Source organism: Neomonachus schauinslandi, chromosome 14, assembly GCF_002201575.2.
Source record: "Neomonachus schauinslandi chromosome 14, ASM220157v2, whole genome shotgun sequence".
NCBI lineage: Eukaryota > Metazoa > Chordata > Mammalia > Carnivora > Phocidae > Neomonachus > Neomonachus schauinslandi.
Window position 1 is genome coordinate 62,317,220 of NC_058416.1, and position 70,922 is coordinate 62,388,141.

Here is a 70,922-nt window from a genome sequence, read left to right on the forward strand (position 1 = left end):
TTACTAGTAAATTATGTCCCTAGGTATTTATAACTTTCATTGCTATTGTGAATAGGATATTTTCCCATTATATTTTATAATTGATTATTACCTTTAAGGAGATCAATTTGTCCCAGTTTGCCTGGGACTTTACCAGTTTCAGGACTGAGCGGGTAGTGTCCTGAGAAACTCCCCAGTCCCAGGCAAATCAGGACAGTTGGTCACCCCATAGCAATAACGTCTGAGTCTTTATCTTGTGTGTGACTGCCTTATTGAGGTCTTGTAAGTGCCAATCACTGGTCATTGGACAGGCTATCTGGAAAATCCAAGAGAATCATTCCACCTTCAAATAACAATTTTGTCTTTTCCTTTAAATGATCTGTATCTTTTTTCTTTCTCTGGTCTTCATGCACTGGCTAGAACCTTCAAAACATGGAATAGTAGAGACAATGGACATCTCTTTCTCATAAGTGACTTTGCTTGGAATACTTCTAATGTTTCACCAGTGAGTGTGACATTGCTATGGATTTGGTAGGTAATTCTTAAACAGAGGAAGTATGTTTTCTACTCCCAGCTTGCACGTAAGGGTTTTTGTCCTCTACAAGTCAGGAACACATACTGAATTTTATCAAATATTTTGGGGCACCTATTAAGATGTTGTCTTTCTTAATCTATTTGCTGACTTCTCTCTCTCTTTTTTTTTGAGATTTTATTTATTTGTCAGAAAGATAGAGTACAAGCAGGGGGAGCGGCAGGCAGAGGGAGAAGCAGGTTCCCTGCTGAGCAAAGAGCCCAACATGGGACTCGATCCCAGGACCCCGGGATCATGACCTGAGCCGAAGGCAGTCGCTTAACCAACTGAGCCACCCAGGAGCCCCTATTAGCTGACTTCTCAAAGTTGAACCATCCTTGCATTCCTAGGATGTTGCTAATATTTATCAAGCACTTACTATGTAGGAGATATTCTAGATACATAGGGTTTAAATAGCAGAGGATTATCTGTTACTCTCAATGAAATCATCTCCACATGGTGCCTTTTGAGGAAGGGGTTGGAAAGTAGATCTTTGATAGATTTAATTTCTATACCACAGTAACTTTAAGCCATGAATCAGCCTTAAGAGTCTCTCATTTCCTTGTAAGACACTTTACCTTTTACGGGCATGGAAATTGTGCTTATTGTTGATTGAGGTACTTTGTTGATAAGTAATATTTTTCTCTTTAGGCATATTTCTTACTCAATTACATCAGTAATTTTTGAGAAAGAACATAAGTGAATGTGTGGTATCTAACATTAAAATACGATCGTCGAATGGAACACCTTCAAATCTGCCACACATCCTGTAGGCTCTACCTTGGCTCCTAAGGTAGAAGTGGTTATGAATGGCCATATGTTTGTGTAGTGCCTTTCTCTTTTCATTTTTTTCTTTTTTTTCTCTTTTCATTCCCCTTATTTAGTGGAGTGTCTCTATTAAGGCTTTGAGCACTACTATCCAATAGAATTTGCTGTGATGAAGGAATTGTTCCGTATGTCCAATATGGTGCCACTCGCCACATTTAATTATTGAGCCCCTGAAATGTAGCTAGTACAACTGAGGAAGTGAATTGATTTTATGTAATTTCTATGAACTTTAAATAGCCACATGTGGCTAGTGGCTACCACATCGGGCAGCAGAGTCCAGAAGAGGCTTCGCTTGGGGCCAATTATGGTCCAACCCTTGAACAAGTTATTATCAGAAACTTTGCCTGTCCCGTTGGTTGTGTAAGTTGTCAGGGTGATGGGGAAGGGGACGATACTCAAAGGATTCATAAACTTTGTGAACGTTCATCTTGCTGAGTTCCCCTTATAACAGGTCACTACCTGACTCTACTAGAGAGTCATCAGGTCATGTACCAATAAAATCTTTCAGGATTCTGTCTCTTCTTGCATATTTTGAATATTCCTCCTCTGAGTATTTTGTCAAGTAACCTTGATTCTAAAAACCACGGCTACAGGGTGATGGAGGCTGGTAGTACTAATGGTGCCGCTTCACTTAACGATACACAATTTTCTTTGGGAGTGTGTGGATGGACAGGTGCTTTATCATGTCTTAGGTGGAAGAAGGGAGGGAAGGATTTGCCCAGTTCTAAAAAAACAAAATTCACACAGTGCCAGCCTTTGGGAAAAAAGCAAAATAACTGTCTATAGGTAATGAAAGAGAAATATAGGTATAAACACACTGCAATTAGAAGATGAGCAACAGGGGTGCCTGGGTGGCTCAGTCCTTGGGCGTCTGCCTTCGGCTCAAGTCATGATCCCAGGGTCCTGGGATCGAGCCCCATATCGGGCTCCCCGCTCAGCGGGAAGCCTGCTCCTCCCTCTCCCACTCCCCCTGCTTGTGTTCCCTCTCTGGCTGTGTCTCTCTCTGTCAAATAAATAAAATCTTTAAAAAAAAAAAAAAAAAAGATGAGCAACATAGGAACCGAAACAAATGATTATCATCATATTAATGATAATTTATAAGGGCAAGAAAGAAGTTAATGTCTAAAAAATTTGTTAAACCAAGAACTATCAATACAAGCATTTCATTTAGAGAGACAGAGATTACTTTCCTAAAGAAAAGTCAAGAACTAAAAGGGGCAGCACCCTGTCACGACACTGGAGACTGCTAATTTCCATCCTAAGCTTTTATCTTTTAATCTTGCACATGAAGTAGTTTGATGTGTGAAAAAAAACAGAAAGAGGCAGAAGGAAGCAGGAGATGGAACCCACCGAAGATGAAGTTGTCCGGCCGGAAGAGATGCCCGAAAGGCCCGGACCGTACACTGTCCATGGTGCCTGGCTCCAAGTCCACCAGGGCAGCCCTGGGCACGTATTTCTGAGCTGGAAGAGAACAAAGCCCACCCCCAAGGGTCACTTTCTGGTCTCCAGAGTCATGGACTGTCCCCTAGCGAGCCCCCCCAGCACAGCTGCCTGGACAGGTAGGAAGCAGGGCTTCTTCAGAGACAGGCCCGGCTTTCTTAGGACCCCAGAACCTCAGCACTGGGAGGGGCCTGGGGGAACACAGTTCCAGCTGAAGTTGTTCCAATGAGGAAACCAGCCCAAGCATGAATGGGCAGAGGAAGTGCCAGGAATAAGCAGGATGAGAAATCAGGTCTCCTGACTTCCTGCCTTCTGTATTTTCCACTTCACCCTGATACCTCTTTCCTGTTGGGAAGTTTTACTTTTTTAGCTCCATGGAAATAAACTGTATCTGTTGCAGCTAATTGCTGTGTTGCTCTACATTCTTTCCACTTTTTGGCACCTCCCTCATGCACACACATACATGAATCCAAGCTTTAGCCTGAGCACCTCGTTATAGGTACGATCCCATGGGCTGTTTCCGGGCTCCAGGCTGTTTCCTAGGGCCCCAGAGGGGGGTGGCCAGGATCCACTCTCATGTATGAACCAGTGTTGCTGTGTAGCTTTTTTGTTAGCAAGCACATTTTCATGCCTAGTGGGCAGGAACTTGTTCCCCAGTGAGGATGGGGTTAACAGGATTGCACCCTACAACTCCTGTCCAGCTACACACACATAGCCAGACTGAAGAAAGGAAGTTAACAAGCTGGACCTGAAGGTTAACAGCAGATGCAATGTATAACTGGAATTTTCTTTAGTGCTATCTAGAAATTTCATATTCTATGCCCTGCTTGTCCAGACCTTTTCTTCTAGCTGCTGAATGAATAAAACCCAGTGATTTATGTATCCTGCTCTTCACAACTCTTGTGTGGACAAACAGCAAGTGACTCCAAAAACCAGATTATTTCTTTCTGGGGACATATGTCATGCATGTGGAAGGGTAGCATCTGTCATTTTCTGGGTGTTCTTTCAAAGTCTTAGTTTTTTGTTGTTTTGTGAAGGGCACCTATCACTTTTATAATAAAAACTGTAACAAATAATGTATACATATAGCCACTATATATATGTAGGTATCCAGGGCAGAGGTGATGTTATTCCCAATCTTGGATAAACCACAGCTTGGAATTTGTACTGAACTCCACCAATTATCCAGAATTGTCTGTAGTTTCAGCTTCCAGGGAGCATAGAGAGTTTTTGGAGGTCGGTAAAAGGTCAGAAAAGTCATTTAACTGGGTGCTTTTCAAATTTTTAGCCAAGAATCTCCATTAAGAGATCCATTTTAAACTGAAAAACAAAACAAAACAAAAAGTCGGACATGACCCAGTAAGGGATTTCACAACACTAACTAACGGGTTGTCTAGTTCAAGAGTTCAGACCCCGTGATGGGCCAAATTCGGCTGTTTGAAATAAACTGACGGCGGATTTCCCGCCCCAGGGGAAGCGAGGGAGTCGGGCATCCTGCTATATCCCTGGAAAATTTCCGAGGGCAAACTACCCTAGCGCAAGGGCGGCATCCTGAGCGCCAACCTTGGATCGGTCGGGGAAGGCCGGGGTCCCGGAGGGGTAAGGCCGGGTCCGGGAGAGGGATGGCCGGGGTCCAGGCGGGGGTGGCCGAGGGTCCGGGACGGGATGGCTAGGGCCCCAGAGGGGGGTGGCCAGGATCTGAGGAGGAGATGGCCAGGGTCCGGGCGGGGATGGCCGAGGGTTTGGGAGGGGGACGGCGGGGTCCGACGGGGAAGGGCGGAGTCCCGGCGGCGCCGCGCTACTCACAGGATGACTCATTGTAGTAGACGTTGATTCTCTCCAGTTGCAGCGCCGAGTCACCCACGTAGCCTCCGGCTGGGTCGATACCGTGTTCATCGCTGATCACTTCCCAAAACTTGGGCAGGGCGAGGCGGGGGAACAGACGGTCAGAACCCGAAGCCTAGGGCGCCCTCCCCCGCGGCTCACGCCAGGGCTGGCCCGGCGGGGCGGGGTGCGCGGGGCCCGGCTGCCGAATTCCAGGCGCGCCTGAGCCGCCGGCGGCCGCTCCCAGCTGGGGTGGGGATAGGGGTGAGGGGCAGGGGGTCCCTGGCTGTGACGCCCCCTCCTCGGCCGCGCCACTCCTCGAAGCACTTCCCGAGTGCCGCGCAGGGCAGGGCTGGGCTCCGAGGACCGAGGCGCACAGAGGGTGCGCACCGGGGCGCCCGCACTGAGGGGTCGAGCCCCGACACCCTAGGCCTGCCAGCTGCCCACCCGCAGGGAGCCCAGTGCCCGGCCCACCTTGGTGCCGATCTGGTTCCCGCACTGGCCCGCCTGGATGTGCACGATCTCCCTCATGGCGGGCGCCGGCTCTGCGCTCGGGGCACTGGCTGTTCGGACCGCCGCTGCGACTGCGGGCCCCCGGCGCGCTCCCCGGGACTCGACCCTCCGCCTGCTCTCCACCCCCCATCCGGGCTGCCCCGACCAATGGCCGCGGGCCTCGCCCTCCCGGGCCGCGCCCCCTCCGCCCCCGCGGACCGCGCGCCGCCCCCGCTCCCCCCAGCGCCCGTAGAGCCCCCACCCCCGGGCCTCGCCCTCCCGGGCCGCGCCTCCTCGCGTCCCGGCGGGCCTTGGGCCTCCCTCCTCGCACCCCAGGACTCCCTCCCCGGGCACCCCGCTGCCGGCGCCCCACCTCGGCTCGCCTCCCCCTGGGCCATCTTCCCCGGGCCGCTTCCACGCGGTGCTGTCCCAGGAGCGAGAACAGAAAGGGGAACTGAGGACGCACTGCTGGGGAAGTCAGGCCGGGAAATGCGCCTACTGAAGCGGATTTGGGGGCGGAGATAGGGGGAGATGTTGGAGACTTTAAAAGTGGGGAGGCGGGCGGGAAGGACGCGGCTTCGGCCCCTCCCCGCCCTCATTTTGCTGCCCTCCCTACTCCCCCACCCCCCCGTCGCTGACCCTCCCCGGAGGGAGACCGTTCCCGCTGAGCCGTCCTGGGCAGGCGGGGTCCCACCTGGAGCCGCCCGGGGTGGGTTCTGGGGCCGCGCGGGCCTGGCTGGGCCAGGCCGGGGTGCTCTGCAGCTGTGGGTGCGCACTGTCCACCACCCCGCCCCCCGGCACCCCGCCCGCGCCGCGGGGTCAAACGCAGCGAGGAGACAGGCTTTGGGACGCGAAAGTGGAGTGTTCCAGCGTGACTCTGACTCTCGTCCTCCCCACTGAACTTAGGGTATTGGTTCTTATGTCCTTGCTTTCCTGCCTATCCGTCTCGAAATACAGGTACCTTTCCATTCCCGCGACTCCGAAACGTTTGTAGTGGGGTTTAGTTAGAGTGAATACCTGGCGGCATCGGACAGTGAACACGCGCACACACACACACACACACACACCTGTACACACGCACGCACGCACACCCCCTGCACAGTTGTCTACGCAGCCTCTCCACTGGGAGTCAGCGATGAAAAAGCTCTTCGGCCCCAGGAGGGCGCAGAGGGCTGGCTTCTACCTCTGCCGGCTCCCTCACCTTCCCTACTCCTGGGTGCCGGGGACTCCCTTTTGCTGTTCGGCGGGAGGTGTGCCTGTGTGCCTGTTCTTTCCGTAAGTGCAGTGCTGGAGGAGTGAGGACGCCAGAGGGAAAGTTTCATCGGACACGTCTCCATGCTCAAGGGGCCGCGGAAAGGCAGGCCGATGCCGCAGAAAGAACGCAGCCCTCTCTGGGGACGTGAAGACAACTGTGCCGATGCAAAGCATGGCTCCATATTTCTTTTATAACATGGTGCAGCCCGGACCTCTCTCTCCAAACGTCCCGTTTCCCAGTGTTAGCTGGGCGGCCCCTCCTGGGCACCTGTTCCCTTCACACCCTCCAGCAGGTAACACAGTCCTCACTTTAGGGGCTGGCATCCGGGCCCTCTGGGCTCGAACCCTTACCCCTCCCTGCTCAGTTGCCCTCATTTGGCCGCCACCCGCTCTGTTTGCCCCAGCCAGCCTGGGCGCCTCTGCGGCCAGCCCTCTCCATAGGCATGCTCACCACGGACACCCACACACCTAGAACTCTTTCCAGTTCACTCCTACGGAAGCTTCTAGCTGGCAGGGCTCACTCACTCATGTACTCCTGCGGCAGATACTTAATGTATGCCAGGGGTAATCAGGGTTACTTCTGGGCATGAATTAGGCCCTCAGGGAGCAATAGTCCCTCTTCCCGGTGGTCTTGTGTGGTAGAAAGGAATGACCACTGGGTGGTGAGTCAGGGTGACTTGGATTTCAATTCTGGTTCTGTTTCCAGTTAGCTTTGTGTTCACTCCAATTCTCTGGGCTTCAGTTTATTCATGTGTAAAATGAAAGGATTATCCTAGGGGCTCTGATTCTGTGGCACCTTCGGTTGGAATGTACATCCACCAGAGACTTTTGCATGAGTTTCCCTGTGTGAGCACTTTAGGTGGGGAGACTCTGGAAAGCCCGGACTGCACCCCTCCCAGGCCAAATGGAAATGCCACACAAAGAGGAAGGGACAATGCTCTGTAATCTGCACCAGTAGTTTCTCTTTAGGTATATGAAAACTTTGGGAAAGTCCTCACGACTGTGTGGTTGGAAAGTGGTAGAGAACTTGAAATATTTTTTCTTTTGGAGTTTTCCAAATGTTTCCAATTTTAAGGATTAATTTCTTTAACCTTTGGGTCCCTGGCCCTGGTCCCCCCCCCGCACCTTCTGTGATGCCAGGAAGCAGGTGAGGGGCCACAGCCCTGCCCACGCTCTGTCATCAGACTTTCAACCTGAGGTGACCCAGCTGTCCTCTTCTGAGTAGCCAGCACCCTTATTTAGGCTGTTTGTGGCCATTGCTCAATTTAATTACTGACTCCAAGTAAACGCTCCCTTTTTCCGTCTCCTGGTACTGAGTCTAGTGTGAGGAGCTGGGGGAGTGGAGGGCCTCGGGTTCCTGGGAGAGACTTTGCTCAGCTCTGGTCACACAACCCCTGCGGAATCAAGCCACTAAGTAGCTTGAAGAAAGGCGTCTACTTCAGAAGCTTTGGTGGTTTGTGGAAATAACCACGTTTTTGATGCTACTCCTTGGGTGGGAATTTGAGTCCGAGATATTTGATGGACTAATAAGAAGGCAGGTGTCAGTGGCTTCAGGAACACCCATCCCCGGGATTCGACGGCGGAAAGTTGATTTATTAGAGTTTCTAATGGACACTCTCTGCTGACCGGCACCCCAGCCTACCATCCACATCACGAGGGCGCGTAACTAAGGTGACTTGGGCTCGTTGCCGCACGCTTTTCCACACAACTTATGGAATCATCACAACAACTTATGGACTCATCACAACATCACAACAGTTACAGATGCTACTGCAGATGAGAAAACGGACGCTCAGAGCGGGCATCACCTTGCTGGCAAGTGGGCGACAGGATTCCAGCCCACGGCTAAGGTCCTCACAACGATGGGGCTGGAGCAAAAGGACACCTGGGTCTAAGGATGTGCAAGTTACAAATCAAGCCTACAAAAGTTTTAAAGGGTGCATTCTGTCCTCCTGCCTTTTCCTGTCTGGAAAGCCAGGTTCCAGTGTAGGATTCTCAGATGCCTTGGGGATTTGCATCAGGAGTGGGGGAGGGGGCTGCTGGCCTGCAGCCTCCAGCCCCAACTCTCAGCTTGCCCCCGTCTCTCCCTCTCCAACTCCATCCCACACTGGGAAGGGCCTCCTGGGCTCCTGGGAACACCCCAGACCCCCCAGCCCCCACACAGCCATCCCTGGGACACCACTTTTTGCACATCAGTGTCACTGTCCACCATGAGGGGGGCCTGGAAGCAGGTTGGGACGTTCGTGGGGGGCATTGAGTGTATCAAATCAACTTCACAACAAACACGACCTGACGTCTACCTGCTGGTGATGGAATTGTTGCCATGTTGTGTGGCAATTTGGCAAAAATGGCAGCATGTCTTGCTGTAGTCAGATGGCTTTACCCAGCCCAACCTAAGTGTGTTTGTATTTTCCCAGTCATGGAATCAGTTCCAACACTGACCATTTTCTCTGATACTGTGCATAATATAACAGTCTTCAGTCTGTTCTAGAAGGAAGAGCTCTGTGTGAGGTGACAGAATCCTGGGATCTGATCCCCGATGTGACCTCCAAGCCTCAGCTTCTTCCCCAGCAACATGAGGGGGTTGAGTGACTAGATACAAAGACCTTGAGCCCAAACATCCAGGGCTCCCCCAGCACCCCTAGGCCATACTCAGGGGATCTTCCCCCCTCATTCTCCCTCACCCTGGCCCCTTATCTTGAGCACACACACTGCAGGGTGTGCAGGGTAAGGGGCTGAGGCCCCAGCACACCCAGGTGTTATGGAGGAGGGGAGAGAAGTGCTGGGAGGGGCAGAGGTCCTGATGGGGAGCTGCCCGGGGAGAAGGGGCTCTGGAATGTCCCTGCCAGGTGACTTAGGCTGGAGGCCAGGGGAAGGAAGGAAAGGTGCCTTCATCCTGGGATTTTTAAAACCAGCTGGGGCACCTGGGTGGCTCAGTTGGTTAAGCGACTGCCTTTGGCTCAGGTCATGATCCTGGAGTCCCAGGATCGAGTCCCGCATCGGGCTCCCTGCTCAGCAGGGAGTCTGCTTTTCGGAGCTCTGACCCTCTCCCCTCTCATGCTCTCTATTGCATTCTCTCTCTCAAATAAATAAATAAAATCTTTAAAATAAATGAATAAATAAAACCAGCTGAAGCAGGACACTGTTCAGGGCTAGCCTTGGGCAGCTTATATTTTTAAAAATAATCTTTGTATTATTTTCCCATTAAAAACTAGTAGATGAGTTTTGCCAGATGAAAATTCTGGAGATCTGTTGCACAACACTGCGAATATACTGAATGCTACTGAATTGTATGCTTAAAAATAGTTAAGATGGGGCGCCTGGGTGGCTCAGATGGTTAAGCGTCTGCCTTCGGCTCAGGTCATGATCTCAGGGTCCTGGGATCGAGTCCCGCATCGGGCTCCCTGCTCTTTGGGAGCCTGCTTCTCCCTCTGCCTCTCTCTCTCTCTCTGTCTCTCATGAATAAATAAATAAATAAAATCTTAAAAAAAAAAAAAAAATAGTTAAGATGGCACATTTTATGGTGTGCACTTTTTTAAAACCATAATTTTAAAAAGGGGTGGGGTAGTAATAGACAAGCTTCACAAAAGTTGGAAAAGACTGAAAAGTAAACAAAAAACAAAAATCCAACCCCCAAAACACCATTAATTAATTAGTTAATTAATTAATTAACGTTTGGACACATTTCCTGGCAGTCTTTTTTTTTTTTTTTTTTTAGTAACATATAGTGTAATATCAGTTTCAGCGGTAGAATTTAGTGATTCATCACCTCCATACAACAGCCGGTGCTCATCACAGCAAGTGCCCTCCTTAATTCCCATCACCCACCTAGCCCATGCCCCGCCCTCTTCCCTTCCAGCAACCCTTCCTGATAGTCTTACTCTACAGCCAGTTTTCTTTCTTTCTTTCTTTTTTTTTTTTTAAAGATTTCATTTATTTGACAGAGAGAGACACAGTGAGAGAGGGAACACAAGCAGGGGGAGGGGGAGAGGGAGAAGCAGGCCTCCCACGGAGCAGGGAGCCCAATGTGGGGCTCGATCCCAGGACCCTGGGACCATGACCTGAGCCAAAGGCAGACACTTAACGACAGAGCCACCAGGCGCCCCCTACAACTAGTTTTCTTAAACTTAATTAGGTTCATGTTGCCTGTGGGCTTTGAAACACTGAACTTTTGTAAGCGTAGCTTCTTCGCGTTTGCATGGTGCTTCATAAAAACCATCCTTAATGACCGCACAACATTTTATAGAGTATTCTAATTATTCCCTTCTGTTGGGCTATCTGGCTTAATTTCCAATTTTCCACTACTATTTCCACTATTCCACTACTGTCAATAATGCTTCAACAAACATCTTTGTGCATGAAATATTTTTGAATTTAGAATTGAAGATTGGTTCCTAAACGTGGAATTACTGGATCAAACGCTATGATTAAAAGGATTCCAATCCCTGTTGTCAGTCCTCTTTCCAGAAGAGAGGCAGAGAGGAGCAGTGCAGGGAAGAGCTCATTGCAACCTGAGGATGAGAACCTCTTTGTGAAGAGGGAGATTCTCACCAACCCCCAAGCCTCCTCTCCTGGTCTCTGGATGCCTGGAATTCTTTGAGAGAGGGAGAGAGGGAGAAAAAGGCTGTGCTTTTCCTTTAAAGAGGAAATACCTTAGAGGCTCAGCTGGCAGGGGCTTTGAGGTCCAGTGTGTGTGAATGAAGGAATGGGGCCCTGCCCTGATTAGAGGTGGAGGTGGCCCCTGGGAGACCCAGCCTGTCACTGAGAAAGGGAAGGACATTGTCACTGAGAAAGGGAAGGACATTCCCACCGGCTCTACCCTAATGTGGAGTCTGCCCTAATGTGGAGTCTGCCCTAATGTGTTGGGAGCAACACCAATACAACTCTATATAGCCCACAGGGCCACTTTACTCGAACCTGTCCTACTCGATCCCTGATTGTTTCATGTGCAAAGTGTTCTCTGTCCCTTTCTATGTGACTTCTGCAGTGTCCTTTCCTTGGGAATGTTAGAGCACAAAACTCTTTTGCTAATAAAATGAGGTGGCTGGGATTAGTGCCTCGTGGAGCTTTGAGACTGGACAGAGTAGGTTGAGTTTCAGCTCTGCCACATGGGAAAATGGGGGTTATACTCCAGCCTTACCGGACTGTTGGGCAGATTGTGTATTGGGTATGTAAAAGGGTCTTTTCGTTTGATGATGAGATTGCCTGAAAGCAGGCACTCAGCACATTTGTCTTCAAGTATGTACCATATAAACGCATAAATCTCTCATTTCTAGAACTGCAGAAGATAACTTCATTTTGTTGCAGTCATAGGGCTATAAAAAATTAAGTTTATGTTAAATGAAATAGAAATCGATTTAAGTGATTGTGTGATTTGGAAGGTTGTGTGTGTGTGTGAGAGAGAGAGAAATAGAGAAATAGATACTTAATTACCTCTTCTTTATTTTTAAAATTTAAATCCAATTAATTAACATATAGTGTATGTTTCAGAGGTAAAGGTCAGTGATTCATCAGTTGCATATAACACCCAGTGCTGGGGCACCTGGGTGGTTCAGTCGGTTAAGTGTCTGCCTTTGGCTCAGGTCATGGTCCCAGGGTCCTGGGATCGAGCCCCGCATCGGGCTCCCTGCTCAGCGGGAAGCCTGCTTCTCCCTCTCCCACTCCCCCTGCTTATGTTCCCTCTCTTGCTGTGTCTCTCTGTCAAATAAATAAATAAAATCTTAAAAAAAAAAAACCAAAAAACCAAACACCCAGTGCTGATTACATCACCTGCCATCCTTAATGCCCATCACCCAGTTACCCCATCCCCCCACCTCCCCTCCAGCAACCCTCAATTTGTTTGCTGTGATTAAGAGTCTCTTATGATTTGTCTCCTTCAGTGATTTCATCTTGTTTTATTTTTCCCTCCCTTCCCCTATGATCTTCTGTTTTGTTTCCTAAATTCCACATATGAGTGAGATCATATGATAATTGTCTTTCTCTGACTGGCTTACTTTGCTTAGCATAATACCCTCTAGTTTCATCCAGGTGGTTGCAAATGGCAAGATTTCATTTTTTTTGATCACTGAGTAATATTCCATTGTATATATATACCACATCTTCTTTATCCATTCATCTGTCGATGGACATATGGGCTCTTTCCACAGTTTGGCTATTGTGGACATTGCTGCTATAAACATCGGGGTGCACGTACCCTTTCAGATCCCTACTTTTGTATCTTTGGGGTAAATACCCAGTAGTGCAATTGCTGGGTCGTAGGGTAGCTCTATTTTCAACTTTTTGAGGAACCTCCATACTGTTTTCCAGAGTGGCTGCACCAGCTTGCATTCCCTCCAACAGTGTAGGAGGGTTCCCCTTTCTCCACATCCTTGCCAACATCTGTCATTTCCTGACTTGTTAATTTTAGCCCTTCTGACTGGTGTGAGGTGGTATCTCATTGTGGTTTTGATTTGGATTTCCCTGATGCCAAGTGATATGGAGCACTTTTTCATGTGTCTGTTGGCCATTTGTATGTCTTCTTTGGAGAAATGTCTGTTTATGTCTTCTGCCCATTTCTTGACTGGATTATTTGTTGTTTAGGTGTTGAGTTTGTAAGTTCTTTACAGATTTTGGATACTAGCCCTTTATCTGATATGTCATTTGCAAATACCTTCTCCCATTCTGTCGGTTGTCTTTTGGTTTTGTTGACTGTTTCTTTTGCTCTGCAAAAGCTTTTTATCTTGATGAGGTCCCAATAGTTCATTTTTGCCCTTGCTTCCCTTGCCTTTGGCGATGTGTCTAGGAAGAAGTTGCTGTGGCTGAGGTCACAGAGGTTGCTGCCTGTGTTCTCCTCTAGGATTTTTTTAAAAAAGATTTTATGTATTTATTAGAGAGAGAGAGAGAGGAAGCATAGGCAGAGGGAACAGCAGGCAGAGGGAGAAGCAGGCTCCCCACTGAGCAAGGAGCCTGATGCAGGACTCAGTCCCATGACACTGAGCCAAAGGCAGAGGCTCAACCGACTGAGCCACCCAGGCATCCCTCTCCTCTAGGATTTTGATAGATTCCTATCATCAAATACTTACCTAGTTGATATAACAGTAAGTGTTCAATTCTATCTGTTAGTCAGGGAAGAGAAAGCAGAGGGCTGGAAGAGGACAAAAAAGAAGAGACAGACCTCCATGCTTAAAAGGAAAAGGAGAAATATAGAGAAAATGGGCGATGTATTCCCACCGATGGATCTGCCCCTGGGGGTACCACCCAGGCCTGTCTGTCCCAGGACTCTCCCTCTGCCTTGCTGGACCAGCTCCCTGTCAGAGCCTGGGGGATCAAAGCTCCAAGGTCAGAGGCCCATCAGTCTGTTCTGTCTGGTTCTGTCATAGGATACTATTTTGAGTGTTGAGGATTCATTGATTTATTCACTCTTTTCTTCACCAAATATTGAGTGTTTATTGCATCCCAGACACTGGGCTACGACTAATTATAATTGTCATCAAGTTTTAGTAACCTCTGCAGCAGATAAAAAAAAATAACAATTATAATGATGTGATATGCTGGGAATAAATAGCGATTGCCACCATTCTTACTATTAAATGACTTGGAAACATTTTTTTCATATTAATATTAAGAAAGAAAGTGATGGAAGTGAATGAATGATTCTGCCCATAAGTGTGTGAGAGAGGGCAGTTATATGGGAAACATCATGGAAGGAGAATTTCAATGGGACTTTTTTGCACAAGCACAGCAGACCCCCCCTCCCCAGGAAAGCATGAGAATAATCGACTAGACGCCCAGGACCCAAAGGGCCCGTTTTAATAAGATTCGGGGTCTCCCAACAAGGCTGGGAGGCCCCCAACAGTGAGGGTGACCTCATGATGCTTCTGACCTTCCGGGCAAGGAGTGGACCTGTGCACCAAATCCCAGGAAACAGAGTTTCCTGGGGACATCCTGCGACCTCCGCCTTCTCTTCCTGAGGTTGACCAAAGTTGCTAGCATCTCATTCGTGATGAATCCCATGAGCATTTGTATGCGTGCCAAGATACATTTTTTGTGTGATAAAAATCTTATAGGCCTGAACTTGTGTCCATTGATTCCTAGAAAAAAGATTTAATTTAATTTATCGCTGCCCTGAACCTTGACCCTTGGTTCCTGCCGTGGAACTTTACCTCCCTGTGACGTGGACACTGCTCTGGGTCCCCCAGCCCGAGCTTCCTGAGGAGCTGGAGCCTCTCCCCGTGCAGCCCCTCCTTCTTCTTTCTTGCCCCCCTCAGCGTCACCTCTACCTGTATCTTTGCTTGGAGCTCTGGCAATGTGCTCCAGCCACCCTTGGGACTTCTGCCTGTGCCTCTGTCAGAGCCCCTCAGGCCATGTCCCTCACCTCCTGCTGACATGTGTCAGCTGGCCCCTCCCTGCCCCGGGACGCGACCAGGATGTTTGGACCTGTTCATCTTTCCTCCAGCCCTTCCTACCACTCACTGAGCTGTTCTGTAATGAAATGGTGCCGGGAAAGATAGTTTAAAGTTCTGCTACACTTTCACAACTAGAAGCACAAATGGGACGGTTTGGGTTTTTGCTATTTACCCCTGGGGCTTGGATTAAATTAAGTAAATGTGCATCATCCCCACCCCAGGCTTGGAATAATCTGATGCGCTCTTTTTCTGGTCCCAGGTTCCAGCTGGACATGACATCACCACACAGGTAAGTCAGCATTGAACTTCCAGTCTGCCCTGTGTGTCTGCCCCAACCCCAGTATCATGTGCTCACTGTCTCCATGATCACGTTGTCCATTGTCCCACATTTAGAAGTCTTACCTCCTGGACTAGACTGTAAGCTCCGAAGGTTAGAGACTAGACGTCCTGTATGTTGTCCGCAGCACCCAGCGCACTGCTTACTATGCACAAGCATCCAGTGGAGGCTTGTAAATGACGAAAGTAGAGTGGAAGAAAATTTGCGATGCAGAGGACTTCGAAGGGACGACCCAGAATATTATGATGGGAGATGAGGAAAAATTTAGTAATGCCTCCCTGAACAAAGAGGTGTCCACCAGGGTTTTCTCAGAATTAAATATAAATTCAGATGGCATTTTTAAAGCAGAATCAGATGGTTTACAACTGATTATGATCAACCAGTTACTTGCCCGAATTCTGTGCCTAGTTCTCCCCCAACAGGCTAGTTAGGGACTGAGTTTTCATCTAGCCATGGCCGTGGCCCTGGGTGCTCCCGCAGGTGGTGGGGCATCTGGGAAGGCGGGGGACAAGCCTTGCGGCCACTGTTCCACGGCTCTGGAGTGGGGTGGGTATTTCCACCTGACAGGTTTGCTGGGAGCACCTGATGTAACGTGCGTGAAGGTGCCTACGGACCCGAAAGTGCCAGACCAAAACAATGTGACGTTTTGATCGTTCGTTCTCTGTAGTAAGAGACAGCTATTTGGAGAGTTCAGCTCAGTTCAAACTGGAGCCCACCGCGCCCAGCTGTCTCAGCTGTCCTCAGGAATTTCGTGGCAGCCCCTCCCTCGCTTCTCAGCTGGCCCGGTGATTCAGAAAGCACCCCTCTCCACCCACCCTGATGGCTCATCTCCCAGTTCTTTAGCTTATTCCTCCTAAAGTGTATCTGTGACTCACTGCCCAATATATGCTATACGGCTCACTCACTTGATCAGGAGAGATAAAGCCATCTGGTGCTGTGTCCACAGTGCTCCAAAACAGGGAGCACTGCACTTTATGCGACACATCTCATTTAAGGCCGTCCTTTCCAAGGCAGGTCTTATTCCCTCTTTTACAGATGAGGAAACCAAGTCTGAGAGAGACCAAGGAACTTGTCCCGGCCTCTGGCTCCTTCTTAGACTCTAGCTGCTGCTTTTTCTTTTCTCCTTTTACATTTTATTGTATTACCGTAAGAGCACTTGAGGTGAGATCGACCCTCTTAGCAAGGCATACACTGTATCATTATTGGCTATAGATACAAGGCTGGATAGCAGATGTCTAGAACTTACTCATCTTGCTCAACTGAAACTTTATACCGCTGATGAGTAACTCCCCATTGTCTAGATCCTAGCTGCTTCTTTTTTTTTTAAATATTTATTTTATTTTATTTATTTGACAGAGAGACACAGCGAGAGAGGGAACACAAGCAGGGGGAGGGGGAGAGGGAGAAGCAGGCTTCCTGCAGAGCAAGGAGCCCAATGCGGGGCTCGATTCCAGGACCCTGGGACCATGACCTGAGCCGAAGGCAGCCGCTTAACGACTGAGCCACCCAGGCGCCCCAGATCCTAGCTTCTTAAACAAGAAACCGGGGCCGGGAGCTCGGGGGCTGTATTCACACTGACATAATGCAACAGAACTGTTTCAGCCGCAATAGAATTGATTGGAAACTGATGAATCAGGAAGACCTATTTTGTCTGGTGTTTATTCCAGGGAGAGCTGGGGGTCACAAGGCTGAGATTTTCTCCCTGGCCCTGCCTTTCCCGTTCATCCTTGCTAGACGAGAGCGCGCACTCACCCACCGGACGGACACACTGAGCAACCAGCCTCTACTCCAAACAGACGCCATGCCTCGTCCCCTCTCTCATCTGGCTTCCACTCAACACAGGAGTTGTAGAAGTGGCACCTCAAGGGCTCCCCGACTATTTTTATGTGGCCATCTGCCTTCTGGACCGGGCCTGGCAGGCAGCAACAGGCCCGAGGAACGCTACAGCAAGTGGGTGACGCCCAGACAGCTGAGGACGCCCAGCCCTGCCCCTGACTCTTGTTCTAGGGATGCTGGAAATGTGGTGCAAGGGTACCAAGAGGAAAAAGAAAGGCTTTTTCATGCCGTAGCTGGGGGTGCTGTGGGGGTCCTTGGTTCCTTTTCCATTTCTAGAACAAGCTAAGGCCGGTTCAGTCCTGCCATTGCCAGGGCCCAGGTGGCAGGGCCGGGCGGGGAGTACAGTGTGTGGGGCAGCAGTTTGGGCCACCTGCTGACCTCAGGGCCATCAGAGGAGAGAGCGTAGCAAAGACGCTCTGCGGAGGGGGTGCGCTCCATGAAAGCCTCGGGCTTCAGTTGTAATAAGACCCTGGGGTGTCCCTGCAGCCCACCCTGACTGAAAGCTAAGCCTGGGGCAACATGGAGGCAGGCGGGGCTTTTCCGTGGTCAGATCTGTGGTTAGAGGAAGGGTTTGCCTCACTCATAGCTCCCTGGGACAGAGGAAGCATTACAAATCAATCAATAAAAGCCCCCTTTGCGGGGCGCCGGGGTGGCTCAGTCATTAAGTGTCTGCTTCACTAGGGGTTCATGATCCCAGGGTCCTGGGATCGAGCCCCACCTCCGGCTCCCTCGGGCTCTCTCCGGCTCTCTCCGGCTCCCTCCGGCCCCTCGGGTTCCCTCCAGCTCCCTCGGTCCCTCCCTCCGGCCCCTCCAGCCCCTCCGGCCCCCTGCTCTGCGGGAGGTCTGCTTCTCCCTCTCCCATTCCCCCTGCTTGTGTTCCCTCTCTCGCTGTGTCTCTCTCTGTCAAATAAATAAATAAAATCTTTAAAATAAAAGGCCTCTTTGCAATACAGAAAATTTTAAACAGATGCATATCAGACATAAGATATTGAACCCAGCTTCATGTGGAAGCATTTCTTTTTTTTTTTTTTTTTTAAGATTTTACCTATTTATCCGACAGAGAGAGACACATTGAGAGAGGGAACACAAGCATGGGGAGTGGGAGAGGGAGGAGCAGGCCTCCCGCTGAGCAGGGAGCCCGATGCGGGGCTCGATCCCAGGACCCTGGGACCATGACCTGAGCCAAAGGCAGATGCCCAACAACTGAGCCACCCAGGTGCCCCTTTTTCAAAAAATATTTTTAATTAACATATAACGTATTATTTGTTTCAGGGGTACAGGTCTGTGATTCATCAGCCTTACACAATTCACAGCACTCACCATAGCACATTCCCTCCCCAATGTCCATCACCCAGCCACCCTACCCCTTCCACCCTCTCCCCTCCAGCAACCCTCAGTTTGTTTCCTGGGATTAAAAGTCTCTTATGGTTTGTCTCCCTCTCTGGTTTTCTCTTGTTTCATTTTTCCCTCCCTTCCCCTATGATCCTCTGTCTTATTTCTCAAATTCATGTGGAAGCATTTCTTCAACAAACCTTGACAATACACCTGTCTCCTGATAAAAGAAAGAAAATGGTGTATTCACGTCAGATTTATAGTAAAGGCTTCATTTGCCTTTTTCGGGAAGAAATGGGAAAATAAATGGGTCACTATATTGAATTTCTGTTACGTCTTTCTTTCTCCTCAATGTAAAGGATGTTTCCTTCCCAAGCATTTATGATGTCTGCTACCTGCCAAACCCCATTCCAGGTCCGCGTGCTCCATCAGGCTCCTGGGGTCAGGAAGAGGTGGATCAGGGCATCTGGAGCCCTGGGCTGGCACTGGTGGGACTTTGAGAAAGGCACCTAGATTCTAGGCTTCCTCATCTGCAGGGTAACCATGATAATGAGGATCTTAACTGCATTGTTATGAAAATCAAATACAATTATCTTCAAACTATGGAACTATCTCGTAATCATAAAAACATTAAAAAATTTAAAGAAGTTATTTGGAACATGACTGACCCAACAGGGGTCAGAATTTTTCTGTGGGCCCCTAAAACTGCCCTCCTTCTAGAAGGAGAGGTTGGACAATTGAACTGAATTTTTGCCCTCCCTGCGGCAAGGACTCTGGTTGCAAATGGCCGATGGCCAGTGAGGGGCTGGGGCAAGGGCACGAAGCAGAACTCTCCCTCTTGCTCTTCCTGCCTCCTCGCAGGACCCCAGCACACCCACTCGGGCCCCGGGGGCATGCCAAGGAGCAACAACACCAGAGCTCAGGCAGCCCTGACTCCAGCCTCCCAAGGACGTGAACACCTAATTCCCTGTGCCGGACCCTTCCCTGCTGGAGCTGTCCACAGCGGCTGTTCCTCCTGCTTTGAACCCTGCCTGCAATGGCAACTCAGAGAATGAACTGGGGGACATAGTCATGGGCGGCCATGGGAGCAGAGACGGCCCCGATCCCACTGCCCCTGTGCTCTCCCTCTCGTTTCTATGAGGTTTGGTCTCTGTGTTGGTCTCTTGGGCTTTTTAGGTGGCAGGGACCACGGATGCCGCTTGGACCACATGCGTGGCTTTGTGTTTGGCAGCTCCATTCAGACATTGGAGAGTCGAATACCAGCTGTTCCTCAAAGAAGGGTCTGTTTGTCTCACCTGAAGAGAAGGAAGGGATGCAGTGCCGAGAGAAGGGACCCCCGCCACAGAAACGCATAGTCAAGACAACCGAGCCGAGCACCGGACTCTGGCATCTGGGGGTTGCCTTTGCTGTTGCTGAAAGATCCTGCGCAACCAACCACCCCAAAATACAGCGGCTTGAACAATGGGCATTTCTTTTCTTTTCTTGCCCCCCCACCCCCTGCCACTTGGCTGGCAGCTCTGCTTGGGGCTGCAGGTCATCCGCGTGTAGCTGCAGGCTGTGGGGCAGGGTCAGTACCTGGGGCCCTGCCGAAGGGGCAGGGGCTACCCGGCCATGTTCTCATCTTGACCACCCTGCGAGTGCCCAGGGCAGGCCAGGCGTACACACTGCAGGCTTGGTGTGAATATACCAAACCCACCATCATGGGGCTCCAGCACCCAGCAACACTCTATGTACCAGCAGGGAGGAAAATAACTCGTCTCCCCAGGAGCTTAAGAGACAAGTCTGCTTTGAGAGGATCAGTGAGGAAATTGTTGCTCATGTCTGATAAATTGAGTTCATCTGAGTGTCTGTTTTTATAAACTATTTTTCTCATTTGTGACCTGCCTTAGAAATTTTTGTTATAATTTTTGTTATTTTTTTCCAGCTCTCAGGAACTATGTGTATTCCTGCCATTATTTAATAGAACCTTACTGTTTGTGTTTATATTAATATTTTCGGCCTGTTTCAGCAGCGATTATCTTATTCAACTCTTATAACATTGCTCTTGGGAAGGAAAAATAACATTATACCCATTTTACAGATGAAGAAATTAAATCTTAGCAATATCAGTTAACTCCCCCAAGGCCACCACAGCTTGCAAAATAGCAGAACTTGGAACTAGCACCTAAATATTGTAGGAGTCTTCAAGAAAACATCTGTGTCTGGCAAACATAGGGTGATATTAAAAAATGGCAAGAACTAGTACCATAAAACTTGAATCAATCAATCAAAATACAAAATGAGGGGCACCTCGGGGGCTCAATAGGTTAAGCATCCGACTCTTGATTTCGGCTCAGGTCATGATCTCAGGGTCATGAGATTGAGCCCCAAATCTGGCTCCAAGCTTAGCACAGAGTCTGCTTGAAATCTTCTCCCTCTGCCCCTCCCTCCCTCATGAGCATGCACACACTCTCTCTCAAAAATAAAATAAAATAAAATAAAAAATACAAAATGCTTTCTTTTTATTCTTAGTTAAACAAAACTATATATTATAGGGGCGCCTGGGTGGCTCAGTAGTTAGGCGTCTGCTTTCGGCTCAGGTCATGATCCCAGGGTCCTGGGATCGAGCCCCACATCGGTCTCCCTGCTTGGTGGGAAGCCTGCTTCTCCCTCTCCCTCTCCCCCTACTTGTGTTCCCTCTCTCGCTGTCTCTCTCTCTGTCAAATAAATAAATAAAATCTTAAAAAAAAAACAACCCTATATATTATAAAACTCCCAATCATGTGATATAATTTGTAGCATAATTTGTTAAGTCATTTTAGCAATTTTCAATCACTTTTTGATTTTTAGGAAATGTTCATGTGATCTCCCTGTATAACTTGGTGGCTGCTAGCTAAAAGATACCATTGTCTGAGCCATGGTCTGACACAGGGAGTGACATCGATAGACATTGGGTGACTTGTATGGAGACTCCTCTTCACGTCAATGGTATTGCTCTTGGTATTCACGAGTTCTACAAAACCAACAGTAAATCCATTCAAAGGACTTCTAGACTTCTCTAACACTGCCTAAGATTTTATACAATATCTCTGTCGTTAACCAAGCCGTGAAAACACATTATTAGAATGCCATTATTTATTAAATGGCTTCATCTTGTTGATTTTTATTCATTTTCAAGCCATGGAACATAATTCAATAACCTGAAATAGTGTAAAACATTGTTCTGGGGCACCTGGGTGGCTCAGTTGTTGGGCGTCTGCCTTCGGCTCAGGTCATGATCCCAGGGTCCTGGGATCTAGCCCCACATCGGGCTCCCTGCTCTGCGGGGAGCCTGCTTCTCCCTCTCCCCCGCCCCCCCACTTGTGTTCCCTCTCTCGCTGGTCTCTCTCTGTCAAATAAATAAATAAAATCTTAAAAAAAAAAAACATTGTTCTGTTTTTTCACTTTTGTCATCAAACCACAAGTGCATTATAATGTAATTGATCAGACATAATCAATGGGAAAAAATAGTTTTCTCCTGGAGTTGATGTTCATTGTGTATATTGACAAATGGTGTTTCCTGTGCCTCCATTTCAAGTGTGCCTTCTCCTTCAAGCTCAGTTTATTTTAAATATTTGGTCACTTTTACAATTTATGGAATTAATCTGTCATTTTTAATAACTGAAAATGTTCTTTCTGATGCAATCAAAAGAAGTATTGGCACTTCTCCTAGACTATAATTTATAATTTCCAAATCTCTCTTTTAGATGTTTTTTAATAGTTTTCGTTTCCAAAATTTTAAAGGCTTCCAGTCCAGTTGTGCATTACAGTGAATATACAAAGTGTGATGCAGTTTTCACACTGCTTTTCTAGCTCAAGCCCTAGAGACTGCCCATTAAGGCTTGACCAGTCTTCTTATTTCAGTTCCCAGCTTGTCAGGTGCATTAGACATTTTATTTTATTTTATTTTTAAAAGATTTTATTTATTATGAGAGAAAGAGAGGCAGAGGGAGAGGGAGAAGCAGGCTCCCTGCCTGATGTGGGACTCAATCCATGGACCCTGGGATCATGACCTGAGCCTAAGACAGATGTTTAACCTTAACCGACTGAGCCACTCAGGTGCCCCTGTCTTTCTTTCTTCTTAAATTCACTCTCCAGCAAGATGGGGAATTTACAAACCTGAGTCATTTGTGACTGAATAGCTCCCATTACTTTAAAAAAACATTCTCACATTCTTCCTGAAGTTTCACCCTTGCAATCAGCCTGAGATCTGATTCAGAGTCAGTGGATATTTTATTCTAATAATACAGATTCAAAATGATGCTCAGGGAGGCTGTGCCCTGAGTCAGGCAGAATGGGAGGTGGGCAGCCAGGTGGAGGGGAGAAGGATGGTCTTCCGGTGTAGGACCACACACTGTAGTTTCCACTAAAGCTGAGCTTCTGAGTGGGCATTGAATTCTCACTCTGAGAAGTTTTATATTGTATTTTATTTAGATGATCATGTTATGCATCATATGTGTATTTCAGTCTTCTGTGTATTTTTTGTGCTTATTATTGGGGTGTGGCAAATAATTCTCCCAAGAAAAGAGTAGAGGGGGACTTCCTTCCTTGATTTATTTATCCTATTAACTAACAAATACTTACTGAGCACTTTCTATGTGAAGATGCTGTGGTAGGTGCTGGCAGATGGGGGGACGGCGTCCTGTGAGGGGAAGCTTGGCAGTGATCTGAGCAAACCCAGAGTTCTCAAAGGGCAAGTCAGAGTCTGGCTGCCACAGTTTAACTTCAGCAAGCGTCATCTACATGAAATTGATGCTGTTAACTCGAATTTAGTGGCTGTTTCCAGTTTTGTTTATATGTTGTGTAAATTTGAAAAAATAGTTGTATAGAAGCGATCAGAATAAAGGGTTCATATCTGATTTTATGTTTGTACATATTCAAATAATGTTGTCATGAAAATAACAGACCTTCTTAGGGCTCTCCCTGCCCCCCCACCTCTCACATGAACTCTTGAGCAGTTTCAGGTCGCTCCCTTAACAACGCAGGTGCACGCAGGCACACAGCAGGGGCACACATCCGTGCAGACAGCATGCGCACGCACACACCATGCACACGTGTACATGTGCACACCGCACGTACACACACACACACAGCATGCACTCACACGCCTACATTAGCACACACTGGGTTCCCAGCACAGCCAGAGGCACTCCGGGCCTCAGGACCTAGGAGCCTGCCCGGGGATCTTCTCGCCCTCCCAAAGGTTTAGAAGTCGCCCTGGGAGGGATCCTAGAGATATCCTTCCTGCACTGGCAGCTCAGACCCCCCAAGAGGCCCCGCCGCCTGCCCCAGGCCGCCCTTCCCCGCCCCCCCCGACGCCCCCCCCCACGACGCCCCCTCTTCGCTCGCGCCGCGCCGGCCCTGGCCCCAGACCCCTCCCGGGTCTCGCACTCTGAGCCGGACCCCCAAATCAGCAACACCGTCTGCTTCCGGTCTGACCCTTCCGAAAGCTTGTACTGTCAATTAGCTTGTACCAGCCACCTGGCAGAGACTGCAGGGCAAGTCCCGGTTGAAGAAAGGACCCTGCGCTCCCCGGAGCGCTCCCTTCCGGCTGGGGGGCGGGGCCGGGCCGTGGGAGACCCCGAGCCGCCTGGGTGAAGGCTGGGAGGGACTGCACCGCATCCCGGGGAGATTAAAGGCACTGCCTGGGGAAGTAGGTAGGATGGATTTTCTATAACTCAAGAGGACAGAAGTAGAACCTGTGAGTGGAAGTTTTAGGGACACAGATATTTGACTTAAAAAAAAAAAAGAAAGAAAAAAAACTGACAAAACTGTCCACAAATAGAATGAGCTGCCTTTGTGAGGGATGTAACCCCTAAAAGTGTTCATACCAAGGATGAGGACGGAGCACCAACGTCCTGGGTACGGTGGGAGACACCGGGACATCTGTGACTCAGGTTGAGACAACAGCTTGGCCTCAGGGGGCCATCCTCCTGAGCCAAGTGCCCTCATCTGGGCGCGATTCAGCCCTTGAGGAGAGAGGCGATCATTTCTAAAGCAAAATGCCATTTGGAGTGGTAATTCACCCTGGTGCATTGGGTACAGGAACGAGTGGAAGTCACATCCTTTTAGATTTTGTTGTTTGTATGTTTGAGGTCTGACTATACACCAGTGAGACAGGTGTTGGCAGGCTTGAGTGTCATCCCATCTCAATTGTCCCCTCATTGAGTTCCCGTGAATCATGTCCAGGTGGACAGGAGAATGTGGGTCACAGCATCCGTGACCAGAGCAGTGATTTCTGTGCATGGGCACTCTGTGCACCCACCCTCCCCGAGTCTTCCAGGGAGGGTGCCGAGTTTGTAGCCTGGCCTTTGCGCTTGCTAAGGGGGTAATAGAAGTAGAGGCTAAGCTCACTTAGAAAAGGTGGAGTCCTTTTGGAAGGGTCAGATCCTGGATCCTGGATCCTAGATCCTGGAGTCAGAAGCCTGGGGAGCTGACACGTGTGTGGATCTGTACTCCCCCTCCTGGTGGAGCCTGGAAGCCAGCACACCTTGTAGTTGTCCACGCCTGGCACAGAGCAGGAGCCCCAACACCACAACTGTTGTACGGTGGGGGGGCCCTCAGGTCCTGGCCAGGCCCGGGGGAACCTGGTTCCGAGCAGTGGAGGCGTGAAGACTCCGTGCAGGTGGGGTGGCGGAGATGCGGTATGACCTTCACAGGCTGAGCTCCAAGGCCAGTGGGCATCTTGGGGGAGGCCTCGGTGGGACATGAGCCTGGCTGGTGCCTTGACATATTAGCCCCCAGAGCACCTGTCTGTGACACGTTTTGACCTTGGCCTCTCTCTGAGACCAGGGAAGTAGCCCCCTCGGAGCTGGGCTTTTCTCTGGGTATGACAAACATAAGGACCCCCAGAACAAGCCCTGTGTTTGCAACTGTTCACGTGAGGGTGGTTGCAACTCCCTTGTAGAAACTAAGATAATTGTAGCAAGGAACGGGAGTCCTACAAGAGAAAGAGAGGGATGCTCCCCACAGCTTTATTTACATACATTTTATTTATTAGAGAGAAGTTGGGAACCCGAGGCAGGACCCCCTGAGTGGGAACAGCACTCCTCAGATGTGGGGGCAGGTCACTGTCTGTGGCTTGTCCCTGGGCCATGAGCACACCAGGTGGCTCCCTGGAGAAAGGCCACATTCTCCCAGGTCTGGGCGCTGAGAGAAAGCAACCCCCTGTCCCCAGGCTGGCCAGACACAGGGCCAGGCTCTGGCTTCTCTGTGAGGAGGCAGCTCTGAAGGGTGGCCAGGCTCACCTTTGCTGTGTAGGAGGAAAAGCATACCGCTGCCAGGCTGTTCGAGGAGAAAGAACTTTTCTTGGAGGACCTGGATTCCGGTTTTAAGGCCCTTGCCTGATTTGTCACTGACTTGGGGTCACTGACGGGGTCCCGGGGCGAGCAGGCCACAGACACTTTCCCCGGGGCTGGGCAGAAGGGTAGAAATGTGGTGAATTGGAAAGTGCCAGTCTGACAAAAGGCGCTCTGTTAACATTTTTTAAGCCTGTGCCAAGAACACCTGTCTGGGAAGGGAATTCTCGGACCACCTCGTTTTAATCCTAATTGTATAGATACAGAGTCTTGTGACAGGTAAGTCTGCTCACAGCCGAGCAATTCTAACCAGAGTCTGTCTTTGGCCATGCTAACGCTCTCAGTCCATGCCAGGCCTGGTTACCCAGTGGAGATGCCAGGATGTGTGGGGACGTGGAACTGTGTGTGTGTGACCGGGAAAGGGGGCACACTAATAAACACTGGGGTGCACACCGAAATAGGAGGTCACGAACTCTGAGCGCATAGGGATGATTTCCCATTTTCTCAATAGTGCCTCTAGAAGTCAGTAAATCAAGGGCACAAGGAGAGACCCTGAACCCTTGCAGACCCGGTCCCCTCCTTGCAGGGGACACATGCCACTGGAGCAGCTTCAGCTAGTGACTTGGTTATCGGTGACATCCCAAACCCTGTAGCCTTTCTCTGCAGGGTCCACACTGCATGGAGCTCCGCCAAGCAGCCTGGCCATTCCTGCTAACCACGGGGACCACACCTTTCTCCCAGCCAGTGGACTAAATGTGGGTTGTGGAGATACTAAGATTAGAACAAGAAAGTGTCACATTTGGAATGCATGTCGCCCAAGTCAAACCGGAGACAAGAGGGAGCCGCACCTGTTGGGACCCTGCCCAGACATGGAGCAGGATTTTATTCTGCTAGTTCTCTCCCATCAATAGCCTCATGAAGGGCCCTCAGTAGCCTTTGATGTTTGCAAAATCAGCCTTTGCCTCCCCTTTCCACAGGCCTTGAGCATTAGAGCCCCGAGGCCCGGGTTTAGCCCTCCCTGAGAACTCTGTCGGGCTCCTCCTTCCCAGGCCATCCCAGTAAAGCACCACACAGGATAAGGGGAAGAGAGCCCCCAGACTCCAAGTAGTCCTTCTGAATGGATCCCCTTTTTGACGATGAGGCGGCACTTCCACATTGTCCTTTTGCTTAATTCCCCTCCCCCCAGAACAGGCCAGGGTGCCCTGTGGACACGGGGAGGAAAAGGACACACAGAGGGAGGGCACCAGCTGAGTCAACAGGATCAGGCCCATCAGTGAAAATTCCTTTTTTGGAAGCCAGGCCGTCTCTTTCCAGGACTGCAGAATCCTCGGGAAGTGACGCAAGCCCTCAGTCAGGGAGACGCAGGGGCAGCGCTCCACTCCTCCGAAGGTGCTGGAAAGGCGGCTCAGCGAGTGAGATGTGAGCAGTTTCTGGGGTCCTCTCCTTCCTCCTGGAGCACCCGGCCCAGCCCCAGCCGCAGCCGCAGCTCCAGCCCCAGCCCGCGGAGGGCAGGCTTCTGAGCAGAGCTCCTTATATAGGAAACCTTCTACCAGGGAGGCTTGTGGGGGGCAGCCCGGCACTGCCTCTGAGCCTTCTCTGCGAAACCGCCTCTACCATTGCAGCGTCCGACTCTGGAAGGAGACAGGAGCAGAAGGGGGCAGGGGTGCTAAAAATGCCTGTTTTGTCACGATGCTAAAAGCAGGGGCTGTGTCTTGAGGAATGCTGTGTGGTTCCTTTACTCTTGCCTCTCCTGCCAGGAAAAGCCTCTCCAAGCAGGAGCTCAGGAATGGAGAGAGCCCAGGACGGAGCCGAGCGCCCAGAGGCTCTCTGGACTGTGTGTGAAGGGCAGCAAGGCCGAGGCCCCCGGGAAAGGCTGGGCCGTAGAAACGGTGTGGGGCATTCTTTGCTGGGCTTTCTTTTCACTGAACTGCCGGCCAGGAAAGGAGAAAGGCCTCCAGGGTAACATTTCCTAAGAGGAAATCACAAATCTGAATTGGAGGACATTTGTCTCCTACCATCTTAGGAGACAAATCGTGTTCCCCCTTATTCTAGTAGCAGCGCCCCCATTTCCTCTGGGGAGCCACGTTGCCCCCAGCCCATCTGTGTGGTTGGGGCTTATCCTTCTGTGCCTGCCGGACCTGGTGTGTGGCCCTGCATGTCACACCCTCGCCCCTGGGCCCCGGGGACCACGCAGCCCCAGGACTTCCTGGCATCTCATTTTCATGTGGGGAGGGCCGCCTAAGAGGAGGCCAACTCAGAGGGAAGCAGGACCAAGATTCCTGGCTACCTCACTGGAGGGCCTGTACCCAGCAGTGCCTGCAGCTAGAGCTGCCCCTCTCGGCTCACAGGGGCCTGGGTCAGTGTCCTGCCACTCGCAACCAGGGGTCCCACCTGATAACCCTGGTGACATTAGGAACCGAAGACATGGTCCACTAGTGCCATGCATCATCAAGTCTGGGTTTGTGTGTGTGTGTGTGTTTAAGCTATAAGCATTGGTTGAAGACCTCCAGAACTTCAGGTTCTTAAGCTTTTGGGTCCCTTTGGACTCATTCAGGACCTACATTAAAAAAAAAAAAATGAAAAAAACAAAAACACAGGGACGCCTGGGTGGCTCAGTCGGTTAAGTGTCTGCCTTCGGCTCAGGTCATGATCCCAGGGTCCTGGGTCCATTAGTTTAACAAAGACTCAAAAGTGATCATAGCTGTTAGCGGAGCACTTCTGGCTGAGTTTTGCTTATATATAGAAGTTTTGTTTGTTTGGAACACAAAAGAGACACGAGGAAGATCTACCCACATGAAAAGTAGCTCTGGTGATTGGTTTATTGCAGGAGGTGAGGAGCTGAAGGGCCTCATGCATGTTTGTGTTGCTCCAGAGCCACCTCCCCTCCCCCATCAGAGGCCCCTACACTTCTCCTCCCTCCGGGGCATCCCACTGTGCAGCCCCATCTCATGGCCGTCAACTCCTTCTCCTTCCCCTGGGTGCCACCCCCGAGCCCAGGTGACCCGCAGTGTACAAATGCATGTGGTTTAGAACATAAGCATCTTTAAAATCATCAATCAGGAGGGAATGTTTGGGTCAAGAGCCGCCGGGGTCCCTGCAGCTTGCCTCCTTATCCGCACATGACCCCCCGTCTGGAGGGTGACCTGCGAGGAGCCTGCTCTTCTGTATCACCCAGCAGTTGGAGCATGTACGAGCCGGTGTAGATGAGCAACTGTCCCGTCACCTGGGCGGCGTGGGACAGGAAGCGCAGCAGGCTCCTGCAACAAAGGGGACAAAGGTGCACGTCAGGCTGGGCGTTCTGGGCCAGCCAGGGGCAGACACGCAGCAATTCCTCAACACCCCCAAACCTGTGCACAGAGGAGGCACTGCTCACATTTGATGCCGTAGGGAACCTGTCCCCCCCAAGCCCGCCAGGACTGGCTGATGTGCAGATGCTGACACAGGAGGCCTGGGACCACCTTTCCTCCGGCCACTTCCAGACGTGGCCTGTTGTACAGTCGTCAGGAAGCACGGAGAAGGCACACAGTGTGTCCTGTCCTTTGGCAGCTTGCTTACTCTGGCCACTTCAGGTGTGTGGGGCCTGTTATTAAAATCAGCCTAGTCGGGTGTGAAAGGAGAGGCCAGGCTGAAGGAGAGTGGCCCTGTGACCCAGGTGGCTTAGGGTGGCTGGGACATCCCAACTGGGCCCTGTTCTGGCATCTAAGCCCTGGGGTGAAGCCTGGCATTCCCGTTATTTCAGACTAAAAAGGGGGCTTTAACTCAAATTCTTACTCTCTACCGAGTCCAAAGCAAAAGGATTTCATTCCAGTTTTGAAAGTTTTGTCACTTCACAAGGCCTGGGGATCAGCCACGCCGCTCTGGAGAGCCCCCTGCCCCTGGGGTCCCATGACAGGACCCTGGCATGATGCTTTCGATGTGGGGACCTGGATGACTTCTGTGGCTGCTTGTGGGGCCATCAGATCTCAGATGGTAAGAGTTAGGGACAAGAAGGCCAAATTTGCCTCTCAAGAAAGATTTTGCTGAGGCAGGATTTTGGATGAGGTTTACTTTCTTCATTATATTTTTCTAAGTTGGTATAACTCTCCTGTCTCACTTTAGGAAAATCAAGCAATCAAGCTATTTTCTCCCATCTCAGCCAAAGGAGGAAGCTCTCCTAGGAGTCAAGATTTCAACACGGGGACAGTGACAGCTGTCTACGAGTTGGCCATTAATGGGTCTGAGTGGGAAACAGAGGCCACCCAGAAGCACTGCGGGAGCCAACTCTGTGCCCGGGCCCGCGGCCCCCTCAGAGGAGACCAATCTCATTTCCAGAGCATTTCCTGCCCTGCACTTGGCCTCAGGGATGACCACAGTGGTCCCTACGGGGCCAGTGGCGAGAAGGAGCCAGAGCCCTCTGAGAAGCAGGGGCCCCTCCATCCATCCCTCCACGGGAATTAGGTACTAGAGGATCAATCCGTCTTTACTAGGGGACAGAAGTAGGTGTGTTTAGAGCCCAGGCAATCATAAAGAACTTGGAAGCATCCTTGTCATTTTAAAGATGATAGAGCTGAGGCTCAGAGAGGTTAAGCAGCATGTTAAAAGTCCCACAGCCGGCTGCTCAGAGGCAAGGCTGGGAGGGACTGCAGGGGGCCCTCTCATGCAGGGCTCAGGCCTGGGGGTGGGGGCCGTGCCGTCAGCCTGGCCCCAGCCTGTGGGGTGCTGGTGCCCTGGCAGTGTGTGGAAAAGGAGCATTCCAGTGCCCCCTGGCTGGAGCTTCAGGCCGGCAGTAATACAGAAGACGCAGGACAGTCGTCACCCAGGTCTGGGTGGCCACTCTGGGCAAAGCAGGGCAGAATTGCCACGGCTCCCTCGTAGCTGTCATTCATTGCTTAGAATAAAGGCTTTCACATGCACAGCCCTCATTTTTAAAAGAAATTTGGTTCTGCTCTCTATTTATTATTTAGTTTCTGTTTCCATGTAGTATTTAATGGTCTCTGGAGGAAAAAAAACATTTTGGCTCAAGACTTTCGGTTTTCTGATTAAGTCTGTGGCATAAACGCCCACAGGACAACAGGAACTAGTGAAGGTCGGCAGCCGCCGGTCAGGACAGGGCAGGGCAGCAAGCTGGGGACGGGCCACCTGGGCAGCGCCCACGCAGCTCCCAGACCCCCAGCCGACCCCCGAAGGGTTACCTCAGCAGGGCCTTGACTCCCGTACACCGGATGTCGTAGGACACCGAGTACATCTCATACATGGTGGCCTTCACGTTGAGGCAACCAATGACGTCCTTGGGGTTCAGCTTGTACAAGTCGAAGGTGACTCTTGCTATTCCCGCCTTCTTTGGCTGCTGGAGAGCTGAGATGTAGTTGCCACCCTAGAACCAGGAAGGGAGGGAGAGACTTTAGGAGCCTCTCCAGCTGTGACACGCAAATCCCGTAATTCTAGGTTGTTGTTAGTTTTGACTGTGCTCGCTTAAAACCTGTTAGTGACTGAGCTGCTGTTTACTTGAGGCCTGTTTTCAGCAGATCAATATGCTCCTATTGCTACCGTGTCCAAACCACAAGGAACTAGCCTTCCCCAAGCTACTTCCAGTTTCGTGACTTGGGATGAGTGCAGTTTGGCTCCGGGGCCCGGACTGTAGGATGGCTATGCTATATTGGCATGAGGTACCGAGCACATCCAGCCCAGGCACTTAGGGCCACCCGTGGTGACTTGACTGACGTGGACGATCTCATGATTATAGCTCGGTCTGCTTAAAGAGGAGTGGGCAGCTATTTCCATTTTACAAGAGGCTGCCAGGCAGGAAGCTTCAGAATCAAGTGGCTAAAGCAAGGGCCAGGGTGCTGCCTCTGTTTTCTAGTCACCGCCCTGGATGAACGCGGACCTCCTGGGGACACGGAAAGCTGTTTGGTTACCAACGCCATGTAGGTCCTCCTGAAATATCAGTAGACCCTTCAGGTCAGGGGAGAAAGCCAGAGACCTCTGTCAGTCATTAGGTTTACAAAGAGCACGAGAACGTCTTCCCCACAGAACGTTTTGCAAAAAGCAAGAAGGGAACCAAGCTGTGCTGGGGGTGACTCTCCCAAGGGCTGGCTCCACACACGGATCTTGCAGTATTCAGGATTCAAAGGTACTACGTCTCAGGAACCCTTGGGGTTGGGAGTAGTTGAGGCTAGAACTGTTAAATTCACCAATGACAACAATGACTATGTGAAGGTAAAACATAAATTCCCCTAAAAGTACCCAGACCCTTCTTGCTGGAGCCACACTTCTCTCCTCCCACACAGGACATATGCAACAAGAGATTCTGGTGGTAGCCTGTTGTTTAATGCACAAGAGGTCCTACTGCCTCTTTAGGGGGTATTAACCGTCCAGCATTTAGGAAACATTATTATTATTACTTTTTTTTTTAAAGATTTTATTTATTTATTTGACAGAGAGAGACACAGCGAGAGAGGGAACACAAGCAGGGGGAGTGGGAGAGGGAGAATCAGGCTTCCTGCAGAGCAGGGAGCCCGATGTGGGGCTCGATCCCAGGACCCTGGGATCATGACCTGAGCCGAAGGCAGACGCTTAATGACAGAGCCACCCAGGCAGCCCTATTATTATTACTTCTTAAGTCGAGTGGAGCCCAACAGGGGCTTGAACTCATGACCCTGAGATCAAGACCTGAGCTGGGATCAAGAGTGGGACACTTAACTGACTGAGCCACCTAGGCACTCCTAGGAAACATTCTTTTTAAAAATTAAGATTATTGTATGAGGGGCATCTGGGTGGCTCAGTCATTAAGCGTCTGTCTTCAGCTCAGGTCATGATCCCGGGGTCCTGGGATCGAGTCACACATTGGGCTCCCTGCTCAGAGGGAAGCCTGCTTCTCCCTCTCCCACTCCCCCTGCTTGTGTTCCCTCTCTTGCTGTCTCTCTCTGTCAAATAAATAAATAAAATCTTTAAAAAATAAAAAGAAGATTATAGAATGAAAAGGAGGGTTTTACCTAAAATCCGGCCACTGTTCTTTCTCACTGCCTCATGTTCCTTTCTGACGTATGGAAGTTTGTATCTTATGCCCCCTAAAAGTCATCCTTAAGATTGGGTCTTAAATCAAAATCAAGCCCTCACAAGTTCCGTGGTGACATGGATTTCTCCGACCTGCCGGCCAAGGAAGGAGAAATGCTCGCCACACGGCCTGGTCCTACGGCACCCTCCCAAGCCTCCCAGCACTCAGACTGAAGACGGGCGACCCCTGGCGGCTACTTCTTGGCGGGCCGTTCTCGTTGGAGTTAAATACAACTGGCCTCACTGATTAAAAAACAAACAAAAAACACACACCTACAAGGGGGTAGGATCTATCCTACCCCTTATCATCAGCTCAGAGGTGCCCAATTCCACTGGAGGGAAGATGGTTGAAAGGTCTAAGTCAAGAGAAGACATCGACCCCAAGTCGCTGGTCAAGCAGGCTGTTAGGGGGCTGCGAGGCCTCCCGCCCCCTTGAACACACCAGCCCACAGGATTATTTGTGCCCACGGCCTCTCAGCGCCCTCTCTCTGGCTCAGTCTCCCGGCGCCCACCCGCGCTGAGGGCCCACAAACTCAGTGTCTGTTATAAAAACAAACACAAACTGCCCTTCCCTTCTGAGCTAGTTTCCTGTTGCTCTTGTAACAAATTACGGCAAACTCAGTGGCTTGAAACAACAGAGACTCAGACCCTAACAATCTGGAGGTTGGCAGGCCACAGAGAGCCGGCAGAGATGTTCCTTCTGGAGGCTGCCAGGGGAGACGGGGCCCCCTCGCCTTCCCCAGCTTCTGGAGGTGCTCTCGTTCTTTGGCTCCTCACATCTCCCCTCCTCTTTCCCTGCTTCTGGCCCTCACTCTGGCCCTCCTGTCCCTCTGTAAGGACCCTGTGATAGCACAGGTCCCCAGGTTATCCAGGCCCATCTCCCCAGCTCAAGATCCTTAACTTAACCACACCCGCTAGGTCCATTGGCCAAGTACAGGAACACCTTCATGGACTCCAGGGGTTAGGATGTGGGCATCTTTGGGAGGCCGTTATTCTGCCCACAACATCTTTCTCAAACAAAAAGTAGTCCAGCTCAAGATTGTCTTTTAAAAGGTTTGTCTAATTCACCCTATGCTCTTCCAATCCAGCAGTGGCCCTTCCACCCCAGTTGTGGCCACTAGAAATGTCTTCGGATACTGCCAAATGCCTCTCAAGGGGTAAGACTGGCCCCAGTCGAGAACCTCTGCTTGATGGGTATCTATAGATTCTATTGAAATCCACATAAACAAAAGCTATTTGGGGTCATCACTCATTTTTAAGAGTGTAAAGGCGTCCTGAGGTCAAAAATTTGAGGATCACTTGCTTACTGGATTATTCTGGTATTTTCACTCAACAGAGTTGACGAGATTTATCCACAGAGATACCTATAGCCGTACTTGGTGCATTTTCACAGCTGAAGAGGGTTCCATTCAAGCAAGAGACACTGGAGTGTTTCTTTATGTGTATGGATATAGTAGCTCATGGCTGGGTATCTGCATGCCGGGCATATGTCTAGGAGAAGACTGGCCGGGTTGTAGGTGGTGCTTCAATACTATGGGGTAAAGGCACACCGTTTTAAACAGCTGCTGGTGGGAGTGTAGAGAGTTCATTGCTCCATATCTTTAAAAAAATGGAAAGCCTAATAATACTAAATCTAATGATGTAAAAGAGTATCTTATTGTGGTCCTGTGTTTTCCTAATCACCAGTGAGGTTGAAGATTTTTTCCTATATTTTACTGTCCATTCTGCAGATACCTGTCCCTGTTTTTTGCCCATTTTTCTATCAGATTGTCCATTGTATCCATAACTGATTTCTGTGATATTCCTAAATTTATCAAATACTAATCCTTTGTTGGATTATGTTGAAAACACCTTCTGCCCACTTGTGGCTTACTGGTTTACATACTTTATAGTATCTTTTGATGAACAAAATTCTTAATGAAATTTAATTTATCATTTAAAAATGATTTATGCATTGTCTTGTTAAAAAAAAAAATCACCCTAAGGATGTCAAATATACATGAGACCTTCTCAGTCATGTCTCCAACTTCCGTCGTGCTTTCCACTTCTACCTTCTTGTGCTACATCATGGAACCTTCTTGAGACGTATCTTCAGTGCTGCCTGTCTCCATTTACTTTAATTTCCAGAAATTCTATTTGATTCTTTCAAGACTACTGAGTCCTTTCTGATTACCTCTTGTCCCGTCTTACTTTTGATTACCTTTTATATTTCTTTGGGCATTTTATTTTATTTTATTATTTTTTAAAGATTTTATTTATTTATTTGACTGAGAGAGACACCGTGAGAGAGGGAACACAAGCAGGGGGAGTGAGAGAGGGAGAAGCAGGCTTCCCGCCGAGCAGGGAGCCCGATGCGGGGCTTGATCCCAGGACTCTGAGATCATGACCTGAGCCGAAGGCAGTCGCTTAACCAACTGAGCCACTCAGGTGCCCCTCTTTGGGCAATTTATTTATTTATTTATTTTTAAAAGATTTTATTTTATTTATTTGACAGAGAGAGAGAATGTGGGAGAGGGAACACAAGCAGGGGGAGTGGGAGAGGAAGAAGCAGGCTTTCTGCCGAGCAGGGAGCCTGATATGGGGCTCGATCCCAGGACCCCGGGATCATGACCCGAGCCGAAGGCAGACGCCCAATGACTGAGCCACCCAGGTGCCCCTCTTTGGGCATTTTAAATACATTTATTTTATACTCTCTATCTGATGATTCCAACATCTGAGGTCTTTGGAGGTCTGACTTCATTATTTCTGCTTACTCTCACATACAGTGCCTTAAGTCCTTACATTCTATGATCTGACTGTGAACTCACATTTGTTGGAATTTAATGGAAACTCTCTGATGCCTGGATCAATGCTCATTCTGAGCCTATTTGCTCCTACTGGTTACATGGGGACACAATCAACCCCACCTCACTGGGGCTGGACGGAGGGACCAGTTGAGCAAATAGAACTCAATGGATAAACTCCTTCCATCGATGCTCCCCTCCCCAGGGCTCGGGAAACTAAACTCTCAGCTTGAATGTTTTTTGGAATCAAGAGTCCTTAAAACCTCATGCGGGCAGCTTGAGTCTATAGATTCTTAGGAGAGAACTTTAAGATTCTCTGCTTTATGTGGGCATCTCTAATCTGGCCCCTTACCTTGTGTCAGCCCAAGACTTTGTCTCCTGTCCTGTCAGCCCCTGTCAAAACTGCAGCCCTTAGTCACTGAGGTGAGTGGATGGCCACAGGTGAGATGCTCACAGGTAAGCTGCTTCTCTCGATTCTGGCTCCCATAAGAGTTTTGGCCTCTGAGGATTTTCCCTTCTTGAAGGTCAGTAAGCATATAAGATATGTTTTAATATTTTGCTTTACACTTTTAAGTGTTTTATAGTGGGATCCAAGATATATACAATCCGTCGTTTTCCTGGATATAGAAACCTTTATTCAACTTCTTTACCTTTCTAAATCACTGTACATTCACACACACACACACACACACACACACACACACACACCCCTACTTAACTTCACTGGCTATGTTAGCTTGCTGGCCTCCTCAGGACAGAGACTGGGAACGGTCACCAGGTCACATCTGCACACTTGAACAGGACCTGTAGCTCCTTACTGGCCTAAACCTGTTCCTCAGAATTATTTGCTTTAAAGCTGGTGCAGCCACTCTGGAAAAAAATATGGAGGTTCCTCAAAAAGTTGAAAATAGAGCCACCCTACGACCCAGCAATTGCACTGCTGGGCATTTACCCCAAAGATACAGATGTAGTGAAAAGAAGGGCCACATGCACCCCAATGTTTATAGCAGCAATGTTCGCAATAGCCAAACTGTAGAAAGAGCCCAGATGCCCTTCAACAGACAAATGGATAAAGAAGATGTGGTCCATATATACAATGGAATATTACTCAGCCATCAAAAAGATGAAATCTTGCCATTTGCAACCACCTGGATGGAACTAGAGGGTATTATGCTAAGCAAAATAAGTCAGTCAGAGAAAGACAATTATCATATGATCTCACTCATATGTGGAATTTAAGAAACAAAACAGAGGATCATAGGGGAAGGGAGGGAAAAATAAAACAAGACGAAATCAGTGAGGGAGACAAATCATAAGAGACTCTTAATCATAGGAAACAAACTGAGGGTTGCTGGAGGGGAGGGGGGTTGGGGGGATGGGGTAACTGGGTGATGGACATTAAGGGGGGCACCTGATGTAATCAGCACTGGGTGTTATATAAGACTAATGAATCACTGACCTCTACCTCTGAAACTAATAATATACTACATGTTAATTAATTGAATTTAAATAAAAAAAATAATTATTTACTTTAAATCATATAGCCCAGGCTCATTAAGATGCTAAGTTTCCTAGGAATACTTGAAAGCAACCTGTTGAGGGTAGCAGATCCAGTTATTAGGGGAACACAAGGTATATATTTAGAAAGAGGGCAAAACAACACCAAAATAGGGAATGCACTTTTGTGCGTAAAAAGTCGGCTAAGCCTGCTTCTCCCTCTCCCACTCCCCCTGCTTGTGTTCCCTCTCCCGCTGTCTCTCTCTCTGTCAAATGAATAAATAAATAAATAAATAAATAATAAACTCCTGTTTAAAAAAAAAAAGTGTTTTTGCTCACCGGTGTCCACTTCTGCCCTTTCTCCAAGATCATGAAATGTGTGTTGTCTTCTAAGGTCTGAAAGAACTCTTCCGTATCCACCACGGTTCCGTCTTCTTCCAGCACCAAACTGACTAGTCCGCTGGTGATAACTAAGGCTTCCAGCGTCTAGATTGGCAATGCGTCGAAGACATGGAAGAAAGCAGGAGATTCCATTTTGACCACTCAAAGCCACTGATTAAGTTATAGTTTCAGAAATACTGTCTGATCTTGCTAAAATTTTAGTGGTAAAGATCTACCTTCACCGGTGTCTATGATTTACTCTTTGCCTGGAAAAAGAGAAGTGCAGATTTTTAATGGATCTATCTTCTTCAGAGATTTCAATGACATGAGACAAATGAAGACACTGGGTAATAGCTACAGTTTCTAAAATTACTTATTTTGACAAATAAAATAAATAATGCAGCAACACGATAAAGAGCCTTAGTCTCACATCACATATCTGAACATCTCTCCTGCTACAGCGTCTACACGTGGGATGCTCACTTATTTCCATGGGTGTCTTCGTCTGGGTTATGTCTCCCTGACCCAACTCCATAGGCTCCAGAGAGTCTGTGATTCTTCCTTATTTGGTGATCTAGGACACTGTTTTAGATTTAGGACTATTCTTCCCTGGGCTTTATAACCGAAAACAGATTTCCAAAGCCTGCTGCTTCCCTGTATTCTCCCTTGTCAAAGAAGAAAGGCTACATTATCAGTTGATGACTGTTTTTAAAGCCTTTGTTTCTGCAGCTAAATCTTTTATGGTACAGAGAAGCAATAATGTTCCCTTTCATTTTTTTCTTCTCCCCTTAGAGTCTCTGAGGCCATGACAGTGACATTTCTGTCTCTGCACTGGGTTAGGACCCAAGACCAGAGCCCCGTGTGTGGTCAGGGGCCCTCCTGCGAGTGGTGGGGAGGCGCTGTGGCTCCTGGCACCTTGCTGAGGAGCTCCTTCAGACTGCTGGCCATCACCCCTCGCCGGCTGCTTCTGTCATGGCTGGAGACCCGGAACGGGCGAGCCGAGTGCATGAGGGGAGTTAGTAGGACTCTCTTGGTCTGTGATCCCATAAACGTCAGGGGCCTGGAAATGGAGGGGAAAAGTAAAAATATCTTGGACGTTATCTTCAAAAAAGAGTCTTTAAAGAGAGGTTTGAAGTACACAAAATTAAAACAATTTTAATATTTGCATCTGAAAGAAAGAAAATCAATAGTTGGGGATTATTGAAAATTTTATATATATACACATATATCCTGATACCAAAAAACAAACAAGTTATATATATATATGTAATACATATATATATATAATTAAAAACACAACCATTATATTATTACACCTATTTTACTGGAACATTCAAAGTCCTTGTAGTAACTACGTGAGAAAGAAATGGTAAGGGTATCGAACTCAAACAAGAAATAAGAATTCTATGCTGCAAACATGGCTTTTACAGATGAAAAAAATCTTAAAAAAAAAAGAGAAAAGAAAAGAAGAAGATTCCCAGAGGCTATGAAGTGGCCAAGCAGAGTTAAAGAATTAGGTACACATGCATAAAAGTTACATATTGTACAGTAAGACTAAGCCAGGAATCGAAAAGCCAGATATTGGTCACTAGAGCAATAAACTAATTTTTAGAAATTAACTTAGAATAAACGATGAACAACAGAACACTATAATAATTGTGGTTGGAATAACAAGAAGGAAAAGAACTTTGGGTCATACGTTACATGACACTTTGGAGTAAGTTCCACATTTAAGAAAGAATTAATTCAAAATTTCAGTATTAGAAAAACTACCACGGAGAAGGAAAATAACTAACAAAACCAAATCAAGACAATTTTCTGAGGAAAATAATCTCCAACCCTTGATTATCAAATTTTAGTTACCTGCAAATACTACACACACGCACACACACACACACGTACAAATGTGTATCTATAGTCCAAATACACACACATACATATAATGGGGATAAATGAGAAACTTACAGCTTTAGTAGTTATTTAACAAACACTTTTGTTTTTAAAGATTTTATTTTTAAGTAATCTCTACACCCAACGTGGGACTCGAACCGACAACCCCGAGATCAAGAGTTGCAGGCTCCACCGACTGAGCCAGCCAGGGCCCCAACATTTGCTTTGTAAATATTGACTCAGTCCTCAGAAAACTGTGATATAGTCTTGATTTTCTCAATTTACAGAGGAGGGCAATCAGGCCAGAGAGCTGCCCCACAGCTGGTAGGAGCCAGAGCTGGGATTATGACCCAAGCACTGGTTCTTGGCCTCAGAAAGGTTATCTAGATGCCTCACACTAAAGAATAAGACAAGTTTGCATATTCGGGAACATACGAGGCTTTCGATAGCAACTAAAGAAATGCAAAGCCACCTCTGACATACTACCGCATGCTTTTAGACAAACATGCAAGAAGTTATTTAAAACCTACTCCGTAAGGAGAAGCAGATGCGCCTTGCCCTGGCTCTAGGCGGGGCTTCAGTCTCCTTGGAGACCAGTCTAGCAATGTGTAGTTTTCACCCAGGACTAGGGGCTGTTTTATATTTAGGAATGTATCCATAAAGAAATTATTTAAAAGAATATAAACAGGGCGCCTGGGTGGCTCAGTCATTAAGCGTCTGCCTTCGGCTCAGGTCGTGGTCCCAGGGTCCTGGGATCGAGCCCCGCATCGGGCTCCCTGCTCTGTAGGAAGCCTGCTTCTCCCTCTCCCACTCCCCCTGCTTGTGCTCCCTCTCTCACTGTGTCTCTCTGTGTCGGATAAATAAATAAAATCGTAAAAGAAAAAAAAAGAATATAAACATAAGTTAGCGATGTGTCAGGTAGCTTGTTTCATTTCGGTGCTGTGATAAGTGACACGTGACCTCATTTAATCTCCGCAGCTCCTGAGGTAAGAGCACCTCTAGCGTCGCTCCCCCACACCTGAACAGTGCCTACCGATTTCAGGTGCTCAAGTAGTTGTGGACAATGTGAACAAATAGTCTGTACAATGACATTCAGGAGAATGAAACAAAGGGCTTTATTTTTAGGGCAACCTTGTAGAAGATACAAAGTGACGACATCACTGCTTTCTTACACTCGTAAAAGCTTGTCTAGATTAACCCTATGAAGGCTAAAATTCTAGAGACTTCTGTACTTTTTGTGAATGCCTATCGCCTAGGATTTGGTACTTTATTTTATACATATACATACACACATACATACACACCTACACATATATTGTCGTATATTTATCTATGCTTTATTTTCCCAAACAGATTGGAATTTCCTTATGGACAAAAGCTTCTCTGTTGTATCTCCCATAATGCCTAGACTAGCATTAGGCATATGTATTTTAAGTAATATGTGGTCTAACTTGAAGCTCTACAAATGGACATCGTGAAAATTCAATGGTTTACCAAGTAATTCTCTTTTTTTTTTTTTTTTTAAGATTTTATTTACTTATTTGACAGAGAGAGACACAGCGAGAGAGGGAACACAAGCAGGGGGAGTGCAAGAGGGAGAAGCAGGCTTCCCACTGAGCAGGGAGCCCCATGCAGGGCTCGATCCCAGGACATGACCTGAGCTGAAGGCAGACGCTTAACGACTGAGCCACCCAGGCGCCTCCTAACAAGTAATTTTCTATATGAAAAACCGATAGTATAGTAATGAACCAGCTCTCAAAAATTGTCAGGTTAAGTTCATGCTCATAGCACGTTCAGCCAATTTCAGCAAGGTTTCCATAATAGCGAGTGTCCGCACCTTGTCCCTCTGCCCCGGCAACAAATTGGCGTTCTAGGAATCAGGCCTGCATTGTTAGCATGGATTTGATCTGAAGAGTATTCAGCCAGCTTCGCATCAGCGCGTCCTAACTGCTCACATCCGAGCCCTCACTATGGCCAGCTTGTGCTTGCTCTTAACATGTTAACTCATCATCATCACAACTTTACAGGGAAAGTATCACCCCATTTCTCAGATGGGAAAACTGAGGCTCAGAGTGATTTCTCAAGGTCACTCAGTTAAGAAGGAAAAGACAGCTCCTTTCCCTTCTAAGCTGGCAAAATCCATGCATTATTTATTCCTAGTGAGGCAACTGCAAGGGGATTGTGCCAGGTTACTGACCTCGGATTCAGGTGCCCCATTAGATTGAGCAGAGACCCAACGAGTGAATCCAAGCCTTGAACTGACACAGCGGTGAGGCCAGCAGACAGCCTCTAAACTTTTGCCCTGATTATAAGACGTTACACCAGGTTCCTCAGTTACACAACCCGACGAACAAGATGCCTACATTCTGCTGAGCTGACGCTGCAGAGAATCCACTCATAGTTCCATCTCCAGCGATTTGGTGGACTGCGCAGCGAGGATTTTCCGTATTACGCTTTACATTTAGGATCAGGCTTTGATGACAACCTACTCATGGCCACTGAAACTTACAACTCCCGGGGGAAGTCCCTCTGAGGAGGAGAGAAAGATACTAATTCCACTTAATGCCAGACACTGGGCACATCAGTGTGTTACTTAACAACTTGACAAGACATGTGTGTCAGATGAGCAAAAGTGAGGCTCAAGAGGTTAGGAAATGAATAAGGTCAGAGTTAGCAAGTGCTAGAACAGTGGCTTGAGTCCAGCTCCCACTTTTGCACCACGGTGTCTGCCCTATAAGGGTGAAAACCCTCCTATGGGACAGGGCAACCCTGGACCCTCTCTGGCAAAGCCTCTCTTCTCCTCACAAAGCAGGAAATCATTGCTATGAACCAGAAGTCCTTCTAGAATCTGTACTCACCGAGGCCAGGGTCTGTCTGTACATTTTCTGACTTCCCCACAACCCCTAGCCTACTGTTGGCACACAATCTATTCACTGAGTAAAAGACAGGCTAGAACAAGATCAGAGAAATAGGAGAACAAAGTTCATGTCCTGGAATCTTAGGTCCAGGAGCCAGAGGCCAATGGCACACCTTGTGGGCACGAACAGCTTTGACCTAGTTAGTTCTGGTCTTGTACCTCCTCACTGGATGCCAACATTCACGCCTTAGGAAGCACCAGTGCTCCAGTTACGTAGTATAGGGAGGGGATTATACAGAGTCCTGATTGTCTTTAACTTCGGACAAGAGAAGGGCTGGCAGTGGTCTCTGGTCCTCCCTCTCCATGCTGCCCTCAAGATAGCCATCCTCAATAAAAAAAGTCCATGTTCTTCTTACCCATTACTTTTCCTAACTGGGAACTGGGTCGTTGTCGGAGAACAGGCTTATGGAGCGCACCTCAAAAAATCCTCGGAAAATTAAATTAAATTAAATTTATTTAATTTAAATAAATTACATTAAATTAAATCCTTATATTCCTTTTAAGGAAGAGGATGAGTGATTTGATGTATCAAATTATATAAAATTGAGACTCTCTTATGGATAACATAAAAAGGGGTTAAATGAAATTTTATGTACACTAAACCTATTTAACAATTGTTATAGGAGTATTTACTTTGCTCCAGCTAAAGGGGCAGCGGGGTTAACTAGCTAGCTAAATGAACAAAGCAACATATTGACCCAACTCACTCCTGGTCCTCCCAAGAGGATAATCTATGTCACTGGCTATCAGCACAATGCCTAAAATGTGTTGCTATTCTCCCCTCAATATTTTAATATATCAAAGTCGAGACAGGAGCTCTGAGAAGCCTTGGATTAGATACATCACACGTCCGTCACCCTCTAATTCCTGGGAAAGTGCAGACAAGCCTATGAAGCACGAAGGAAACAGCTCACTAAAAGGAAAAGGAAAACCAGGAAACAGGTTATTCAAGGAAACAGATTGTTTCGGGGAAATTGAGACAAAAAGAGAAGTCAGACCTCATAGAACATTCTTAAAAACTGGGAGGGGGCATATCTCCCAGAAGTGAGGAAAACAGAGAAATCTTTGTATTTTTCCCGGAGGGAACTGAGGAGGCTCGACTTACAACAGTGTGGCAAATAAAGCAAGGAGCCACAGACTGTGGGCAGATGTGAGCTTTACTCCAGGAAAACGAAGCTAGGCTCCCCGAGCATAAAAAAGCATGTTTTTATGCTACCCGATGGACTGATTTTTCTTCCAAAAGTGGAAGAAGGAGGAAAAGGGCAGGCCTGGGAACAAAGTCTCCCCCAGAGAGAAACATTTTGGGGTCAGCAGTGATGAGGTGGTTCTGTAAGGCCGTGTAAGCGACTCCCCGGGGAACATCCAGAATGAAATGAATGTTTCAGTGTCTGAGCGGCCCCACGTTTTCTTGTTAGGTGGAAAGGAGGAACCCACCTGAGAGTAAGTCAGCGTGGACACGGGTAGGCAAGTCAACCAAGCAAGCACTACCACCAAAGCCTGGGGACAACGAGGACATCAGGGAGGGAAGTGGTGATGTCCAGTACAGCAGTGCAGAGAGACAGACAGGATTGAAAAGCGGACATCAGGCCTGGCTGGATCTGGGCAAGCGGTAGGGACAGTGTCGGGGTCTAACTCAGTGGCCGCAGCTGGAGGAGTATTGGCCTCAGCGATGTTTCCCCCTCCCCAGCAGTGCCCGAGCCTCCTTACGGGCTTACACACATGGGGCACCACGGCCCCACAGGGATTGTGCCGGCTCCCGTCTGGGCCTTGACCAACCTATCGAAATGCTTGATGCAGTAAGAGGACTCAGTGTATGACCATGAAGTCTTTGGACATTTTGAGATGTTATTAAAATAACAGTTTAGGGACGCCTGGGTGGCTCAGTCGTTAAGCGTCTGCCTTCAGCTCAGGTCATGATCCCAGGGTCCTGGGATCGAGTCCTGCATTGGGCTCTCTGCTCCGCGGGAAGCCTGCTTCTCCCTCTCCCACTCCCCCTGCTTGTGTTCCCTCTCTCGCTGTGTCTCTCTCTGTCAAATAAATAAATAAATAAATAAATAAATAAAATAACAGTTTAGACCCACGAAGGAGTGAGGGTCAGGAACCGGGGAGATTTACTTGTAGCAAATGCAATTCCTTATTTATGTCACTAGTAAGAAGGTGGTGAAATGTGTCCTGAAATGCCAGCTATATACAACCTAGAGATCCTTGTTCAAGGAAAGGAAAGCTGTACCAAATAGCAACAAAAGCAGCAATTTTGTGCCCAGTATAGTATCTATCAGCTCTGTAACAACTTCAAGGTCGGTGTGAACACTCTCACTCACTGACAGACACAAAGGTTGAGCAGCTTTGTCTATGACAACACACGCCGGTGTGGGCATCCTTGATGTCCAGAGCTCTGCTAAGAGACCTCAGGCTGCTTGCGCCATGACTATGGTCTTGAGGGATCACAGACGATTAACAAACTAATGACTGGTTTAAGACTTTAGAATTGCTGACCTTAATAAAAGATGTGTATGTGGATTAAGTTATTTCTTTGGCAAAAGGCAGTCATCTACTAATGAAAGACAGAGTTAGGGCCATCTAGGTTAAATTAAGGAACACGGAGGAGACAGTAGCAAGACTGTAACTAACAAACGTGGCCATCACCTTGTCTGTGGCTCACATGGGTCTTCAGCCTGGACATGGTTCTAAAGAAGGACAGGGAAGAGAAGTGTTTTCCTTTCAACAAGCAGTATGCATTGTTTTTCTTCCAGTTTATTTTGGAAGCAGGTAGATTTTCTTTCAAAGAACTGCATAGTGTGTCCCTAACAAATGGTCACTCACTTTTAGAGTTTGCCAAGCTCAGAAGAATGTGTCGAGTAGACCTTCCCTTATGTTTTAATTTGCCAACATTTCACAAGCAAGTCCCCTCCATACACACTTGACCCAATGGAAACCTCACACCGATGCATTTTGGATCTGGGTAGCCTGTTGTAGGTGAAAAGGCAGGGTCAGCAGGCATCTCCCGCTCCAGGCAACCCCAGCTAGGAATTAGTGCCTACTTACCAGTCCTTAAACCTCAGCCTGCCACCTCCCTAGGGCTCACAAGAAGTTGCAGAATGGGTGTGTTTGCATATTTGAGAATTGCACTCCAAACTGTCAACAGCTGTTACCCCTGGAGCGGGATTGTATGGGGGGTGGGGGAGGTGAGGAACAAAAAAGGAAAGAAACCCAAGGCTTTACCTTTATGCTTACATGCGTTATTGAAGATGCATGAAACAAGTCTGTTTCTCACCCTCCCTGGTCTCTACTACTTGACTTCTGGTTTTGGGGGATTTGTTTGTTTGTTTTTAAAGAGAAAGCCCATGCTGTTCAGACAGACCACCTTTACATTTTGGAAGCTATTTTTCTAACCTTGAGTTTTGCACACAGCAAATTCAGCCCCCTATAGATCACACTAGCTTTGTAAAGTGACGGTCCCTGCCATCCTTCCCTTTCAACCTACCCTGTCCCTCTGCCCTTTGGTACAAATGGGATCAGTCACCTCTGAAAACCTGCATTTTAAAGAACTCAAGGGCTTTTCTATCCTTTTTGAAGTACTTTGAAGATCTTCAAAGAAGCACTATCCCTTCCATAAATCTATACTTAAAAATTACTTCCATGCAATATTTGGATTTTATTAACAAGGACAGGATTGGGTATGTCAAGATACTGATGTGGGAAACAAAAGCAGAAAAGAAATTATTAAATTTCCTTACTACCTACAGCCCATTGACAAGTCCTTGAAACAGGCAGAGTGACATTCCTCTAGGGACTCAACTGCCTCAATGTTAATACTTTGCTAAGGGCAAAAGACAATCCTAGCCCCACCCCCCCCCCCCCCACCTCCCCCAGGATTCTGTAAGTCTACTTTAACATACAAAAATTCCTTTGGAAACTTCCTTTAGCTCTACTGCCCAAGATACATGTTATCAATCATGCCCCAAGCATATGACCCACCCATATGCATCTGAAGGGTCTCATGATTGAGTTTCTACTAAACAGTAATAAATGACCTTTCCTAACAATAGCTAGCCCCCCCTCAGGATCCTGGGAGGCTTACACTATCCCTAACCCCCTCCCATCTTGAAAGTATATAATGGGCCACTCCTCATGACCCTCAGCTCTTTCTGCCCACGGGTCCTGTCCCCGTGCTTTAATAAACCTTTTTGCATCAAAGACCTCTCTAGAATTCTTTTCTTGGCCGTAGGTTTCCAACCCTAACGTTCTTTCCTACATCAATATGAAGATGAACGGAAGCCGGGTTGGGGTGAGGGTAAGTGCTGTGGTGCCTTCAAGGCCCCAGAGGGGGGCAAAGCCCTGGGAGAGGGGATAAGACTCCGCAGGCGTCCACGGGTCCTTGGTCCCTCCCTGGGCAGGGAGGGCGCTCTCGGATGCGGCGAGGAGGGGGAGCCTTCTCCCCAAACACCCCCTTACAAGCCTGGGTGGATTCATCAAGCAGGGTCAGGGCGCATTCAGAGTCCAAGGGGTGCTCTCGGCTCAGCCCATCCTCCCCTTGGAGCTCAGAGCCCTCCCTCGTCTTTAGGGGTAAGCCTGGACCATCCCAAAGCCGCCCAGTGTCCCCACCAGCGCCCCTGCTCCTCTCGCGATCCCGAGGTACCCTAGAAGCCCTGTCCCCGCGCACCGTGGAGGCGTTGCCCGGGTTTCCCAGGACGGGGGCCCTCGAGGATCTGCACCGGCGGATGCAGCAGCAGGAAGAAATTCAGCCACTCCCGCACTCACCACTGTCACCTGCTCCGCGGATGCCCGCGCACCTCGAGAGCGCCACACCTGGCACCTGCGGCCAGCTGGAGGAGGGGAAGGAGCCCCGCGGCGGCCTCGGGCTCTGCCCACCCCGGCTGCCCGAAGGCGTGCGCACAGAGGTGAGGCTGGATGCGTAGGCTGGGACGCGACCTCGGGCAGCTCCGGGTCGCGGGGCGCAGGGGGTGCCGGGTGACCACGGGCGCAGGCGAGACGAGGGGCTCACGGAGGTGCCAGACCCACGGGGATGCAGAACGCTCAGGGCGTGGGGGGACACCGGGCGCAGGTGGGACGCAGAGTGCCCAGGCACAGGGGTATGTGTGGCGCGGGGACGCGGGACGCTCCGGGATGCGGGGTGCATGAGGTGCAAGGAGACGCGGGGCGCAGAGGGGACGAGGGGCCCTGGGGGATGCGGGGCGCGGGGGGACGTGGGGCGCTGGCGTGGCCCTGAGCCGGGCTCGCGCCGCACTCGCCTGAGGAGGGTTCCGGCGTAGTCGCGGGCGGTGTCCATCGCCAGGGTCCCCCTCACAGGCTCGGCTTCGGCCCGCCCGCGCCCTCTTAAAGCCCCGCCGCCAGCCCCGCCCCGGGCCCCGGCCGGCCCGCCCCGCGCAGGGCGAGGACCTTGGCAATGCGCTCGCCGCTGCTTGGCCTCCTGGGAGCGCGCCCGGGTCCGTGCCACCTCGGGGTCCTACGGGGAAAGCGGCTCTCGCAGACCGCTGCAGAGGACGGTCCCCACCACTCGCGACCCCCAGCTGCTCCGCGGGTCCCCTGATGGTCATTGTTAGTCTATGTTTGCCTTGCGCGTTCTGGGAGTTGGGAGTAACTGGCGACATCACCAGCCGAGGCAGCGTGGCTTTGACTGTGAAAAGGCAGATGTGCTGTTTTCAAACCCAGGCCATGCGGGGGGAGGCCAGGGTGGGGGAGATGAGGTGCAGGATGAGTTACCCCCAGGGCCGCGCTGGGTTGGCGCCCAAACTGCAGCCCACGACGTCCCGCTCTGAGCTCAGCAAGCCAGTTGGCAAGGTGAGGAGGTTGCTGTAGACACCAGGACACGTAGCCCTTCAGGTGCTTGGGGGAACTTTGGCTCCCTTCCTTTTAGGTTGCTTCACGGCTGTATCATGGGCATTTGGGGGCAGTAAGAAGGGTATTCGGAACGGAGGGGTAAAGGAACTGCTGGACTGTATTAACAATCTTTTAGCTATAGGTAAGAGACTTTCTCAGAGTGGGGGCGCCTGAGTGGCTCAGATCGTTGAGCGCCTGCCTTTGGCTCAGGTCATGATCCCAGGGTCCTGGGATCGAGCCCCTCATCCGGCTCCTGGCTCAGGGAGGAGCCTGCTTCTGCCTCTCCCTCTGCCTCTCTCCCTGCTCATGCTTTCTCTCTCTCTCTCTGTATCTCTGTGTCTCAAATAAATAAATAAAATCTTAAAAAAAAAAAAAAAGAGAGACTTTCTCAGAGTGAAGAAGGCAAGAGAAAAACAAGCTAGGGCGGAGGGGGATTTTGTTCAGGTCCTGATGCCACAAATAACCATCCCAGAAGAGGCACTCTGGCTTGTTTTAGACCTCAGAAGGGGGCAGGGAACCTGTCAGGGATTCCACAGAGCTCTTACCTACAAAACCAAAGCAGAAGTCTTTTGTTGTGTGTAACAGTCCCTTAATTCCAGCCCTTTAAAAAGTGGGACACTTCCGAGGATGTAGAGTTGCTAGTGCATGCTATCCTGCACAGAGTCGAGGAACTGGCTCCACAGGTCATTAGTAAGTGCCGGTGGCCCTATTATGAGAGGTGTTCCCGAAGAGTTGGAGTCTGACCTGCACCGCCCTTCTCCTGACTCAACTCTGTTTTAGCACCCTGATTTGGTCACCCAAAATGGCTCCTTCTGTCGGCATTCCTCAATTCAGCTCACAGAAACAAGCACACACTTCTTCCCCTTTAAGGTCACTGGGGTCAACAGACCTCATTTGACTTGCTTGAAGGGGTGTTGAAGCCAAAAGCAATTTCCTTCCAGAGTCCTGGACTCCACAGGGCCTGCTGTGGAGCACAGAGCTGTGTTTTCTGCTTGATGCCACTGGGACTGAGGCTCCTCCCACTGAGACCCTGCTGTGGCCTGAATGTTTGTGTCCCACCCCCAAATTCATATATTGAAGTCGTAATGCCCAATGTGATGGTATTAGAAGGTGGGACTCTGGGAAGGTGCTTCAGCCAGGAGGGTGAAGCCCTCACGCGTAGGATTAATGCCTTCTGAAAGAGGTTCCAGAAAGATCCCTAGCTCCTTCTGCCGTGGGAGGACACAGCAAGAAGGTGCCGGCTATGAACCAGGAAGAGAGCTCTCACCAGGTCTCACCCTATCTCAGGCTTCCAGCCTCCAGAACTGTGAGCAGTGAATTTCTGCTGTTGATAAGCTGTCCATTCTGTGGTATGTTGTTATAGCAGCCCACATGGACTAAAGCATATCCCCGGTCTGATGGACGAGAACGGGGTCCAGGTAAGTCAACTCAATTCACCTTTTAGAAAACTTTTTATTGTGAAAAATTTCAAATGTAGGGACATATAGGCAGAACGTTATGTGAGCACCCTTACGCCCAGGGCCTGGATTCAAGCACTGCTAACGTCTTGACATATTTGCTTGTTATTTATCTGTATCTTTATCGAACCTCTTCACATAAAATTCTTCAGCTTGCATCTCTGAAGAAACAAGGACCTTCTCACACATACCACAGTGACATTAGCACTCCTAACAAAATAAAAATGATCTCTTAATAACACCTAGTACTCAGTCTATAGTCAAGCTCCCCAAACATCCCCACCTTATGTATAAGGCACTTTTCTTGTGCCTGAGAGACAAATGTATTAGACCTGTTCTGGAACAGTAGAGGGTAAGATCACAGGAGATTCTGACACACCAATAACCAATCAGGGGAATAGGTGCAATTAATTTACATCTTTTTAGGGTCTAGAGAAGCATCTGGATGTTAAGGCACTTGGGGTAGGCTTGTTAAGGACTGATGAATGAATGAATGAGGTGCTATGTTCATGGTAATATGTGAATGCAAATTACAAAGGGAACAAAATGTTGACTTCTGCCTGCAGGGTGTCCAGGAAGGGACCCTGGAGCTGAGGCTTGAAGCGTGAGAGAGCATGTGGTGCACGGGGGCGCTATCCTGCATTGCTTGGCGTGTCTGGCATCCTGGGTGGGTGTGTGGGGGTTTCTAGAGGAGAATGCCCTGTGACCACTCCGGGCAGCCATGCTGGAGTGAACCACTCCGAACACATAGCCACCGTTGCTCTCAGTGGGGAACCAGCAGAGGTGGTGGGGTGACCTGCTCAGACGTAGATCTGAGAAGACCACTCTGGGGTGGCTCAGAAGCTGGACTGGGCCAGGGGGCCTGTAGGTGACCCACGTGACGGATGTCAAGGGCACTGACAGTGTGGGGGAGGGGAAGGGGTAGAGAGGGGGCAGGGAACATTTCACAAGACCTGATGATGGACAAAAAGGAAAGCAGCTGGAGAGACTCTGATAAAATTTCCGATCGGATAGACGGCGAGGCAGCGAAGCCCTTACTGGGAGGAGAAACACAGAAAGGGCAGCGAGGTTGTAGCTGAGATGGACATTAGGCTGAAACGCACTGGCCGGTGGGCTGTGCCAGGCAGAGATGCAGGGTGGGCCCCTGGGCCCGTGGCCCACACTCAGGTGGCCCTCAGGGCGAGGACCCGGCTGGAAGCCAAGGCTGGCCAGCTACCTATCTGCCCCTAAGTGGGGACTTGTGCCATACGAGTGGGTGGGTGGTCCCAGGAGGGCGTGTGGAGAGGGAGTGGAGGGCAGGGGCATGTGTTGTTCCTCCGCGTGTGGCGGCCAAGCCCAGGAGACCGTGGAGAAAAAAGTGGGTGAGAGACTGCACGTGCCCGCCGTGAGGAAAGTGCTTTCTAGCACATTTCCACGATAAGCTCCTTTCTCAGGCAACATAATTTAATACACCTTTATTCAGCAACTCCCATGTTCCAGTGCAACCTATGTTCCACCAACAGCCCATCTGGCCACGCTGCCTAGGCTGGTGATGTCAATCACTCCAGCTCCCAGAATGCGCAAGATCAGAAATCCAGTGTTCTGTGCAGACTTCAGCCACTGTTTGTCCACAGAGTCCCTGCAGAGTCTGTGTGCGGTGCCCCCTTGGCGTCGTGCCTCAGGGCGAGCTTCCAGAGGCTGACCTCCCTGGCTCCCCGCTCCCTCTGGGGGTCCATGCAGCCTGGTCTCCTTCTCCCAGGTGGGCCTTCCCTCTCCTTCTCCGAGTCCTGGCCGAGCACCCCCTCTGGAGCACGGGCTCCTAGCCTGGCCGGACCGCGTTCCAGTGCGACCGTGGGCAGGTCACCTAACGTCTCTCAGGCCACAGTCTTCATCTGTAAAAAGGTGCAGGGCTCTTTCACTCATCAGGCCGGGGGGAGAATCAAGTCCCGTGAGGGAAGGGTGCCCAGGCGCAGTGCCCACCAGAGGGCTCTGTCAGTGCGGGTGACCAAGGCCACCGTGATGCAGGTGACGGCCAGCTGGACTTCCGCTCCCAGCCAAGGGTCAGTACCTGCTACGGAGCTGGACGACATTATGGAGAACACATGTGCTTAAAGCTCAGAGACACTTGAGCAAGCATCTAACCCGATTTCATGTGTTTTACAACAAAATGGATAAAACAATGAACACTGAGTCAGAACCCTGGACTTGCAACTTCCAGATTCTGTGATTGTGCGCAAGTTTTCCTTGCATTGCTTTTCTTATGAGCTTCACTTTCTTTATTTCTAGTAATCCCTGACCATCTGTATTCCTTACCAACTCTCACGGGGTTGCAATGAGGGCTAAATGAGATAAGTTTTTGAAATACATCGTCAGCTGTCAAGCACTAGAAAGTGTTAGGTCTTATTATGGCACTGATAAGGAAATTGAGCTCTGGAAAGGGGCTAACTCGAATTCTGTTGACCGCATAACCAGGGCATCTTCTGCAGAACTGTCAGTAAGGCAAAGAATTACTTTCACTTCCCATAGTCAAAGTGCCCAGTATTCTCCTATTTCCATATTGCTTTCCAGGAAAGCTTACCGTTAGGAAAAAAAAATCCCATATATTTACTTATACTAAGGTATAATGATTGCTCTCCCACTCAGCAAACATTTACTGGGCATTGCCCTAGTTATCCTGCACCCCAGCCTCAATCCATTCTCTGCTCTTCTTTGCCCAGCCCTAGGCTCCAGGACGCTGACCCTTGGGGTTGCACTAGAGGTGCCTTGCCCTTTGGCTTCCAACTGGTTTCATTAATGGGAGGCACTGGTGGCCTTTCCCTAAAATTAAAAACAATTGTATTGCAAACTCTAATATGCATACAATAAAGTGCACAGTTCTTTATTGTATGACTCATAGAATTTGTATGTTTATAAGACACTCAGATCAAGATAAAGAATATTTGCAACACCCCAGTAGGCTTCCTCTTGCCCCTTCTTGGCAGTACCCCCGCCCTCCTGCCCACAGTGGTAACACTATTTTGGCTTCTATCACTATCGCCACAGATGAGTTTTGCATGCTTTTGAACTTCAGATAAACTGAATCCTACAGGATCTTCTCTTTTATACTTGGCTTTGTTTGCTCCACCATTTGTCTGTGAAATTCATCCACATAGTTGCATAAATTAGTAGTTTGCTCATCTTTATTATAACCAAATAGAATTCCATTGTGAATTCCAGTTTTTCTCATTGGGACTGGGCTTGAGAGATGGGTCAGAGGAGCTCACCCTGAGTGAGGGCGTAGACACGTACCCAGATATTTTTTTTTTTTAAAGATTTTATTTATTTATTTGAGAGAGAGAATGAGAGAGAGAGAGCACATGAGAGGGGGGAGGGTCAGAGGGAGAAGCAGACCCCCTGCTGAGCAAGGAGCCTGATATGGGACTCGATCCCGGGACTCCAGGATCACGACCTGAGCCGAAGGCAGTCGCTTAACCGACTGAGCCACCCAGGCGCCCCATGTACCCAGATATTTACAGCACGGGGTGCCATGGGAGGAAGGGGGAAAAGCATCCATTTTTCCCCTCTAGAAAGGCAGGGAAGATTTCAGAGAGGAGCTGAATGTTGACCGCATGGAGGAATTGTCTAAAAAAAAGTAAAGAGCCATCCAAGGGACAAAAGTAGTGTATCTAAGACATACAGGCATGTAGTGCCCGGTTCTCTCTACATAAAATGGCTCATTTAGTTGGATGGAGGGCAGAGCAGTCAGAGGGACAGAGTGACATGGGGAGGGGACACATTTGAAGAGAGGGAAGATTTTGCAAATCTCCGGAATACAGTTCTGATGGAAAGACATGTCTCAGGAACAGGCTTGTCCTAGGAGGTCTGGCCTGGGCATCTGCATTTCCACCAGAGTGGCTTTGGGTTCTGGGGCCTCTGAAACCAAGTCACAGACAGAGAACGATGCGTTGGCCATGAGCCAGGTAACAAAAATTCGCAGTGAATTTTCACAAAATTGGGGAGCATTGCTTGTGGTCGACTACGCTGTCTTTTTTTCTCACGCTTTCACTAAGGTCGAGACCCGGGATCACAATTAGGAAAGAGGAACGGGAGGATGAGGCAGATAGATGTGTTTATAGGCAGGAGGGCAGGGCTATGGATGGGGCATCCGCCCATTCGCACTTTAAAGTCCCAGGGGCTGCCGAGGCCAAGGTATGGCAGAGGTCTCCAGAAAGCCAGAGTACACTTTCTTCAGTATTCCAGTAGCTTCCGTTCCTCACCCAGAGGGACCATAACCAGGCCAGAGTGTCAGGCACACTGTGTGGGGGGGTGTTCCAGCTCCGCCACGCGCTGGGAGTGAGACCCTGGACAAGTCACCCAGCCCAGCTGAGGCCATGGATCTGAATCCGAGCGGGGTCAGCATGCAACCCCGTGAGAGGCGGGGCAGGCAGGACACCTCTGTGGGGTGAGGAGCCCTCGGTCTGGACAGCTGTTTCTCCAACTAGATTAAAGGCCAAAGTGACTTTAGATTCTGGAATGGGCATTAAGGTTTTCATGATTTCTTGTGTAGCCTGCATGGAAACCTCGGTGTTGAGTTACTGCCTGCCTAAGCCACCGTGTCACCCCAATGCAGTGACTCTCAACCTTTTCGGGTTCAAGATCCCTTGAACAGCTGAGGAAAGCTCTAGACCTTTTCCCAGAAGGTCTCCTATGATCAACCCTCTTTGTGGGGTTCCATGTGCCACAGGCTGCGAGGCCTGCTCAGCTGGGAGGAAGGGCCTACCCCTGTGGCCCCAGGCTGGCCCTCGGTGAGCAGACTGCTGGGCTAGGAACAATTCGGGGTCATCGGCTCCCTGTCCCTGACCAACACTCGTGTCGCTGTTCTCATTACTAGGGATGGATGTTTCTTTTCCCTCAAAATATAGGAACAAAGGTGATGTTCTGTTCTGCTGACTTCAATTTGAATTTTTCTCTCCAAAGAAAGTGCCCAAAGAAGCCTGTGTTTTGGGGCTAATTCCAGGGTGAACAGTCCTCGCCTTTCCCAACTGGGCAGAAGGGCAAAGCAGAACTCTGTTTTTCACAACGAGTTGTGCCAACATCAACAACATGTCTATAAAAAATAGCACTGGACTCTTCACACAAATACCTTGTCATTATGGGACATTTTTATGAAAACCTTACAGACAGGGCAACATTTCAGACCGCTGTCACCAGTTCTGGCCCCGTTCCTGCCAGTTCCTCTGTCCCGTGTGAATCCTTTCATGCCCTTTTCTAGGTGATCATATACAGACGAGTATTACTGTGTGTATTTGCTTACATAACTGGGGTTGTATTATATGTAGTGCTCTGCAACTTGCTTTTTCTTTTTTCTTTTTTTAAAGATTTTATTTATTTATTTATTTGAGAGAGTGAGAATGAGAGAGAGAGAGAGAGAGAGAGCACATGAGATGGGGGAGGGTCAGAGGGAGAAGCAGACTCCTTGCTGAGCAGGGAGCCCGATGCGGGACTCGATCCCGGGACTCCAGGATCATGACCTGAGCCGAAGGCAGTCGCCTAACCAACTGAGCCACCCAGGTGCCCGCAACTTGCTTTTTCATTCACCGATATGTAGTTCTTCCTGTCTTAGTACGCATCGCCCACCTCAGACTTTTGAACTGCTTCATCATATTTCACAGCACGGCTATAACCTATTATTCTCAACATTTCCCCTCTTGCTCAATTTTGAGCTGTTTTCAGTTGTTCATGAGTAGAAACAGTTGCTGTACTAAACATCTCATAAATGCATCCTGTGTGCATGGGTGTTTCTCTGGGGTATAACACCAAGAAATGGAATTGTTGCTCTTAGGGTATGCGCATTTTTTTTTTTCAGTGGGCTCCTCGCCCAGCGCGGAGCCCAACACAGGGCTTGAACTCACGAGCCTGAGATCAAGATCTGAACTGAGATCAAGAGTCGGACACTTGACCAACTGGGCCACCCAGGCGCCCCATTTTTTTAAGTAGGTTCCATACCCAGTGTGGGGCTTGAACTCATGACCCTGAGATCAAGAGTCACAGGTCCCACTAACTGAGCCAGCCAGGTGCCCCAGGGTATGCACTTTTTAAAATGCGAATAGATACCACTTTCTTATTTCTGACATGTATGTAGGCTTCTTGGCACCGCCACAGGCCCTTTCCCTGTCCTTCCTGCACTGGTCATTAAGCCGGCTGGCAGGCCTCCCTGGATGGCCCTTCTTCCCACTTCTATTAAACTGTTTTCATTACAATAATAATTTAATAGCTGTCACTTATGCTTTCCTTCAAAACTTATTCAAAAACTTACCTTTTAATTTTTTTAATTAAAAAAATATATTTTTAATTTATTTATTTGACAGAGAGACACAGCGAGAGAGGGAACACAAGCAGGGGGATGGGAGAGGGAGAAGCAGGCTTCCCACTGAGCAGAGAGCCCGACGCGGGGCTCCATCCCAGGACCCTGGGATCATGACCTGAACAGAAGGCAGAGGCCTAACGACTAAGCCACTCAGGTGCCCCTCAAAAACTTACCTTTTAAAGCATGTAAAAATGGTTTTCAAAAACTGAAAAAGAGTGACTTGTGAGGAATATGCTTAAGGAAATGTCCAAACTCACTAGTGATCAAAGGAATATATATTTTAAAAATAAATTAATTTTTATTTATTTAAAATAAATGCCACCTTCTGCCTCCTGTCCTTTAGTAAAGATTTTTTAAAAACCAACACTAGTAAGAGAGCAGTAAAATAGGAATTTATACTCTTCCTGCTGGTTGGTGTCTAAACTGTTCCACCTCTTTGGAAAGTAGTTCAAGAGCATGTATCATGAACATGAAAAATGATCATTACCCTTGATCTGTTCATTCCGCTTCAGGGAATTGATTCTGGGAAACCCTGGTATCGTTCATGTGTGCTTTATCGTCTCCATCGGCCTCTAACCTCCCTGCATCTCCCCCAGACCAAGTACCCCAGGGGGGATCCAGCCAAGGCTGCAACATCACGTGGCTCAGAACACACGCACACACCCCTCAGTGGCCCCGTTCCTTACCTGCGGTGGGCCTGAGCCTTAGTCCCTGGCCTGGGGCCTCACCCTCCGCAGCCACCAGCCTCCACTTCCCCTCTGCAGGAACAATCCTCTCTGACCTTGTCTGGTTGAGGAAACCTGCCCTTGCCTCCTCCCTGCGTGGTTCAGTGTCTTCGGGTGGATGGAGCACAGACCTTGGGGCCTGGAGAGGAGGCAGCTCCCACCTCCGCTTGTGCGTGTCCAAGCCCCCCAGGACTCGGGGTGCCCCCTGCCAGCCAGGGTGAGCCCTGGCTGCCAGGACTCAAGGCTTCAGCACATTGATGGGGTTGGTCATGTTCTCAGGACAGACTCTTCTGGTCCTGACTGCAACCCCTGGGTGGGAACAGTGAGGCCTTGTGTGAAAACGGTGTGGTTTTGACACTTCGGGAGGATTTATAGCAGGGCAATCAATAAAGCCTGTGTTTCAGGCTCTTTCACTTTATGAATTAGTCAGCACATTCATTAAATGAGGTGTTTGGATTCAATGGCCACGCACTCAGAAAGGGGGAAGCTTTCGTGCAAAAGAAATGAACAAAATACCAAACAGACTCTTACATACAGAGAACGAACTGGTGTTTGCCGAGGGCAGGTGGCTGGGGGAGGGGGTGCTGAAATAGGTGAAGGGGACTCAGATGCACCAACTTCCAGTTATAAAGTCAGTCAATCACGGAGGCGCGTGGGTGGCTCAGTCGTTAAGCGCCTGCCTTCGGGTCAGGTCACGATCCCAGGGTCCTGGGATCGAGCCCCGCATCGGGCTCCCTGCTCGGCGGGAAGCCCGCTTCTCCCTCTCCCACTCCCCCTGCTTGTGTTCCTGCTCTCGCTGTCTCTCTCTCTGTCAAATAAATAAAATCTTAAAAAAAAAAAGAAAGACTGTAATAAGGTGGTGTGGTGATGGATGGTGACTGCACTTGTGGTGGGTACTGCTCACAGAATGGTCACTATGTTGTATCTGACTAACATGACCTTGTATGGCAGCTAGGCTTCAATAACAATAACAACAACAACAATAATAAAAGGAATTGTGCTAAAGCAGAATCTTCTACATCTTCTCTACTTCATTATTACATAACACCTAGGATTGGCTTAGAGACAGGCAGTTCCTGCCTTTCCACTTTATAATGAAGCCAATTTGTGATGGGGGAATCCCAAGGATCATGCCCATAGATGGTAATTGCTCGAGGGAGAGCAAAAAACCCAGGAATCCCCTAATAAAAGCTGTCTACAGATTGCATTCACAATTCATATACAACATGCATTTTATTTTTGCTTTTTAATAGATATATCCTAATTAGTATTGTCTTCCTGAGCCCCTCCATTTTTTTTCTTTTAAATTTGCAATTTCTGACAGTCATTCAGTATATGGATCTGATGAGTTGGTCAATAAATATTGTCAAAAATAGAAAGAAAAGATGAGAAGGGAAAAAACCTTGCCACCTTTTCTTCTCTGTGAATTGAAAAATCATATCATGTTTCTCTTTATCTACCTAAGTAAGTGGGAAGGAGATAATTAAATAAGGCCCGGGGCGCCTGGGTGGCTCAGTCGTTAAGCGTCTGCCTTCAGCTCAGGTCACGATCCCAGCTTCCTGGGGTCGAGCCCCACATTGGGCTCCCTGCTCCGCAGGAAGCCTGCTTCTCCCTCTCCCACTCCCACTCCCCCTGCTTGTGTTCCCTCTCTCACTGTGTCTCTCTCTGTCAAATAAATAAATAAAATCCTTAAAAAAAAATAAGGCCTGTAAAAAATTCTTAGGCGTTGCTTATAATGTCTCAGGTGAATCTTTTAGAATGAGCTAGGAACGATTTGTAATACCCAAATCATACTTTGTACCTGTGACACACACATAAGCGCGTGCACACACACACACACACACGCTCACGCATATTCACAGGCCTTGGTCAGAATCTCAGTGTTGAATTACGTGAAGCTTGTCTTTTTAAGTTGCTCAGAGAACTACTAATAGCATTTGTCTTAGTGGATGGCACCGGGGATAAGAGAGACAGAGATGGAGAGGAAATTTAATTTTTATTCTATTATCTTTTTGAATTTTGTACCTTTTAACTGAGAACACATACATGTATTACCAATTCAAAATATTAATCGATCAGTGTTTTTTTTTTTATTGAGAGCGCGCATGGCAGTGGGGGAGAGGCAGAGGGAGAGAGAGAATCTTAAGCAGACTCCATGCCCAGTGCCAAACCCAAGACAGGGCTCCATCTCCAACCCCAAGATCATGACCTGAGCCAAAATCAAGAGTTGGATATTTATTTATTATTATTATTTTTTAAGATTTATTTATTTATTTGAGAGAGCAAGAATGAGAGAGAGAGAAGAGAGTACATGAGAAGGGGGAGGGTCAGAGGGAGAAGCAGGCTCCTCACTGAGCAGGGAGCCCGATGCGGGACTTGATCCCGGGACTCCGGGATCATGACCTGAGCCGAAGGCAGTCACTTAACCAACTGAGCCACCCAGGCGCCCAAGAGTTGGACATTTAAACAACTAAGCCACCCAGGCGCCCTGATCAGTGTTATTTTTTTTTTAAAGATTTTATTTATTTATTTGATAGAGAGAGACACAGCGAGAGAGGGAACACAAGCGGGGGGAGTGGGAGAGGGAGCAGCAGGCTTCCTGCCCAGCAAGGAGCCTGATGCGGGGCCCGATCCCAGGACCCTGGGATCATGACCTGAGCTGAAGGCAGATGCTTAACGACTGAGCCACCCAGGCGTCGCTGATCAGTGTTATTTTTTTAAATTTAGCTCCAAATGCTCTTTAGTTATTTCTGTGTAAATATACAGACATAAAATTATGGAGAAATCCTAAAAAGAAAACTAAGACTGACTGAATGGCAAGTCAATCCAATAGGCAAAAGGAAAGTCTTTTTTTAACAGGGCCAGAAGAGCTAGATATTTATACAGAAAAAATAATTCTTGGCCCATATTTCACTCCATCTACAAATCTTAATTCAAGATGGATCACAGGTCTCAGTATAAGAGCCAGAACCATAAAGCTTCTAGAAGAAAACAATAGAAACAATCTTTGCGACTTTAGGGTAGACAAAGATTTCTTGGACATGACAAAAAGCACTAATTACAAAACAAAAATTCGATAAATTGTACTTCATTAAATTTTAACATGTTCTGCTTATCAAACAATAATCTTCAGAAATTGAATAATCAAGCTACAAACTGGAGAAATATTTGGAAAAATATATCTTTTAGCCAGCGTGTTTAGAGAACTCCTACCAGTTAACAATAAAAAGATGAACAATCCACATAAAATTGGACAAGAGACTTGAACAGTCACTTCACAGAAGATCTACAAATGGCTAGTAAACACATGAATGGTGCTCAGTGACATGGTCATTACTGGTCAAGGCAGTTTCAGTATCTGAACATCAATCAAGATTGTTCACATCAACAGACTAAAGAAGAAAAACCAGGGGCACCTGGGCTCAGTCTGTTAAGCGTCTGCCTTTGGCTCAGGTCATGATCCCAGGGTCCTGGGATCGAGCCCCAAATTGGGTTCCACGCTCAGTGGGGAGTCTGCTTCTCCCTCTGACCTTCCCCCCTCTCATGCTCTCTCTCTCACACTCTTTCTCTCAAATAAATATATAAAATCTAAAAGAAAAAAGAAAAGAAAAACCATACAATTATCTCAGTAGATGCAGAGAAAGCATTTGACAAAATTCAATAACCGTTCATGATGAAAACTCTTAGCAAAATAAACATAGGAAAGAATTTCCCCAAGCCGGTTAAGGGTATCTACAAAATAAAACAAAACAACTACACTGGAGTTAATGAAAATTTAAAACTTTCATGCATCAAAGGACACTAACAGGAAAGTGAAAAGACAACACACAGAATAGGAGAAAATATTTGTAAATCTGATAAGGGTGTAATGTCCAGAATATATAAAGAATTTTAACAACTCAACAATAAAAATAACTCAATTAAAAAAATAGTCAAAGAATATAAATAGACATCTCCCCAAAGAAGATATACAAATGACAAATAAGCACATGCAAAGATGTTCAACATAATTAGACATTAGGGAAATGCAAATCAAAACCACAATGAGATAGTACTTTACACCCAGTAGGGTGGCAATTTTAAAAAAAAAAAAAAGGAGAACAAGTGTTGGTGAGTATGTGGAGAAATTGGAAGCTTTGTGCATTGTGGATGGAAATATAAAATGGTACAGATGCTGGGGAAAATAGTATGATGGTTCCTCAAAAAATTAAAAACAGAATTACCATATGATCCAGCAACTTTACTTCTGGGTATAAACACAAAAGAATTCAAAGCAGGGACTCAAACAGATATTTGTACATTCTTGTTTATAGCAGCCTTATTCACAATAGTCAAAAGGTGGAAGCCACCCAAGTATCTGTCAAGGGACGATTAGATAAGCAAAATGTGGTACACCCATACAAGGGAATACTATTCTGCCTTCAAAAGGAAAGAATTCTGACACATTCTACAACATGGATGAGCCTTGAGAACATTACACTAAATGAAATAAGCCAGTCACAGACGGACAAATACTATGTGATTCAACCTCTATGAAATAGTCAAATTCATAGTGACAGAAAGTAGAACAGAGGTAACCCAGGGCTAGGGAAAGGGAAGGAATGAGAAATTATCATTTTGGGGGGGCTTTTTAATTTTTTTAAAGATTTATTTATTTGAGAGAGACAGAGTGAGAGAGAGAGTGAGCACATAAGCAGAGGGAGGGGCAGAATGAGATGGAGAGAGAGAACCTCAAGTAGACTTCCTGCTGAGTGCGGAGCCCAACCCTGGGCTCCATCCCACCACCCATGAGATCATGACCTGAGCCAAAACCGAGTCCGGCACTTAACCAACTGAGCGACCCCGGTGCCCCTGGGGGCTTTTAATTTTTTTATTTTATTTTTAAATTTCAATCCCAATATAGGTAACATACAGTATTATATTAGTTTCAGGTGTACAATGAGTGATTCAACAATTCTATACAACACTCAGTGCTCATCATGATTAAGTGTGAGAAGTTAACATTTAGTGGATACAGAGTTTCAGTTTGGGATGATGAAGAAGTTCTGAAAATGGTTAGTGGTGATGAATGTACAACAATGTGAATGTATTAATGCCACTGAACTACATATACTTAAAAATGGTTAAAATGGTAACATTTTACATCACATGTATTTTACCACAATAAAAAATAGCAAAAACAACAACAAAATACTTGAGGAGAAATCTAACAAAATACATTCAAGATCTGTATTCTGAAAACCACAAAACATGGACTAAGAAATCAAGGAAGATATAAATAAATGGGGACCAGACATCTTGTTTGTGGATTCAATATTGTTCAATACTGATAAGATGCCAATTCTCTCCAAACCAAAGCAACCCCAATCAAAATGCTAGCAGGAATTCTTTCTTTTGGAAATCAAGAAGGTGATTCTAAACTTTAGATGGAAAGTCAAAGGAGCCAAAAGAATTTTGAAAAAGAAGAATAAAATTGAAAGACTAACTCTGCCTGACGTAAAAACTTACTATAAAGCTACAGTCATGGAGACAGTGTGGTATTGGTGAAAGGAGAGACACACTGACCAAAATGGAACAGAAGAGAGTTCAGAAATAGATCCACACATATATGGTCAACTGATTTTCAACCAAGTGTAAAGTCTGTGAAAAAAGGCTAGTCTTTCAACAAATGATTCTGGAATGTTGCATATCCATATGAAAAAATGAACTTTGATCCATACCTCGTACCATATACAAAATTAACTCAACCTGGATCATAGACCTAAATGTACAACCTAAAACTATAACACGTTTAGAATATAAAATAGGAGAAAAATATTCTGAGCTTGGGTTAGGCAGACATTTCTTAGCTACAATGTCAAAGTCATGAACCATAACAGAAAAAAAAATGATAAATTGAACTTTATCAAAATTAAGAACGTTTACTCTTCAAAAGGATTGTCAGGAAAATGAAAAGTCAAGCCATGGATGTGGAGAAAATATTTGCAAATCACATATCTGATAAAGGTTTTCTTTTATTTTTTTAGAAGATTTTATTTATTTATTTGTCAGAGAGAGAGCACAAGCAGGCAGGAGCAACAGGTAGAGGGAGAAGCAGGTTCCCTGCTGAGCAAGGAGCTCAATGCGGGACTCGATCCCAGGACTGGGATCATGACCCCGGCCAAAGGCAGATGCTTAACTGACTGAGCCACCCAGGTGTCCCTCTGATAAAGGTTTTCTATCTAGAATAAATAACTCAATGACAAGAAAAGAAACAACTCAATAGAAAATGGGCAAGAGATTTGGAGAGATACTTCACTAAAAAAGATAATTCATGTACAAATAAGCACACTAAAAGAAGGGCAACATTATTAGTCATTAGAGAAATGCAAATTAGAATCATGATGAGGTACCACTATAAGGATTGTGAAATTTATCTATTCATTCATTCATTCATTCATTCATTTACTTATTTTTGAAGGAGAGAGAGAGAGCGCGCACATTTGTGCGCGCAAGTGGGGTTAGGGTGGGGTGAGGCAGGGCAGAGGGAGCAGGAGAAAGAGATTTCCAAGCAGTCTCCATGCTCAGCACAATGACCCTGAGATCATGACCAGAGTCAGGCGCCCAACTGACTGAGCCACCCAGGCACCCCAGGATGTGTGTGAAATTTAAAAATTAAAAACAAATTTGACACAGGGTGCCTGGGGGTGTGATCTTGGGGTTGTGAGTTCAAGCCCCACGTGTGGTGTGGAGTTTACTTAAAAAAAAAACAGAACAGAAAACCACAATGAATCTGACAATACCAAGAACAGAGCAACTGGAACTCTCGTGCATTGCTGGTGGGAATGAAAATTGGACAATAGTTCCGCAGTTTCTTTTAAGTTGAACATTCAACCAGACAACTCAGCAATCCCATTCTGAGGTATTTACCCAGTGGAATAGAAACTTATGTTCACGTAGAAGCCTATATGAGAATGTTTATAGCGGCTTTATTCATGATGGCCCCAAACTCGAAATAACCACCTAAATGTGCCTCAACTGGGATTCGGTAAACAGACTGGTATATCCACACAAGGGACTACTACTTGGCAGTAAAAAGGAATGAATTCCTGCTGTGTGCAACAACATGCATGAGCCCGAAATGCCTTCTGCTAAGTGAAAGAAGCCAGATTCAAAAGACTATGGACTGGGGCGCCTGGGTGGCTCAGTCGTTAAGCTTCTGCCTTCGGCTCAGGTCATGATCCCAGGGTCCTGGGATCGAGCCCCACATCGGGCTCCCTGCTCAGTGGGAAGCCTGCTTCTCCCTCTCCCACTCCCCCTGCTTGTGTTCCCTCTCTCGCTGTGTCTCTGTCAAATAAATAAATAAAATCTTAAAAAAAAAAAAAAAGACTATGGACTGTGTAATTCCATTTATATGACATTTTGGAAAAGGCAAAAATATAGCCACCCCAGGGGCGCCTGGGTGGCTCAGTTGGTTAAGCGACTGCCTTCGGCTCAGGTCATGATCCTGGAGTCCCGGGATCGAGTCCCGCATCGGGCTCCCTGCTCAGCGGGGAGTCTGCTTCTCCCTCTGACCCTCCTCCCTCTCATGCTCTCTGTCTTTCATTCTCTCTCTCAAATAAATAAATAAAATCTTTAAAAAAAAAATATAGCCACCCCAGAAGCTGGGGTTGAGGGGAGAGTGACTACAAAGAGTATACTGGGGAATTTTCGGTGGGGGGTGATGGGCTGGTTGAAACTCTTGGTTGTGGTGGTGGTTACACAGCTGTATGCATTGTCAAGTTTTGCAGAGATGTACATTACAAAGGGTGAGCCCTACCATATGTAAATCATACTTCAATTTTAAAAAAAGACTGGTAGGAGCGCAAAATGGTATCCCCCTGGAATTCTCTTCAGCAGTTTTTTTTTTTTTTTTAAGATCTTAAAGAGGGAGAAGCAGGTTTGCCACTAAATGAGGAGCCCGATGCGGGGTTTGATCCATGGGATCATGACCTGAGCCGAAGGCAGATGCTTAACCCACTAAGCCACCCAGGCACCCAGACCATCTTATTGTCACCTTTTACTTCCTTTTCTTCATCGACCTTGCTGCTGATCAGAAATTCATCAGAGGCCAGTGCAGTAACAGAGTATGAGACCCATACCAAGCACTGAATCCCGACAGTGACCCTGGGTGAGCAAAAGCTCATGCTTTTCTCAAAGCCTAAAATGTGTCTTTGGAGGTAATGTAGAAACACAGTTGGAAGTTATTCCAAGCCAAAAGACAGCAAAGGTCATCTTTTGTATGTGCCCAGGGACAAGATCTTCTGGACTGTAGTAGCAGCTCTTTCTTACACAACAACTCCTGGCCCCATTTGGCTCCTGGCTTGGCCCTCTACCCCTACCCCAGGTGCCCCAGAAAGCCTGCAGAGAAGGATGAGGTGTGTATCTATTGCCAGCCACTAGGTGGCATTAAACACACCACGCTCCCAGGCATTGGGGGACCTAGAGAGTGCGTTCCAACATGACTGGCTTTTTCACCCACCTGCTATCTTCTCTCTTGCCCCACACCAGTCCTCCTTCTCACATTCTAGGCTTTGCATAAAGTTTCTCTAGCCATAGTTGTCAATAGGCGAATTGGCAATAGCCCTGGGGAAGCCCTGAGGTTTATACTCATGTCTGTTGGTTTGCAAGCTTGGATATTCTATAATGCTCTGGACAAGACAAGATTATGGCCAATGTATCCAATCGCTTAGGGCTTTTCAGAATTTGGAGTAGCAATTATGTCATTTTTGCATGCCCTGCACATAGGCTCAACACAGGTACGGCTTCTTGTGTCCCCGAACAACACCTTACAAGTCCGCTGGAGAGCCAAAACCAGCTTCAGGTACACTTAACAGGCTGGGAAGCTAGGGATTTGGCTTCGGCTGGAAACACCATTTCCCCATATCCTTACCACTGGAATGGGGACTGTACATCCCCTCCAGCCATGGCCCCCGAATGACTGCATTCTGTCATAAAGCAGGGGTTAATCTCCTCCCCGCTGCCTCAGGAATAAGATACTAAGATAAATCCATACTTGTTATGTTCAAGCTTTGTAGAGCAGTGACCTTTGATAGAAACCGCTTCCCTACTTGGCTTCATAGTTTTCACTGATTCTAAAATAAGCCATGTGTCTTGAATGAACCTACTCATTCCTTCCAGGTATCAAGTACATTTGAACCACGCCATTACTAAGAGTTTATTTTGTAGCTTTCATACCTGTATAGGACTTGCCACCATTTATACTCTACCGCCATCCAGTTTAATTTAATCTGACAGGTGTTTACCAAGAGCCTGTTGTGTGCTCCATCCTTCTGCAAATAGGGACCTGCTAAGATAGCTTTGCTGGTACCTCATTGCCTGTAAGACAAATCACAGTCTTTAGCATGGCTCATAGGGCCCCGTGATCTTCTTCCAGTTCGTGGGGCCTGGCATTGGTTAAGTAAGCCTTCACCAGAGGCTCACTATTGATTATGATCATTTCTCTGGCCTCCCTGTCAACCCTCACTCCTATCTCCCACCCTCTGGTCACACTGGCCACTGGCTGATGCTGAATTTACTACACACTGTCATGATGACTCAGCATCGTTGTTCATGTGATTTCTTCTGCTCAGACTGCTTCTCTTCGTCCATCCAAATCCTAACTCATCCTTCGAGATTTAGCTCAGATGTTACCCCTCCTGTAAGGCCTTCTGGTGTCCTTCCCCTGTGACATAATACATTTCTCCTGTCCATTGTCCCCCAGCACCTTGTTCTTACGTTTTTTACAGCACTGATCATTGATAATCTTATATGCCTGTTTGTATACATCTTTAGTTCAAATGGTAAATTTCCTGAGGACAGGAATCATGTCTTATTATGAGTAACTCCAGCACTTAGCTCAGAACTTAACTGTGGTAGATGTAAAAATAATAACAAACATTTCCTGTGAGTCCTCTGTCTGGCCAAGAATGGTGCTGAGTGCGCTACGGATCATTTACTCCCCACCCTATAAGTAGGTGATATTATTACCTATTTTACAGAGGATGAAACCTAGGCACAGAGAGTACAAGAAGCCTAAGGTCTTACACAGGAAGTTAGTAGTGTTTTTGGGATATGTTCAATAAATGATTATTAGCATGTTGAATGGAGTTGAATTAAGATTCTTCCTATTCTGGGAAGATGTCAAAAAAAAAAAAAAAAAAAGCCATGATCCCTGTCCTTGAAATACTTAACTGACAACACTTTTTTTTTCAAGCATTTTTTTAAATTAACAAAAGAGATCGGAACACTCAAATTCAAAGGCACTGTGGGACTCAAAAAGCTCGTTTCTAGGGCGCCTGGGTGGCTCAGTTGGTTAAGCGACTGCCTTCGGCTCAGGTCATGATCCTGGAGTCCCGGGATCGAGTCCCGCATCGGGCTTCCTGCTCGGCAGGGAGTCTGCTTCGTCCTCTGACCCTATCCCCTCTCAGGTATTCTCTCTCTCTCATTCTCTCTCTCTCAAATAAATAAATAAAAATCTTAAAAAAAAAAAAAGCTCGTTTCTAAGTTGCAGAATCAGCACATACTGGAAAAATTCAGTGACGTTTGAAAATGTAAGATTAACTCTTTTCCTTGAGTTCCTTTCCTTGCATTCGCAAACGGATCGAGTGGCCACCTGTTTGAGGGATTCTGTAGCCTCGGCAGGATCTCTTAACTTGTACTGCACCACATGGAATGCCATTGCTTTGATTTCTCATACAGGAAGTGAAGAAACTGCGTACCCTTAACAGCTGATACCTATGATTCTGTCCCGTGACTACGAAGTATGCAAAAAAGACCATGGAATTTGCAAATGTGCTGAGGTTTGTCACTGGTTCCATCACATCCCAGGAGTACACCCAGTGGGGGAGCCATGCCACTGGGCCCCCAAAATGGACCCACGGCCGCTGGTTTTGGCTCCTGAGCGAGATACGATTCCAGCTTTGATCTGTTGGAGAGGCCACGGCTGTCCCTTCAGGTGGTCGGTTTTCTCCAGTAAACGGTGCTCTTTTTCTGAAACTCTTCTAAACGCAAAGCTGTAAACAGTCTGTGAACCAAAGATTTCCCATTTTTCCATGCTCCATGTTCAGTTTTTTTCTTTCTTGGGGCATCATACCTCTTAATGACAAGTTTAAAATCATTCGTTAGCAAAATTTCCATCAAGGTTGAAGCTGCAATTTCACTGCCATCTGCTGTGAAGATGGCGGCAGTTTGACACCCTTATCTTCCTTTTGGAGGAAGGAACCGACTGCTGTTAACACCGGTTTGACCACAAATCGACAGCGCGCTTTTCTGGATGGCCAAGTTAAGTGTTAGCAAGGGAAGGCCGACTCTGTCATTAACTGTTACTTCATCACGGGGCACCGCTGAACTCCGAAGACCGCACTGATAGTGTTGTAGATTTCCACACAGCTTCACACACACAACCTGGTGCAACCGCGATCGCGGCCACGCAGGCGCTCGGCCCTGGGGTCCGGGGGTCGGCAGCAGCCGCGGGCGCCGCGGCCAGGGGCGCCTCCGGACCAGGTCAGCCGGCCCTGGCCAGCACCCCGCAGCGGCCCCCCCACCCCCACCCCGCATTCTCGGGGCGCCCTGCCCTCCCGGCGCCACCTGCTGGCCCCCGCCCCACAACACTCTGTAGCTCACAAAACTCTGCGTGTCAGTGTCCAGAAGCAGGGCTCCAATTCCATCTTAAATTTCACTTAAAGTCATTAAATGCCTTTTCCAAAGTAATTATTGCAGCCATGAAAAACAAAAAACAACCTTCTGCCAAACACTTGAGTAACCTCTGGATGAACTCGTTCAATTCCATCTTGTTCTCTTACTGGACTCAAATTTTACATCGTATCTTTACTTTGGCCATGACCTATGTTGACATTTTGGGGTTATCCACGCACTATGGCATATTGCATGGAATAAGGGCATTTACTCTGTCACGATGCCTAAATCCCGTGTCCGCACAGTCATGGATACGGAAAAGCAGAGCAGCGAGGTTCTCCCTGCCTTCAACGGACAGGCATCTCAAATCACACCCTAAGGCTCCGCATAAACTCCGAGCCTAATTTTTTGCAGGGCGCCAACGTCTGAGAGCGCCTGCGGCCTCGGGCGCCGCGCAGTTCGCCACCGCCGACAGCAGGGGGCGGCCTCGGCCCAGCACCGCGCGGCCTCCGCCGGGACCCCAGTCCCAGGCCCAGGGGCGCAGAGAATCACCCCCGGGGCGGGGCGGGGGGTGCCGGGCCAGTTTCCCCAGAAGCTGAGCTCCTCTGTGGGGAATTTGGTCCAGAAGGTTCGGTCCGCAGAAGTCACTGCCCAGTGGCTTGTTCTGGCGAGGATGTGCCTCCCAGGACCCTCGCGGCCCTGGCTCCACGAAGAGGAGGGGATCGCAGGTGGGAGGCGGGACTCCCGGGGAATAGATGTAGTCCGGGGTCCAAAAGCTTTGGTGCGCCCTGGTTTGCAGTGAGACCATAACGCGGGGACACCCTTTGGGCGTTGGAAGCTGGTTGCGACATTCTTCCCAGCCTCAGGGGGCTAACTGCAGCTGGCTCTTAAGAAGGACACACCCTGTCCAAATATCTCTTTCTCTCCTGGCAAACCTTCCTTCTCTGGGGAGTAAGGGAGTGATTCACAGGGAGGCTGGCCCTGAGCTACGGGCAGTAGGGGGGGTGGGGGTGGAGGGGGGGTGGGGGGTGGGGAAGTTAGACCATGTAACATGAGGGCGTGGGAAACTCACCTGCCTCCCTCACCTGGGTGCCTTAGTGCTGGCAGGATTTCAATAAAATGAAGAGAGAATCAGAATCCCCAAAGATCTAAAGGCCATGCTGAGAAGATGGACTGCTACAGGGAAAAAATAAAAAGCCCTACATAGAAGTCTAAAAAGCTACCTCTGCAGGACCATGACCAGGGAGGCATACCTTCATAGCAACACATGTGATTAAGGATTTTATTTTGAAGACTTTATTTATTTATTTGATAGAGAGAGAGAGTGAGTGTGCACACAGAGGGAGAGGGAGAAGCAGACTCCCTACTGAGCAGGGAGCCCAACTCAGGGCTGGATCCCAGGACCCTGGGATCATGACCTGAACCGAAAGCAGATGCTTAGCCAACTGAGTCACCCACAGGCCCGGTGATTAAGGATTTTGACTTAATTTTTGTTGTTGAAAACTGAAGAAGAAAACCGCATACCTGCTGTGTGTGTGATCTTAAGTCATTAATATCTTTTTTAAAAAAAGATTTATTTATTTAGAGAGAGGGAGAGCGGGGGAAGGGGCAGAAGGAGAGAATCCTGAGCAGACTTCCTGCTGAGCTTGGAGCCTGAGGGGAGAGGGGGAAGTGGACTCGATTTTAGGACCCTGAGATGAACTGAGCTGAAATCAAGAGTCGGATGCTCAACAAACTGAGCTACTCAGTTGCCCCTTAAGTCATTGATATCTTCGTGAGAGTCACTCTTCTCCAAGCCAGGGAGGCTGCAGACCTGGCCCTCTGTGCCACGTGGGTCCTGCAGCATGAGAAGGGTGGGGAACTGCCTCCCTGTCCAGGGCAGAAGCCTTGGGGGCACCTTGCTGATGTTCCATTTGAGATGTGGAGAACCAAAGAAGTCACAACATGGAAACACTTCTGGTAAGCGGCAGTTGGAGGCTGAAACTTAAAACAAGGATGAAAGGGCTTTTCATCATCCGGACCCTTACTGAGATGGTTTTGGTGAATCTGGTCCGGGTGCCAGATGTGCACAGAGCTTGGCCGACTCTGGGGGTGAGAAGCGAGGCCATCCGGGGGATGGGGAGGGGACAGAGGCCTGCCCGTGCTGGGTCAGGCCATCTAGACCTACGCAGGCGATATGAGATTGCACAGCATTTCAGCATATCGGAGTGGCCCTGAGCCATTCGGGCCCTGCACGTCTTCCTCCTCCCCCAAGGCTGATGGGGAAACTAAATGACTGTTACTGTTGCTTTTCTGGCGGTGAATCCGTCAGGCATACCTGCCATCTACTGTAAGGCTAGTGACGGGGGTCGGGGGGGAATCTGTAGGATAGAGACCAGGTCATTTACCTGGGCAGGAGGTTGGACCAGGTGATTCCTATGCCTCCCCCACCCCCACCTGGGAGACTCCCTTGTTAGGTGGAAGAAACCTCCAGGAGATATTGTCCAAGTCCCCAGATAAGTTATGCATGGATGTATCAGATCATCCCACCGAACAGAAGACACCCCGTTGCATGCCTGGTGAACAATGAAATTGCCTCATGGAATCACAGCTCGCCTACCAACCGCTGGAGAGGCCGAGTGACAAAAGTACTCTCTGAGTGTTTTCAGCATGAAGTGGTAACTGCTATGCTTAGTGCCCAAGGCCCTCTGAGTTGGCCCTGTGTCTTTAGCATCACCTCCCTGTCCCTCTCCCGGATGACACCATGCCCCTCCCCAGCCACGCAGCACTCGGAGCTCTCCTTGCATGGCATTCCCGCGGCCAGTGCTCCCACTCCACCTGGAATGC

At 48.3% G+C, this 70,922-nt stretch overlaps 2 protein-coding genes and 1 pseudogene across 8 annotated transcripts in view; all 3 read right to left on the reverse strand.

Moving 5' to 3' along the window:
- The window catches only part of TUBB6 (tubulin beta 6 class V), a 16,834-nt gene extending 11,271 nt beyond the window's left edge, over positions 1–5,563 (reverse strand). The window contains exons 1-3 of one of the 6 annotated variants that reach the window (XM_021683006.2): positions 5,508–5,563; positions 4,625–4,733; positions 2,729–2,834 (exon numbers count right to left, since the gene is read on the reverse strand). In XM_021683006.2, coding sequence (XP_021538681.2) covers positions 2,729–2,834; positions 4,625–4,714 — 196 coding nt within the window. In that variant the 5' untranslated portion in view covers positions 4,715–4,733; positions 5,508–5,563. Of the gene's footprint in view, positions 1–2,728; positions 2,840–4,624; positions 4,734–5,116; positions 5,276–5,507 lie in introns of those variants that run through there. The other 5 variants (XM_021683008.2, XM_021683005.2, XM_021683004.2 and 2 more) reach the window with 5 other exon arrangements.
- A 22,816-nt stretch (positions 5,564–28,379) lies between these two features.
- Positions 28,380–47,409, reverse strand: CIDEA (cell death inducing DFFA like effector a). Of its 2 annotated transcripts, none has more exons than XM_021683002.1 (5): positions 47,346–47,409; positions 38,202–38,346; positions 37,245–37,391; positions 30,765–30,946; positions 28,380–28,850 (listed from the first exon to the last, which is right to left on the reverse strand). In XM_021683002.1, exons 1-5 carry the CDS (start codon positions 47,381–47,383, stop codon positions 28,703–28,705), a joined length of 660 nt encoding a protein of 219 aa, XP_021538677.1. In that variant the 5' UTR covers positions 47,384–47,409; the 3' UTR covers positions 28,380–28,702. The 2 variants fall into 2 exon arrangements, with proteins under 2 accessions (XP_021538677.1, XP_021538678.1); XM_021683003.1 differs by lacking the exon at positions 47,346–47,409 and adding an exon at positions 46,855–46,878.
- Positions 47,410–67,018: 19,609 nt separating this feature from the next.
- LOC110574362 lies at positions 67,019–68,018 on the reverse strand (annotated as a pseudogene).
- Positions 68,019–70,922: the final 2,904 nt, after the last annotated feature.

Coding starts and splice junctions, on each gene's coding strand:
- CIDEA (XM_021683002.1), bottom strand. CDS start 47,383: ATGGACACCGCCCGCGACTACGCCGGAACCCTCCTCAG. Junction 38,347..47,345: donor TACGCCGGAACCCTCCTCAG/GCGAGTGCGGCG, acceptor CTCCATTTCCAG/GCCCCTGACGTTTATGGGAT. Junction 37,392..38,201: donor TGAAGGAGCTCCTCAGCAAG/GTGCCAGGAGCC, acceptor TTGCCAATCTAG/ACGCTGGAAGCCTTAGTTAT.